Below are 67,500 nucleotides of genomic sequence, written 5' to 3'. Positions count from 1 at the left end.
AGGTTCACTGATGCGTGTAGTAGCCGTTACAGCCTTCTCCTAATGATCACTCTGTCCATGTGTAAACTAAAATCCTTTTCTCAGGGGGAGATTAATCAAGGCCTACCATCCCTCCTGTGGTCCCAGAGATAAACAGAGACACAAACCCACCAAAGTTCCCTCTGGGGAGCCAATGAGTTCATTGGCTTCCTTACAGAGCACAGATAAGGGCTTGCTTACTGGAGTATAGGTACTTCCCCTACCCAAAAGGCCACACCACAAAGTCTTTCCTGGGGGCAAAGGTGATGATGGCTTTCCCATAGGTGTAGGATAGAGGTGATGGCTTCCCACAGCTGAAGGATGAAGGTGATGGCTTTCCCACAGCTGTAGGATGGAGGCCTTTCCGCTGTTTTACCCATCCTGTATAGTCTAGCCCTCCCTAAGGCAGCATGTAACTGTACACACAGATGAGGGTCACGTGGCCCTCCCCGCCCATCTATGAAAGGATGTAAACAGTCCACAAAATCATCTAGGATGATCTTTTTCAACACAGCTGAACTCCCCAAGATGGCCACTGTTTGACTAAGTCCTGTACAGCATCTATGGCAGAAAAAAACTCTATTTACCAAATTTCCTTGTACCTAGTGTTCTTGTGTCAGCCAAATGTCAATCTTAGAAATCTGAATTGGGAAAGGCCTTAAATTGGGAGTGAGGGGAAGCCCCTTAGAGGGTATGCTAGCAATGGCCATGGTATTTTGTTATACATCTGCAATTTCTATTCTTTTGTTTTTTTTTGTTTTTCAAGACAGGGTTTCTCTGTGTAACAGCTCTGGCTGTCCTGGAACTCACTCTGTAGACCAGACTGGCCTCAAACTCATGACATTTTGTAAAGCAGAAAAAGGCAAAGGAGAAGAAGGAGGAACCCAAGTAGCTTTGTGGCTTCGTGTCCAACCCTCTTGCCCTATACCTGTGTGCCTGGAACCAGTCCCATCATGGTCAACTTTTTCCCTGTAGTGCTTGCCAGCACTGATTGTACTCCCTTTTTCCTGAGTCTGCAGTGGGTTCCTTTTGTGCTTCCCTCCCCTCAGGTAGCCTCTCTCCTCCTGGGCCACTCCTGGAGCTGAGGGGGTTACCCCCTTCCCCGTGTTTCTTATTCCTGTGGGGCATACACCAAAGTACTAAAAGTAGCTTTGTAATTAAAAATTAAATAGGGTTATAGGCAAAGCTGTTGGGCATTTGCTTAATTAATGATTAATGTGGGAGAGAGAGCTCAGCCCATTATGGGTGGGGTCATCCCTGGATTTGTGGCCCTGGGTGTTTAGGAAAGCAGGCTGATCAAGCCAAAAAGCCAGCAGCAGCAGCAGCTCTCTTCCATGTCCTCTTCAGTGCCTCTTGCCTACAGGTTCCTGGCAGGTTTTGAGTTCCTGCCCTCACTGCCTTTGACACCTCACTGAGCTGTGATGAGGGCGTGTAAGCTAGAGAAACTCTTTCCTCTTCAAGTTGCTTTTAGTCATAGTATTTCATATGTGCATATGCCTATGCACACAGGCATAGGGCAATAGTAACCCTAAGACAATCTCTTAGAAACCTTGGCACCTGGTGGAGAGTTTCCCTGCCAAATTTACTGTTGGTCCCTTAAAGACAGTAAGTGGAGACAGACCTCTCCCTATCCACAGGCACCTCATGGAGCAGGGCCACTCATTTACAGGAATCTGCCTTTTGCATGTCTCCTTGGGACCAAAAGATTCTAGTAATCCAAAATCCCACATGTTCTACTCTAACACAGGATGGCAACAGTGCCCCACAACCTTGGTCACTGCAGGGTGGTGAAACTGAAGGGTGGCTACAGGGCATCCAGGTGATGTCTTTTGGTATTTCTTCCTCTTTGTCTGTGGTGTAATATGAACTCCCCTTCCTTGTGAGAAGACAATGAAGTTACTTTCTCTATCCTGTTTCCTTTCTTTGCTATTTGGGGTCCACTTGCCTTGGGGTGCTTTCTTCTCCCCGTTGTGTACAGTCTTAGGCCACAGTGCTATTCCTATATCAGACTAAGGAGTTGATACCAGCCCTTCATGATGAGTCCTTTTGGGGTGTATTTTAGAGAATGCATGCACTGTATTCTATCTAGAGAGAACTTAGATTCCCCTGTGGCCATGAAAGATACCAGAGGGTGACCCTTCAAAGTCAGATGTTTGTCTGACAGCACTCAGATGTTTTGGAAAAGGACTGTTTTCTGTCCCATGTTGGTCCTTGTTCCTAGTGTGCAACCCAGTAGTCAATAGGATTTGTCTGAGGAAATTTACATGGCTGATAATAAAGAACAATTCTGGGTCGGGAAGTCAATGGATTCAACAAGAGTCTTCAAGAAAGTTAGTAAATATTTTTGCTACTGGGAGATGGAGAGATGGCTCAGAGGTTAAGAGCACTGTCTGCTCTTCCACAGGTCCTGAGTTCAATTCCCAGCAACCACATGGTGGCTCACAGCCATCTATAATGAGATCTGGTCCCCTCTTCTGGCCTGCAGGCAGACCACTGTATATATAACAAATACATCTTAAAAAAATATTTTTTGCTGGCCAGGCAGTGGTGGTGCATGCCTTTAGTTCCAGCACTCAGGAGGCAGAGGCAGGCGGATCCCTGTGAGTTCAAGGCCAGCCTGGTCTACAGAGCGAGTGCCAGGATAGCTCCAAAGATACACAGAGAAATCCTGTCTTGAAAAACAAAAAAAAAAAAAATTTTTTTTGCAGCCAGGGGGTGGTGGGGCACACCTTTAATCCCAGCACTTGGGAAGCAGAGGCAGGTGGATCTCTGTGAGTTTGAGGACAGTCTGGTCTACAGCGTTCCAGGACAGGCTCTAAAGCTACAGAGAAACCCTGATTCAAGACAAAAAAAATTTTTTTGCTACTGTTACTAGGTCTGATGTCATTAAAAAAGAAAAAGGGGGGCTGAGATGTGGCTCAGCAGTTAAGAGCACTCGTTCTTGCAGAGGACCCAGGTTTGGTTCCCAGAACAACCATCTGTAACTCCAATCCCAGGGGATTCAACACACTCTTTTGAACTTGTTGGCACCAGGCATGCACGTGGTACACAGTTATACACCAGGCAGAACACCCATACACATAAAATAAATAATTCTGAAGTTAAATTTTAAAAAAAGAAGGAAGGAAGGAAGGAAGGAAGGAAGGAAGGAAGTGTGCCTGGAAATTGAATCTAGGTCCTCTGCAAAAGCAGCCAGGCTGAGCCAAATAATAGTCAGGCATTTCTCCCAGACCAGCCCCATGTCTGATTCTGTAAAACTTCAACCATCTGGGCCGGGCATTGGTGGCGCATGCCTTTAATCCCAGCACTCGGGAGGCAGAGGCAGGCAGATCTCTGTGAGTTCTAGACCAGCCTGGTCTACAGAGCGAATGCCAGGACAGCCTCCAAAGCCACAGAGAATCCCTGTCTCAAAAAACAAAACAAAACAAAAACAAAAACAAAAAACTTCAACCATCTGCCCAGCCAGCCCACCTGCTGCCAGACAGTAACCCAACAGAGCATCCTCAAGGCAGCAGGTAAGTTGGCATTATCACACTCCACCAATCAGATGGGGGCAAGGCTGGGGTGATTCCGTGATAGTGCAATGGTTGGCTTCTTAATGTCAGCCAGAGGGGAAAAAAATCAGAAAAGGGAATCCCGAGAGACACAAGGGACAGGACAGCCAACTTGGCCATCTGGAAGGGCATCCCTAGGACCAGTAGGCCCTCTCTAGATATGGGCTACACTGCCCAAAGCTGAGCTGCTCCAGAATCCAACCTACACAAAGAAACCAAGTATATAAAAAGAAAAGATGCCAACTAGGAGGCAAATGGGTCATAGTTCTTGCCATTGTCAGAAGACAGATGGTGATCAAACTCCACCAGGCACCCATCTGGGGGCAACTAAAGCTGCTGAGTTGCTCAGATGCAGATATTATTCCTAGATTTGGGGACTCTCAATGGCCCTGTCTTCATGCTTAGTTTCCCTAGCTCTGACAAAAGCCCTAACGGTTGATTAAAAACTACTATGCCTACTGGCCACAAAGCTCAGGACAGGTTAAAGGATATGTAGCTGGAGTTTCTTTCCATCCTGGTCACACAACCGCTTTGCCCCAAATAAACACATAGATGCTCCATAAACTATAAACCTGCTGGCTGATGGCTAGGGTCTCTTATTGGTTATCTCTGTCTTAATTATTAACCTGTTTCTATTAATCTATGTATTGCCAGGAGGGTGTGGCTTACCTGTAATCCAGCAAGTTACTCCTTTGGCAACATGGCATCTCTTTGTGGCCTCTCTCTGCCTTTCTCTCCCTAGCCTTCTCCTGGTCTGGTAGCCCCACCTATGCTTCCTGCCTGGCTATTGGACAATCAGTGCTTTATTCATCAGCCAATAAGAGAAACATATATACAGAGGGACATGCCCTATCAAATTTTTAAAAACTTTAAAATATGTCTTTAAGTCAGGCGAAACTGGGGCCAACCTTCTTCCTTTTGGCCCTCTTAAGGGCCAGCTGCACCCCACCCATGTGGAGACATTCATAAAACAAAAATGACTAACCATTCCCTCCTTGTGTCCTTATAGGCCATACAACAGACCCAGGGACATCTATCAGATGTTTCAAGAGGCTGAGCCCTTGCCTGTGTCTGAACTTGCCCACAAATTCCAGCCTGGTGACCTTATGTGGGCAAAGAAAATCCCTACCCAAAACAACAATAACAATCACTGACGTCACCCCATGAGCTCAGCACTCCCAGCTACACAAAATAATGACAGATGGGTTGTTACCAGGGTCCCCTAGTCCTGCTAAAAATAAGACTGACACAGACCCTATAAATATGCTCTGTTTTGTCTTTGTCTCCACCTGAAAAAGGCCCCAAATCCCCATAAATCAGGACCTTAGATTGAGAACTAAGAAACACCAGAACCATGCAGCTCAAAGCCACTGAGACCCAACCCAATCTTCCCAGTAGAATTCTGAAAAATATCATTACGTCTAGAGGCACATTGGGGCTGGTTTGCATGCTGCTGGTGAAGAGCGTGCCCTTTTGGGTTATGGGTCCATCAGTGAAGAGAAGGAGCTCCAGCCTATCCAATACTATGCCTGCCTGGCTGATGGTTTCCCGAGCTGCCAGAAGCCAGTTGAAAACCATGGTGTTCGGTAGGATTATGAACAGAGTCCTCTTGGGGAGCAAGCACACTGATCCCTTCATGGTACCTACCTGTGGTCACAAGCGATGAAATCCCATGTCCACACAGGTTAGGGCTGGGTAGGAAGCAAAAAAATCATTTTTTGGAAAATTGGCAGAACCTGGGGAGTCGGATTATACTTGAATAGTCCGGACCCAGGCAGCAAATTTGCTACCCAAAAGAAATGCGCACCTAAAGTGATCTAGCCCACTGGCTCAAAGTGACCCATCTTAGTACCTCTGTAATATGAGCCCTATAAGATGGCAAACCTCAAAACTCCAATTTCCGCAGGAATTACTTCAGTCACCTCAAAGATAAAGAAAGGTCCAGGATGCAGCAGAAGGCAGCCCATCAGGGTTCGGGATTGCTTGCAGTATATCCATTCCTTAATCACTCTTAACCAGACATAGGTCAGAACTGCTGCCTACGTCTGGACCCTGAGCTCCCATATTATGCTAGAATCAAATAGTTTCAAACAATAAGCTGCTCTTCCAACCCTAACATCAGTAAATGGGCCCAACCTAAGGTCACCCTGGGGACATCCAAGGAAAGGGTGCCTGTTTAATGTCACCAAAATACCCCCTAAACTGTTCCCCCTATGCAGGTTCCTATAGCCATACACAGCAGGTTAATTCCAAGAATGATTGGTCAAATGCATTTCCGGGCCCCAGAGACCACCTGGCTTGTTTGCACTAATGGCTTTAAAAAGTGTGTATCTTCTGAATTGTTTATACTAGAGGTGAACCTGCTCCTTTTCGTCCTCGTGCATGTTGTATCACAGGTATTCATCTATAATAATAATAAAAAAGAGCCCAGGGCCCACCTAAACCTAGTTCCATGCTTCCCTGTGCACAACAAGTGGTCCACGTTCTCATTCCCCTGTTGGTGGGGGCAGGTATCATGGGCTCCACTGCAGTTGGGACTTCAGCTCTAGTCATGGGGGATAAAAACTTTAAGAAACTCAGTGCTCAAGTAGACATTGACCAGAGCTATCTAGAAAATTCTGCTTCCCATCTGGAAGCCCAGTTAGATTCTTTTGGTGTGATGGTGTTTCGTAATTGCAGAGGGCTGGACCACTTCTTTATGAGACAAGGAGGTCTTTGTATAATGCTAAGAAGCTTGTTGCTTCTATGCCAATCAGTCGGGGATAACTAGAAAAAAAATTAGCCATAGTCAAAAATAACCTACAAAAAACAATTTTAAAATGTCAAAAATCTGCCAACTGATGCCAATCTTTTTTCTTCTAGTCCTCCTTGTTTAATCATTCTTCTTATGTGCTTGGCTGCGACATTCATCCCTTTGCTCCTAGCTCTCACTATAGGACCCTGCTTTCTCAACGGCCTACTTGCCTTTGTAAGCTGCTAATGCTAAAAGGATGATATAACCCCTTGCCCCTAGATGAGTCCATGATTTGACCCATGCCCATAGAACCAGTGAGATATGTAGCAGAGCCCCAGACCTTACTACTCGCAGACCTGAGCACAACTGACTCCATGATGGAAGTACAAGTCATGCCACGAAACTCAGCATGGAGACAGTACCACCTGACAAAATGAAAACAAAGACTTAATCTATCAAAGTCAGTAGGTCTGAGAATGTCTTTAAATGCACTAACCTTGTTTTTGACTTCTTTTACACTTCTGGCTAATTGTTCTTGTTAACCGAAGTACATCAATCCAGGATGTGGTTTTTGTGCCTAAAAGCTCATTCTGAGAAAGGCCCTGGGCTACACTGGGAGCCCATGTGCCCAGTATTGTCACCAGCTAGAAGATGAAGACTTCTATTGGCTTAAACCCATATCCGAGCAGTCTTCTCTGGTGGATGTCTCACAGCAAGAACAACTTCATATCTCTCAGCAGCAACAGGAAATGCCAGAAAATGGGCAGTGAGAGATATATAATGATATATTTCAAGTCCTGAAAGTAAATAACCACCAACTAAGATCGCTACATCCAGCCAAGCTACCTTTCAAATTTGGTAGAGAAGCAAAGACATTTCAAGACAAGGGCAAACTAAGGCAACTCTTTCAGCATTGCAGAAGATACATAAAGAGGAGGAAGAAAGATCCTCCTTCTCAAAACAACAGGAAAGAGAAATCTCATGAGAGGATAGAGGAGCAAAGGAGAGCTGGTCAGGAACCAGACATGTTCAACGTAGAACATGAGCAGACTCCTGGTACTCAGAGGGAAAAGGAAATGACAACAACCCAGGCAATCAACAAAACTACAGACATTAGTAAAAGTCTGAGAAGTGATGCCCTTCATGGTAAAATGTCTTCAACTTACCAATAAAGACACATAGAATAATTGACTGGGTTTAGAAAGTAGATCCAGGGGGCTGGAGAGATGGCTCAGCAACCGCTGAGCACCGACTGCTCTTCCAGAGGTCCTGAGTTCAATTCCCAGCAACCACATGGTGGCTCACAACCATCCGTTATGAGATCTGGTGCCCTCTTCTGGTGTGCAGATATACATGGAAGCAGAATGTTGTATACATAATAAATAAATAAATAAAATCTTAAAAAAAAAAAAGTAGATCCAGTATCTGGGGGTATGGCACAGCTGGGAGAGTGCCTGTCTGGCACACATGGAGCCCAAGTTTCAATCTCGAGAACAACAGAAAAACCAGGCATGGGCCAGGCACATAACCCCTGCACTCAAGAGGCTGAGTCCTGTGAATCTCTGTGGGTTCAAAGCTAGCCTGATCTACATAGCTAATTTTAGGCTAGTTGGAGCTACGTAGTGAGACTTTGTCTCAAACAATAATGACAAAAACCAAAAGCCAACCGTGGCGGTACATGCCTATAATCCAAGTATTTATGTCAAGGAAGAGGGTTCAGAAGCTCAAGGTCATCCTCAACTATAGAGGAAATGTGAAGTCAGTCTGACACCTGATACGATGTCTCAAACAGAGTTGGTTATTTGGGAAGTTGAACAAAGTTATCAACCCCTTAGCCAAATTAGCAAACAGAAGACTCGATGAAATTAGAAATGAAAAAGAGATGTTATTACACATTCTACTAAAACAAAGAATCATCAGGGAGTACTTAAAAAACTTATATTCCAAATAACTGGAAAACTTAGATGAAGCAAATAAATTTCTAGACACATGAGACCTACCAAAATGAAATTGAAAAGAGATAGGCAGGTTTCCACCCAGCTGAGGAGTAAGGGCTGCTGTCAGGCAGTCAGGGTCTCTCTCTTTTGATAAATGGAAAACCCAAAGTAACCTCAGGCTACCCTTGTTTTTGAAAAATAGGTAGAATTGTCCATGAAGTTACTGAGGCAATGGGATGTGTATTAGCCCAACTGTGTGTAGCCACACACTCCAGTTTGTAGTGGTATGCCAACAAAGAGAACTCTAAAAGATGTGAATCACCTTGGTGGATTCTTTTTTTTTTTTTTTTCCCTTGGTGGATTCTTAACCTAATAGATAATTCTTACTTGTGGGTTTCCCTGAACAAGGTTCATCCGTTGCACCTGGGATGTACTGGCTTCTGCCATTTCCCCACAAGTAGAAAGCTGGATTGCACAATGTGTGGTAGTGGGAAACTGTGTTTGACTGCTCACCCTAGAAAAAACAAAACAGGATACACCCCCGACCCTGCTGCTCAGAACTCATCTCTACCCTGGTTCACAGGCACCACCGATAAAGCACTTCTTTTACAAGTTAGGTAACAGGTTACCTAACTTGTAGTACAGTAAACTTTAAGGTCAAGTCATGAATTCTGGCTGCTGCATGTTGGAGTAAGGCCTGTAGTTATTTCAGAAGGCTAAGGCAGGAGGATAACCTTTAGTGAAACACCCTAAGTGGGAGGAAGGGCCACTAGGGATGTTGTTATGGGAGTCCAACAGAGATGACCAATCAGACAATTTATAGACAATGGAAAGTCTTTATTCCTGACGGCTGGGACTACACTCAGGTATTCTGGACCCAAGTATAGCACCGAACATTTAAAATAAGTGGTTTTTAAAGACCAAAACCACATATTGGGGAATATTATTTTAAAGGGTGTGACTTTTGTTTATGTTTCCTTTGTTTAACTCTGTGAAGCTGTAATTCTTTGCCTGTCTAAAATACCTGGTGATCCTAATAAAGAGCTGAACGGCCAGTGGTGAGCACGGATAAATATAATGGGCTGGCAGGCAGAGAGGATAAATACAAGGAAAAAACGAGGAAGAAGAAGAGCACAAGGGGACAGGATATCAGGGGCCAGCCACCCAGGCACCCAGGCACCCAGGCACCCAGCCACCCAGCCACCCAGCCACCCAGTTACCCAGTAAGAAAGAAAGAAAGATATACAAAAGTAAGAAAGATAAAAGCCCAGATGAAAAATGTAGACAGGATAATTTAAGATAAGAAAAGCTAACTAAGGCCAGACACTCATAACTAAGAATAAGCCTCAGTGTTCGATTTATTTGGGAACAGGGTGGTAACCCCCCAACACACACACACACACACACAAAGTAAAAGCAATCACAATAACCACATCCTGGTATTTCATCCAGCAGCTGCAGGGAGAGGAGGGGAGTGTCCTGAGCAAGCCAACTGTTTAACAGAAGCTAACATATGTGAGCTAGAGCATCTTGACCTCGGGTTCCTAGAATAGAGTTGGGTGATCTTCCATGGGGCTTCCTTTCAAGGAGATCAAATTCTCTGGTCAAACCTAAAATGGCTTCATAAGAAGATGAGATGGATGTACCTCTGCACAGTCATGCCTTGTCACTGGGTACCTCAGTGGAAGGCTTGCCTGGTATATGTGATGCTGAAGAGAGAGAGAGAGAGAGAGAGAGAGAGAGAGAGAGAGAGAGAGAGAGAGAAAGAGAGAGAGAGAGAGAACCAATGGATAAGGCTTTAATTGCTTTTGCAAAATCCCCTCAAGCAAACTGCCTAAATAAGTATCTGCATAACTGAGAACCCCACTTGCCCAGATGAACATACCTATTGTGTATTTCAGAAGAGTAGAGATGGTAGAAGATTTCACATCAGATTGTCTTACTCCATGCTACAAATTAATTTATCATCATAAAATTAGTAAATTCCTATAAAAAATAGGACAGAGAATTAGAAAAGGGGGAGTTACCTGGGGGAGAGGGGAACAGGGGAGGACCGTCAGAGGGGGAGGGAATGAATAAAAACAAAGCATAACAATACACAGGTATGAAAATATCACAATTCAGGGCTGAAGAGATGGCTCAGTGGTTAATTGACCTGGGTTCAATTCCACATGGCAGCTCGAAACTGTCTGTAACTCCAAGATCTGATACCCTCACACTGATATATATGCAGGCAAAACACCAATGTACATAAAAATAAAAAAACAAGTAAAAAATACATAAAAAAAGAAAATGTCACAATGCATGTTGGTGAATGTCTTTACTCACAGCACTTGAGAGGCAGAGGCTGGTGAATCTCTGAGTTTGAGGCCAGCCTGGTACACAGCCAAGGCTATCCAGTGAAACCCTGTTTCAAAAAAACAAAAACAAAAAAAACAAAAAAAAAAAAAAAAAAAAAACAAGGTAGGGCCGGGCATTGTGCTCGCCTTTAATCCCAGCACTCGGGACGCAGAGGCAGGCGGATCTCTGTGAGTTTGAGGCCAGCCTGTTCTCCAGAGCGAGTGCTAGGATAGGCTCCAAAGCTACACAGAGAAACCCTGTCTCAAAAACCAAAAAAAAAAGTTGGGGGGGAGAAAGGAAAAGAAAGAAAAGGAAGGAAGAAAATGCCACAATGAAACTAATTTTATATGCTAATCTTAAAAATAAACTGAAAAAGAAGGAACCGCAGCAAGTTCTACATTTGTTGCCTCAGTTTTATGGTAACAAGAATTAAATATTTCTAGAGACCAGAGGCCGTCTCTAGACTGTCTATCTAATGTGTTTCTCAGCTGAGTTCTGTTGCTGTCTGGAAAACAAGGCAAGTCTTTGTGTGTTGGCCCACACCTGCTCACCCACTAGGTGGCCTTCTTTGCAGTCAATCCCTGCCTCGCCTCTGGAGTGCTGGGATTTCAGGTGTGTGCCACCACACCCAGAGAGCAGTGACTTGTAAATATTTTGCTTTGAAATTGTTTCAGACTTAGAAATCGGAAGAAGAGGGGGGCTGGAGGTTAAGAGCACTGGCTGCTCTTCCAGAGGTCCTGAGTTCAATTCCAAGCACCCACATGGTGGCTCACAACCATCTGTAATGAGAACTGGTGCCCTCTTCTGGCTTGCAGGCACACATGCAGACAGAACACTGTATACATAATAAATAAATAAATCTTAAAAAAAGAAAAAGAAATCAGAAGAAGAATACAGAGCACACTCACGTATCTAAAAGAACATGTTACATGGGGAGGACCTCTGTGTGGAAGGTGCCGGCATTGTAAGGAAAGATGTAACTTGAAAATAGAAATGCCCAACTGTATTGCTATGTAGATATTTGAATAGAAGTTATAGCAGCCCTGTTCTGTGGCTTTTGTCTCTTAACACTACAGCAAATTCAAGTCCAGCAAGTAACAGCAGCATCTTCTAGAATCACATTAGCCAGTCTTTGCTGAATTTCATTTTGATAATTCGCCTACTTCTGTCTAGTTTTGCCATTTTCCACGTTTGTTTTATCAGTTCCTCTATGATTTTGTGTGATTTATAGTACAATATTAACAATCACTCAACAAAACATAAGATGTGCCTGTTACAGCTGGCCTGCATATGCTATCTCTGTCACACACATATTACCATTTTTTGAACAATTTTTTTCTTAAAATTTTGTGTTTATGTATATGGTGTCTCACCTGTGTGTGTGTGTGCTACTTGTACACCTGGTGCTCTCAGAGCCAGAAGAAGGTACCAGGTGCCTGGAACAGGAGTTACAGGTTGTTTCCAGCCACCATGTGGTTGCTGGGAATTGAACTCAGGTCCTCTGGAAGAGCCCAGTGCTCTTAACCCCTGAGCAGGTTGCATGCATCGTGCCATCTTACTGCTTTACATTTTAGAGTACGCCTTTAAGAACAAGGAACTTTCTTAGATACCAGTTATCGACTTCAAGAAACCTAATGGTTACCTTGTAAAGTTTGTCTTTAACCAAATTAAACATTAACTTTTAGTAATCTACCATCCTTATTCCAGCTTTTGTCAACTGCCCTCTGAATTCCCATTACAACCATTTCTCCCGATTGAGGACCAGGATTCCATCTAAGATCAAATTATATTTCATTCTCACATCTTTCTTGTTACAGGATTCTTAAACCTATTATAGCACAGAAGAAGGTGCAAATAACTCTGTGGTGACCTGTAGTTTGAATAGATCATTGACCTCCAAAAGTGTCAGCATTTGCCTTGACAAACTGACCCAGGGCTGAGACATCAGGATCTCTCTCTCTTTGTCTCCCCTTCCCTTTCCCTCTTCTTCTTCTTCTTCTTCTTCTTCTTCTTCTTCTTCTTCTTCTTCTTCTTCTTCTTCTTCTTCTTCTTCTCCTCCTCCTCCTCCTCCTCCTCCTCCTCCTCCTCCTCTTCCTCCTCCTCCTCCTCCTCCTCCTCCTCCTCCTTCTTCTTCTTCTTCTTGTGATTTATTTAGTGGTGTGACTTGTTTGTTGAGACAGGGTCTCACTATATAGCCTTGGTTAGCCTGCAATTCATTAAGTAGACCAGGCTGACCTTGAAGTCACCGAGGTCTGCCTGACCCTGCCTCCCAAGTATTGGGATTCAAGGTGTGTGACACCATGCCTAGCATATTTTTGTTCTCAGTTTTTGGTTTTGTTTTGTTTTGTGTGTGTGTGTGTGTGTGTGTGTGTGTGTGTGTGTGTATCACACACGAGCAGGTGTACACAGAAGCCAGAAGAGGATGTAGGTTCCCCCGGAACTGGAGTTACAGGCAGTTGAGAGCCACTCAACATGGGTTCTGGGAACCCAATTCTGGTCCACTAGAAGAAAAGCAAGTACCCTTCACCCTTCAGTCATTTCTCCAGATGCTGTCCTGTCCCCTTCTCCTGCAGCTCAACAGACAAATAAGGCTGTGGAGCTTGGCTGGGTGTAAGTGCAGTTATTCTTACACATACTTGCTGGTGTGGACCTCCTTTTCCAGGTACAGTACTTCTCAATCATGGCCTGTGCCTTTTTCTTCACATCTTTGATGCAAACAGCCCAGGTTGGTAGGTCCCAGCAGAAGTTCCTTAGTCATCTTTAGTCTGGAAGTTTCTCAGTCTTTCTTCAAAAAATGACCGGCATTAAAAAAAAAATACAGGTTAATTTATATCTACACAGCTATGTATATACACTTATTTCCCCCTCGTTTATGTTTGTCTTAATCTTCCTACTTAGAATCAAGCTAGATATCCCCAGATAGAACTCTGTACTGTGGTGTATCTTTGTCAGGGTAGCATGTGTGGAACACAGTATCCCTTCATGCCTCGTAAGTGATATTGTCTCCTTGAGATGCTGTCTGTTATGTTCTGGAAATTTTGCAACTAATAAGTGCACCAGGCTATTCATTTTGGGCCTCCAACCAGCTCTCAAGTCATGTCATGGAGAGTAGACTTAATATTAGTTATGAATGCTCTACCTAGCTTGGGCTCATTTCTGGCTACCTCTTTTAACTCAGATTAACCTGTTTCTCTTCATCTACATTTTGCCTTGGGGCTTTTTACCCTTTCTTCCCTTCTTTCTGTACATCTTACTTTCCTGCTGTCTCTATGTTTGGCTGGCTGGCAGCTGCCTGGCTTCTGGCCCTGGGTGTCTTCCTAGTTCTCTCCTCTCTTCTTCTTCTCAATCCACCTCCTTCTCTGTAGTCTTGATTTTTCCTCCTATTTGTTCTCTCTGCATACCATCCACCCCTGTTCCTCCACTGCCTACTTATTGGCCGTTCAGCTTTTGATTAGACCAATCAGATGCCTTGGGCAGGCAAGGGGAAACAGATGCAATACATCTTTACATAATTAAACAAATGCAGCATAAACAAATGTAACACACCTTTGCCTACTTAAAATAATATTTCAAAAGGGGACTTTTTGGAGCTGTGGATATAGTGCTTGACTAACATTCTAGAGGCCCTGGGTTTGATCCTCGATGCCACAAAGATGAATACATCATAAAAAATATATATCCTGCTCTGAATCAAATTTCTTCTTTAATTAATATTCATCTATGCATCTTGCTGTAACTGGTTTTTACTGGGGCAGCTAAAGGCTAGGCTGACAACTCTACCCAGGCCACACTTAACAGCTGGCATCCACCCTTTCCCTACTCCTATGAATTACCAGGGTATGGCCATGGATTTTTAATTATTTATCTGTTAAATTTTTAAAATTTTCATCTTCTTTTTACATTTGTTTTATGGATTTTTTAAAAGATCTTATTTATTTAGTATACAGTGTTCTGCCTGCACGTATGTCTGCACGGCAGAAGAGGGCACCAGATCTCATTACAGATGGTTGTGAGCCACCATGTGGTTGCTGGGAATTGAACTCAGGACCTCAGGAAGAGCAGTCAGTGCTCTTAACATCTGAGCCATATCTCCAGCCCCTCGTTTTATGTTTATGTTTATGTTCAGGTGCATATATGTGTGGGCAAGCTTGTGGAGGTCAGAGGGCAACTTTTAGGAGTCCGTTCTCTCCTGCCCTGTGGGTGCCAGGGATCAAACTCAGGATGTCAGTGTTGGCAGCAAGTGACTTCACCCACTGAGCCATTTTGCCCGCCCCACCTTAGGCAGAGTTTTTCTCTGTAGCCCTAAGCTGGCATCCAATTCACATTGGTGTGCACTCTCACAGGTGAGCACACTCAAACACACACACACTAATTAATGTGAAAAAAGAATTAATCACCCTTTTTAAAAGCCTGTTTATGACAATTTATCACCTATAGAAGGAAGTCTAAGGGTTAAAAAGCCAGCCTTTATAATCTTGAGTCCAGCCTGCGCTTACAGTTATCTTAGTTCAAACAGTAATTCTTCTCTATAGTGACTACATATTTAACTCCAGAGATTACTGCTCAAGTCAGTTGTTTAAAAAGGAAGGCTGTGCATATCACCGGCTTCACTATTATAGGCAGCAATATTCTTAACTAATTGAGAAGCCTAGAAATACAATCATTCCAGGAATAATGAACACAACACATTTTCCACTATCTTTATTTGATAAGAATTTTATATTTTCTCTAATATAAATCCCCTCCTGTTTTTTTTAAAAAATATTATTCTTCTGGGGTTGCTGGCACATATCTTTAATCCCAGCACTCGGGAGGCAGAGGCAGAGGCAGGCGGATCTCTGTGAGCTTGAGGCCATCCTGGTCCACAGAGTGAGTTCTAGGACAGTCAGGGCTACACAGAGAAACCCTGTCTCGAGAAAAAATACTCCTTTTATTTTATGTGTGATTTGCCTAGATGTGTGGCTGTGCCCCATATGCAGCTTAGTACCTGAGGAGAACATAAGAGGGCATTGGAGATCCTGAGACTGCAGTTATAGACAGTTATGAATGCCAAGTGGGTGCTAGGAATCAAACTCTGGTCCTCTGGGAGATCAGCCAGTGATCATTACCACTGAACCATATTTCCAGCACCCTCAAGAGTATTTTAAGCATGTATTTTCCCAGACTATTTCTAAACTCTGACTCAAGTGGTCCTCCTGCCATAGCCTCTTGAGTAGCTGGAAATACAAACACCACTATACCCAGCTAAGAGCATGTTTAGAGTGAAATTAAAAATGTAAATTTTAGGGGCTGGAGAGATAGCTCAGTGGTTAAGAGCATTGGCTATTCTTCCAGAGGACCTGAGTTCAATTCCCAGTAACCACATGGTGGCTCACAACCATCTGTAATGAGATCTGATGCCATCTTCTAGCCTGCAGGTGTATATGCAGATACAGTACTCATATACATTAAATAAATAAATCTATTTTTAAAATGTAGATTTTATTGTCTTTGATATCATTGAGTATGTTTTATGGCCGAGGGGGTTCATCTCTGAGAGCTGTGTCCAACCTTTTGACATTGTTTTCTATGAAGTTCACACTTGAGATCCACGAAATAGAATCACAAGAAAAAATTTCAAAACTTGTTTTAATTAAGCTTATCATTTTGTATTAAATGGCATTCATAGCCAACAGTGGTGCATGTTGCCACCACCCCAAGTCTGCTGGTGGAACAAGACGCCACTACATTGGCAATGTAACATACTGGCCACATGGATGGACACTAAGGCAAACTGTCAATCTTAATCTTGCCCTTTCTCGGCTAAGACATTCCTGTTTCCTTACTTAGAAAGTGAGGCAGAAGCACTTTCATTGCAGGGTTATTCTTTGTCACTAAATGAATGACTGAATGCTCGTCACTTACAACTGTTGGCACAAGGAAAGTGACAACTGGCTAGTTAGGTGTTATTTGTAATCCAGAACGTCATTATGTGTATGTGTGTGGGTGTGTGTACATGTATTAGTCTCTTCGTGTGTTTGTATGTATGCTTGCAAAAGAAGAAAGAAGACACTGAGTCCCCTGGAACTGGAGTTACAGGCAGTTGTGAGAAATACCACATGGGTGATGGGAACCAAGCTCATTTTGCAAGAGCAACCAGCACTGTTTTTTATTTGTTTGGACTCACAGAGAGATCCCTCTGCCTCCTGAGTTCTTGGATTGAAGGTATGCAACACCATGCCAGGGGGCCACAGCACTCTGAGCCACTGATGTGTCTTTCCAGCCCCAGATTTTGTTTGTTTGTTTGTTTGTCCTTACTTATCAGGTGGCCCTGGAGATGACCCAGCCTTGTGTATGCTAGGCAAATGCTCCACTATTGATTTACATCCGCAGCTCTTTGTATTTTTTACTTTAAAGACAGGGTCTCACTATATTGTCCAGGCTGGTCTTAAACTCATTGGGTAGCCCAAGCTACCCCCAAACTTCTGATCCTCTTGCTTCAGCCTCCCAAGAAGCTGGTATTATAGGTCTGTGACATCAGACCCAGGGTATCTTTTATTAGCTTAATTCTGATTTTTATTACAGTAAATGCAAGATGATTATATTAGGCTATGTATCAGTGATGCTGCCAGAATGCACGGAAGGATGTAGTTTGACATTGCTAAGGTATTTTCAAACATATATTTAATTACTAAATATAAATACACAATGTAAGGATTCAGGCATTATGCTGGCCTGCCCCTGTCACCGGCAGAATGCCGTTCAGGCAATACCCTGGTCAGCCCAGGGTTCTATGGCTACTAGTCTGCATGTAGATGCAAAGGACCCCTTTAAAAGACAGACCACTGCAGCCGGGGGATAGTGGCACAGGCCTTTAATCCCAGTACTCGGGAGGCAGAGGCAGGCGGATCTCTGTGAGTTTGAGGCCAGCCTGGTCTTCAAAGAGAGTTCCAAAACAGTCTACAAAACCTACAGAGAAACCCTGTCTCGAAAAACCAAAAAAAAAAAAACAAACCCAAAAACTGGTGAGTCAAAAGACAGACCACTGCCCACTTACTCTCTCTTTCCTGCTGTTCCCCTGGGGCAGACGGGACTTTTCCTGTCTCCCTCTTCTCTTCTGTCTTCTGTCTCTCTGTCTTTGTGTCTCTTTACCTCTTTTCTCTTTCCTTATATCCCTTTCCCTCTCTAATAAAACTCACTTAAGCTCTGTCTGCCTGGCATGTTTGTTCCCTGCCTTGGTGACCCTCACCTGCCATGGGATCCGCCAACGTTCCCGTCTTGCTTTATCATAACACATAATACTTACTAAAAAAAAAAGGACAAGCTGAGTTTTAAAGAAAAGATTTTGGTCATTAGTGGTCATGGAGGATTAAGAATTGTCACAGACTCTTTGCAACTACACTGACGAAGGAGTTTATTTTTATTATTTGCGTGTGTGTGTGTGTGTGTGTGTGTGTGTGTGTGTGTGTGTGTGTACACACGCACACGGACCTCTAACTCCTAACTCATATGATCAGACTTGGGTAGCAAATGCTTTTACTGGCTGAACTATCTTGTCAGCCCCAAAGGTGGCATTAATGACTCCTTGAATATGGGTTATTCTGTGTATTTGCTACTTTTCTGTTGTTATGGTAAAATACCATGACTAAAGGCGACTTAAGGAAGAAAGGGCTTATTTGAGCTTGTGGTTTCTGTGAAATATGAGTCCATTGTGATGTGGAGTTATGGCAACAGGAGCAGGGAAATGAGAGATCATACCTCAGCTGACAGAAATGAAGCAGAGAGAGTGAACTGCAAGTGAACGAGACTATGAACTCTAAAAAAAAGCCCACCCCCAATGAGAAGCTTCCTCTGGGGAAGCTGTACCACCCCCCCCCCCCAGACAGGGTCATCGCCTGGAGACCACGTGTTCAAATACCAGAGCTGATGGGGGTATTTCTTCCTCCAAACCACCACAGCCCAGCAAATTAACACATAAACATAGACACATGTATGCATATGTATAGAGAACCATATGTGTGTGTGCTTTATATGAGATTTCACATGTAGGGAAAACAATATATGAAAAATCTCCAAAGAACAAACATGCTATCACCAAGCTCCATCCTCAGTCCTATGTATGTATGTGTGTGTGTGTGTGGTGTGTGTGAGTGTGTGTATATGTGTGTATCTACATGAGTGTATGTGTGTCTGTGTGTGTATATGTGTGTGTCTACATGAGTGTGTGTGTGCATTTGTGTGTGTGTATCTACATGAGTGTATGCCACATGTGTCTCAGAATACCTGAAGAGACCAAAAGAGGGTGTCAAATCCCCTGGTGTTGGAGTTAACAGGCAGTTGTGAGCCACCCAACATGAGTGCTGGGAATCACACTTGGGTCCTCTGGACAAAGAGGAAAGGCTCTTAACCACTGAGCCATTTCTCCAGCCCAGCTGTTGGGTTTTTTTGTTTGTTTGTTTGTTTGTTTGTTTTCCGACAGGGTCTCACTATTGTAGCCCAGACCAAAAAAAAAAAAAAAAAAATCCTGTTACTCCTCTATCTTCAGTGTTAGGACTATAGGCATGCACACCACTGAACCTGGGGTAATCCCACTGGTTGACAAGAAGACTACTAGCATAATTTTTGAGACAGATTTGAAGCAAGCTTTAACTAAATACTGGCCAGGATGATGGCCCCTAGCTGGGTCCATTCCAAGGTTCCCAGAAAATGGCCATGAGCCACATTGGCCAGGTTCTTATTATAAAGGCAAACAGACAAGGTTACATCCTTCCCGCCTTTGTCCAATCAGGGGCAAGCATACATCCTAATACCCTTCCTGAGGTACATCCTATGTACCTCCCACCTCCATGTGATAAAACATTTCCGGTGCAGTTGGGTGATAAACCAAATTTGTTTAGGGAAGTGAAAACAAGTGGCTTGTTATCTTATATGAACAGCCTTTGGCATGGTCCTTGGGCAAAGGGCTTACAGATTAGAAGCATTTTTGTTTTATGGATCTCTTAGGCACAGTAATTAAAACTCAAAACATACCTTTGGCTCTCACACCCAACCTCAATCAAGGTTTTTTGTTTTTTTTGTTTTTTTTGTTTTTTTCGGTTTTCGAGACAGGGTTTCTCTGTGGCTTTTGGAGGCTGTCCTGAAACTAGCTCTTGTCGACCAGGCTGGTCTCGAACTCACAGAGATCCGCCTGCCTCTGCCTCCCGAGTGCTGGGGTTAAAGGCGTGCGCCATCACCGCCCGGCAGATCAAGTGTTTTTATATAGGCAGGTTTATTAGTATTTTCCTTTGTCTTGCTTAGGGAGGTCTTCCAACCGGAAACAAAAAAGTCCTCGATTTATTTTAAAGTTTTTGTAATTTTAATATTTGATCTGGAAATTTTGGTTTAAAGAGGGTGGAATTTGCCGGGCAGTGGAGGCGCGGGCCTTTAAATCATCCCAGCACTCGGGAGGCAGAGGAAGACAGATCTCTGTGAGTTCGAGACCACCCTGGTCTACAAGAGCTAGTTCCAGGACAGCCTCCAAAGCCACAGAGAAACCCTGTCTCAAAAAAAAAAAAAAAAAAAACAGGGCGGAATTTCCCTTTCTTCCCCAGCGGACACACACACAGTTCGTTCATAATTCCCACCTTCCCCTCCATACACATTTTTCATCACGTTCTACCTGTTTCTCTGTTGAATTTTGACCTTTCTGTGAACCATAGGACTTAGTCTGGTCAGTAATCAAGCCACTTATGGCTTGTTTGAAAGAACCACTTTCCACCTGACCATTTTCTGTGGTTCCTTTTCAAGTCTGTGCCGAGAAACTGTTAGAGGAAGTAGGCCACTCAGTAAGGGTTTACCTCATTTGACTTCTGGCAATTCGGAGGCGAGGGGCACAGGGAAGCGACCGTCTTTGTTAATTTAGGCAATGTTTACCTCCAGGGCTGGCTGGTTTCCTTAATCCCATCCTACCCACTCAAGTTTTCCCTAAATTGAGGTGACACCACACACCGCCCTGCCTCCGCCTGCGGCACCCACTTGCACCTCCTAGGCTACAAGCTGAGCGCACAGGGAAATGGCGGGGACCGTGAACCGCTACCGAGACACCGCGGCCGAGGTTTGGGGGCCAAGGCATGCACTACAGAGAAAGCGACCATCCTGCGAGGGCTGCTCGCCTGAGCAATCTCATCTGCGCCCGCCAGAAGGCGCCGGCGCTCGCCTTCCGCGCGCAGAGCCAGAGCCGGAGCCTTTGCCGCATCCACCCCGGGAGCGGCGCTGCTGCGGTGTGTGTGCGAGCTGGGCGGGGACCTGAGTCCTCCGCTGCCTGCGAGGGCGTCTCAGTGCCAGGGCTCCCCGTCTTTGTTACTGGGGCGCGGCGGATCTTCGATTCGGTTCCCCCGGCAGGGAACGTCCAGAGCCACCCCCACGCCGCGCTCTACAGAGCCCCGGAGTCCGCTGGCAGGCGGGAGGAGTGGGATCCCCCGCACTGTCAGGCTCCCGCCCAGCTCCCGCATCAGGCCGTCCCCGGCCTCATGAGGACCCCCCGGCCGGAACCGAGAGCCGGGCGTTGCCCGGACCGCGATCTTGCCTTAGAGAGTTAGACAGGTCAGTGCGCTGGCACGCCCGGCCCCGCGCGTCGTCCCCGGGGCACACCGAGGCCACCGGAGGGTCACCGAGGCCGGGCACCCGCAGGCACCGGCGCGATAGCGTGCTTTCCCTGACAGGCCAGGTGTAGAGCCGCCCGTTCGCGGCACGCTGGCCCGGGTGACGCTCATGGGGATGGAAGTGGGGTCCTCCAGGGCTAGGCGCCCAAGCTGTGGCGTGTCACGATGCCGGGGCCTCGGGTGTGTGCGGAAACTCAGATGTGTCAGAGAGGCGGAAGAAAGGAGGCCTCGAGACCCCAGCGCGGGGCATGAGGGAAGGGATGTGCGCGCCTTGTGGAACGGAGATGGGTGGCCTCGGAAACCTGCGCGACCCTCCAAGGCAGCGGAATCGTGAGCCCCGGCCGACACCTCTCCTCAGCCCCTGGTCACCTCTCATCTTCCCCCATCTCAGGATGCGGCTGGGCCGCCGGGCCCTCTATGCGCTAGTCCTGCTGCTCGCCTGCGCCTCGCTGGGGCTTCTCTATGCCAGCACCCGAGACGCACCCAGTCTCCCGAACCCTCTGGCACTGTGGTCACCCCCACGAGGTCCCCCGAGGCTCGATCTGCCAGACCTTGCCCCTGAGCCCCGCTACGCGCACATCCCGGTCAAGATCAAGGAGCAAGTGGTAGGGTGAGTGCCGGCGGTGACGAGGCGGCAGGCGACAGAGCTGAGCATGCTGGAGGGGGTGGCCTGGGAGCTTTTGTTTCTTCCAGGGCTGGGCTTGGATGCTGCTCTCCCGCTGACTGGTGGGGGACAGTGAAGCGGGAGGCGGAGAGGGTTACCGGGACTAAAACCGGGGGTGAGGGGGATGGCGGGTGGGAGACAGACAGCGGCGGCAGCAAATCTACCCTACTGAACCTTGTCACCGCCTCTGGGGTGTGGGAGGATGTGCAGGCAGGCGAGCACCCGGAGACTGCCTGCAGACTTGAGATTACAGAAGGGCTCCTGAATGGCGCTACGCAGACATCCCAGTAACTGGCCCCACTCCACACCTCTGTAAAGCCCAGATACAAGGGATAAGCTGTTTTGTCTCTGGTCCCCTCTTGGGGGCTATTTGAAGAGCAGTGTTTTAAGAGGAAAGACGCCAGATGGGAAGAGTCGAGGGATCCAAGCTGGGTAGCTGAACTCTGAAGACCCTGTCCCCTCACTTCAGGCTACTGACTCAGAACAATTGCAGTTGTGAGTCCAGGGGAGGCAGCTTTGCCTTCCCGTTCCAGAGACAGGTTCGAGCTGTGGACCTCACTAAAGCCTTTGACACTGAGGAGCTGAAGGCTGTTTTGGTCACCAGGGAGCAGGAATACCAGGCCTTCCTTGCAAGGTACCAGTCAGAAAGTCTTGTGGAGGGGGACAGTGGTGGTCAGAAAGTCGGGGGGGGGGGCAGTTAGTGACCCTGTGGGAAAAGAGAGCTTCCTCCTGACCCCTGTGTCCTTCCCTTTCCTGCAGGAGTCAGTCCCTGGCTGACCAGCTGCTCATAGCCCCTGCCAACTCCCCCTTACAGTACCCCCTGCAGGGTGTGGAAGTTCAGCCCCTCAGGAGCATCTTGGTGCCAGGTAGGGAAGGAAGGTCTTAGCTGGTGAGCCAAGCTAGAGGCTGGATGGCGAAATATGAGGGGAGCATGGAATGGAAGGTGAACATCTCTGATAGGGGAACTTAGGAGGTGGGCGGGGAGGACAGAAGGGACTCTAGGGCTCAATGGCAGAAAACCTGAGAAGTTTGTGAAGAAGAATCCCTTCTTTGACAGCTGAACAAGGGCTGCCAGGATAGGCAGGACAAGCCATGGAAGAAATGTCTCTTTGATGGAAGGAGTTAAAAGCAAAAGGCGTGCCATGGGGGCGCACACCTTTAATCCCAGCACTCCAGGGGCAGCAGCAGTCAGGTCTGTGTGAGTTAGAAGCCAGCCTGATCTATAGAGCGAGGTCCTGAACCAGATGTAGACGGAAGTTTCTGTCCCACCCCATCTCAGATAAAAAAAAGAAGAAGAAGAAGCATTTCCTCTAGGGTGTGTTGTACTAGGCACCAAGGGAGAGATGGGCATGAAACTCTGGGCAGTACATGGTGGGAAGGAGGGAGAAAATGAGGAAGATGCAGGGCTGTCTGTAATCCTGGCTACCCATTCTTCCTCCCAGGCCTGAGTCTGCAGGAAGCTTCTGCTCAGGAAGTGTATCAGGTGAGAGAAACAGCAGAGGCCCGGTGGGTGACAGATCCACCCAGAGGGATTTGAGGATTAAAAGGGCAAGGGGTGGGCTAGGGAGTCTAACCCTGCTCTCCCTTGCCCTCTGCCAGGTGAACCTGAGTGCTTCCCTGGGCACCTGGGATGTGGCAGGAGAGGTAACAGGAGTGACTCTCACCGGAGAGGGACAGCCAGATCTCACCCTTGCCAGCCCGGGTCTGGATAGACTCAACCGGCAGCTGCAACTGATCACTTACAGCAGCCGAAGCTACCAGGGCAACACGGCAGACACAGGTGCGAGGCCTGGACAGTGGGTAGCAGCAGAGCAAAAGGACAAAAGGAACCCCGAAAATCTGAAGAAAGCAAATGACAGAGGGTGTGGAGGCAGTCTGGCAGTGGCTAGAATTGCTGGGACAAGCAATGAATGTAGCAAGTGGGCCGCCCAGTGGTGCCAGGGGTGAGAGAAGAAGCCTTTGTTTATACGGGGCCAAAACAGGCCAGAGGGAAACCAGAGCCTTGGGTGTGTTCCCACTTCTCTCCATCATTCCACCATCGTGGCTCCAGGAAATGACCTGTTCCTAGAGCCAGAGGACTTAGGCACCCCCACTTTCCATGCCTTTTAGCAAGGTCTGGTCCTCTGCCCACAAAGGTTTCTAGCCCAACACTTACCTTGCCAGGCTCCCTTCCTCTTCCTGTTCTTGTCCAAAGCTTTTTTTTTTTTTTTTTTTCCCTGTATTTGCTCCTACCTTAGGGCCTTTGCATCTGTCACTCTCTCAGTCTGGAATGTTCTTCCTCAGTATTTGTTCATGGCTGGCTCCTTCTTGATGTTTGCATCTGTGCTCAAATGTCTCTCTCCTCTTCGCTTAAGGCAATTTTCTTACCTCAGTTTTTAATTTACTGCCAATATTGTGACACTAGACTTTTCTTATTTACTTAGCCTAAAACCAGAATAACTATATATCCTCCTAGCAATGGCGTTGTAGAGTATGGGCCATTTACTTTTCTGTGCCTACGTTTCATTTCCTGTACTAGGAATTTATTTAATGTAATTAACACGAGGATTAAATGGCTTCATTGATTTAGGACACATTTCCAATTTTTGTTTTGTTTTGCTTTTGAAGCCATCTCATTTCATGTAGCTCTGGCTGGCCTCAAACTCACTATTCAGGTGACCTCGATTCCTGGTCCTCGAGCTTCTACCTCCCAAGTACCAGGATTATAGGCGTGTCCACCACACCCAATATACAGAAAAGGTTAAAGCTGTGTAGCACAGAGCAAAGTATAATGGCCCATGCCTGTCTTAATGCTTGGGAAGCTACAATAGGAGGGTAGAAAGGTAGCCTAGGCTACACACACACACACACACACACACACACACACACACACACACACAGTAAACACTTAGTAAATATTAACTTTTTAAAAAAATTAGCTTTTATCTAGACACAGTAATGTTCACCTATAAACCTGGGACTCAGGGATCTGAGGCAGGCAGGAGAGTTGCTTCAGAATTGAAGCCAGCCTAGACTACAGGGCAACTACCAAACCAACCAGGGCTACATAAGCAGGACCCAGTATCAGGAAGCCAAAAAGGAAATTAAAAATAGTTTCATTGTCTTTGTTCCACCTCCTAAAGTTTGAGTTTCTGGGCAGGAAATGTAGCCCAGTGAGTAGCATGCTTGTCTGGTGCAAACAGACCATGGGTTCAGTCCCCAGTATTTCGAAGAATTCTACATGATGTCTCACTAGGGGATATCTGTAAGTAATGACACGTGTAAACTCAGTCAGTGGGCAGAGACAGGAAGATCAGATCTTCCTCTGCAAAGAAAAGAGGGCTGGGAATATAAGCTCGGTAGCTCGGTGGTAAAGACTCTAAATTCAGTTCCCACCACCACAAAGCAACAAGCATGAGTCCTATAGATGTCAGAACTATATGTTCTTGCCCACCAAGGTCTGGAAAGGCAGAATAGGTATTTAAATTTCGGTCCTCTGAAAAGAGAATGGGCCCAATTCCACATCCTTTCTTCCTAGTCCGGTTCTCCACCAAGGGACACGAGGCTACCTTCATCATCCGCATAAGGCATCCTCCCCACCCCCGGCTGTACCCACCTTCATCTCTAACCCAGGGAGGTGAGGCTCGCGGGACTAGGGAAGTAAAGAAGGGGTTGGCCCTGGGAAGTGTGCTCCCCCCCCCTTTTTTTTTCCTTTCTGCATCCAATTCTGCGTCTTGCTTTCAGCCCAGTACAACATCAGTGCCCTGGTTACCATTGCCACCAAGACCTTTCTTCGTTATGATCGGCTACGGTCACTCATTGCCAGCATCCGACGCTTTTATCCTACGATCACCATAGTCATCGCTGACGACAGCGACAAACCGGAACGCATCAGCGACCCCCTTGTGGAGCATTATCTCATGCCCTTCGGCAAGGTGCGCTGCCTGCAGAGCTGAACCGGGCAGGCACCAGAGAACTCTGGGAAGAGGGCGTGCCCTGAGGCTGCGGCTTTTGCTGAGTAGTGATAAAGGACCACTTAGCTGAGGGCTGCAACATGGCTCAGAGGTTAAGAGCACTGACTGCTCTTGCAGAGGTCATGAGTTCAAGTTACAGTCACCTACAGTGAGATCTGGTGCCCTCTTCTGGTGTGTAGGCATGCACAGACGCAGAATGCTATATACATAATTAAGAAATAAATCCTTTGACAAGAGGACCACTTGTGCCTATTGTAAGGGATCTGGAACCTGCATCCTTGAAATGGGGCTTAATGCCTATAATAATAGATAGAATGAATTGCACACAGGAATTAAATACATTTCAAGACCCTTCCCCAAAAGATCCAAAACCTTTAGAAAGAGGGTAAGAACCTGCGGGGTTTTTTGTTTGTTTGTTTTAACCTACTTTCCAGTCATCCAAAAGCACTCAAAAGTCTAGAAGAGAGGCACGGGCTGTTTCAAGGGTCGGGGGAGTGGAAGAAATACAGTTGTCCTGCTCCTACATACTCCCCAACCATAATACAACTCTCCCAGGGTTGGTTCGCAGGTCGCAACCTGGCGGTGTCCCAGGTAACCACCAAATACGTGCTGTGGGTGGACGACGACTTCGTCTTCACGGCGCGCACGCGGCTGGAGAAACTCGTGGACGTGCTGGAGAGGACAGCCCTGGACCTGGTAGGGAGGGGGCGCGGGATGTGGGGTGGGAGAGCCGCGCGCCCTTGGGTGGAGCTTGTCTGGGGGCGGGAGGTTCTGTGGGGCTGAAGCCTGCAGGGAGAGGGTAGGGCCGGGGGCGCAGATAGGAAGCTCCCCACTCCTCGGCGACCTCAGCGTCTTAACGGGCGGGCGCATGCTCTTACTCCCGGCAGGTTGGGGGCTCCGTGCGGGAGATCTCGGGCTTCTCGACCACCTACCGGCAGCTACTGAGTGTGGAGCCGGGTGCCCCAGGTCTTGGGGACTGCCTCCGGCAAAAGCGCGGTTTCCACCACGAGTTGGTTGGGTTCCCAAACTGCGTGGTCACCGATGGCGTAGTCAACTTCTTCCTGGCGCGCACAGACAAAGTGCGCGAGGTGGGCTTTGATCCGCGCCTCAACCGGGTAGCACATCTGGGTGAGTGGCGCCCCCTCCCGGCAAGGCCTGGGAAGTGCCCGGTGCAGCCCTGGGCGGAGCAGCACGCAGCACCTACCCACCGCCCCCACTCCCGGTGGATGCTAGAGCAGTTGGGGGGGGAGGGGGGCTGGAGTGGGGGGGGTGCCGAGATCTGCACCTGAGCTAAAAAGGGAAAAAGAAAAAACCGAAACCTCCACTTTCTTCTGCCCGACATCCGGTTTGCACCTCAGACAGTTCAAGGTCGGCCTTGAACTTCCCCACTCCACTGCCAAGGTCACCCTTACTGCCAACTTCTTCCCCAGGTTCAGACCTACTCAGAGGAGTGAATCCGGTGTTTATTGAAATGAACTCCACTTTACACAAGAGCTAAATAGACGGAAAGACGCTAAAGTGTCCTTAGCAGCCAAGCTTTTGCACAGCTGCCCATCTGAGCCCTAGATCTCAGTTCTCCCTAGGAATCTGCCTTTTCCACCCCGGGGAGCCTTAACCTAACCGTGTGTCCTCTCCACCCTCATCCCAGAATTCTTTCTGGATGGCCTTGGTTCCCTTCGCGTTGGCTCCTGCTCGGATGTGGTTGTGGATCATGCATCGAAGGTGAAGCTGCCGTGGACATCAAAGGATGCTGGGGCTGAAACTTATGCCCGCTACCGCTACCCAGGATCTCTGGACCAAAGTCAGGTGGCCAAACATCGCCTGCTCTTTTTCAAACACCGGCTACAGTGCATGACCGCTGAGTGATGGTGGATTTGGGCCTTCCCACTGTCAGGCTGGGCCTGCCTCTTTGTCCCTGCCAGGAAATTCCCAGCAACCTCTCCAACCCTGACCCCTGACCTTCTCTTTCCACCGACCTGATCCCTAATGGGCTTGTCCTGGTGACAACCCTTCCTTTCTGTGAGTGACCAGAGGCTTGATAGAGCCATAACACCCCCCCCCCACAGCCAGTGCCAAGTCCTCCCCCCCCACCCCATTCCTATGGGTCAGGAAATGGGGGGATTCACTTTCCAAGTGCCAAAGAGCCCAGAAGGACTCTTAAGACCCTCAAGTGGAAACACTCTCACCTCCCAAGGGGGCAGGGAAACTCCCAATATGCAACCCCAGGGACATGCAACCCCAACCCAGCTCTGGATCCAGCACTGTGTGTACCGGCTTCAACATACCCCACAGAAAGCACTGTGACTGGAGTTGTGTGCAGCTGGTGAACACACGGTGAAAGCCATTTTTACTTGTGTCTCTGCAGTACTTTGGGCATGGTGGGGCTTGTGTGGGGAGGACTACAGAGGTCCACATGAAGACTCCTAGACACACTTCATGGACCGCAGATATTCTTGGCTTCATTTTATTGGTTGCTTTGGGGGGAAAGGCTCAAGGGCCGTAGCCTTCCTCACACACATAGGGTTGGGGTCTCTCACACTCCAAGTGACCTTGGTCAGACCCACACTGTACAAATCTTTGGCCCAGTGGGCTTCTGGGGAAGAAAATGGACAGTTCAGGATTATTAGGTTACCACCATCTATCTCTGGGACTCAGTATTCTGGGAGCATATCAGCTCTTTGGAGACCTTACGCAGTTCTTCAACATTAGTGAAGGGTGTCCCACACTCCCTAACTTGTTTTATTTATTTATTTTTTTTCTTGAGACAAGGTCTATCTATGTATCCCTGGCTGTTCTGAAACTCCCTATGTAGACCAGGCTGGCCTCAGACTCATAGAAATCCTCCTGCCTGTGCCTGTCACGTGCTGGGAGATTAAGGGTGTGCCCACCCCCCACACACACTTCAATTGACATCTCCCTGCTTTCCTCTTGAGCTTCCTCAGTCCTTTCTCCAAATTCTTCTTCCCAGATTCTTATCTGTTCAGCCAGTCCTCCCTACCCTAGCCCAGCACCTCCTGGCTCCTGCCCTTACCAGTCTCTCCAGAGCGTGTGCAGCTGCATCCTGGACACTCACAAAGAGTTGTTCTGGAGTCATTCTATCCAGGAGTCCTGCCCGGGTCAGGGTCTCCAGCACCAAGGCTGTATGGGAAAGGTGTCAGGTGTTGGGGCCCCAAATCCACCCAGTATCTTCCTCCCAACAAGTGTCCAGTGCCCACCACCACCCCCTCTCTATTCTTCACACCACACACCATTACACTGAGCTAGGAGGAGACAGATCCCAGCGTCCTGGCATCGCCTGGTGAGCTGCAAGAACCAGACAGAGGGGTTAAAGCCCAAGTCAGGAGTGTGAGCGGGATGACAAGGAGTTCTTCCTAGCTTCCCTGCTCCCTCGCCTCACCTGCACCACTTCCCTGGCCCCTGCGGCATCTGCAAAGGGGATGCCGCTGAAGTCTAGGACCGCCACTCGGATGGGCTCCACACCTAAGAGGGAAGGAGGCAGGAGCACCCAGACGCCTCTGTGGTTCACAACCAAATCTCCCTCGTCGTCATCCCGTCTCACCTTTGTCAGGTAGACTACCCAGCTTTGGGGACTGCCATAAATAGAGAAAAACAATGTTGCCACCTCCAAATCACAGGCACAACTTGCCCTTTCTGAACACACGGCCTCCCAATCCCAAGAAGGAGGGTCCACACTCCTTCTTAATCAAAATCCTCACCCCGCTTCTTTCTCCAAGCCCCAGATGCCACTCCAAGATTTGGCGGAACTGCCCACGGGTTGCAAAGTAAAGTGGTGATGGATAGCTCAAAATACAGAGACCTGGAACCTGGAGGAGCTGAAGGGTGAAAGAGTCAGAATCACCCTACAGAATCATTTCTTCCTCCTTTGGTTGCTATCCACCCACCTTATGGCTCTCTCTGAGTGGCCTGTAGAGCTCAGTCCCCTCAGCCAATCCAAGTGCCAGGCACTGCACCCTAGGGAAGAAGCTGGGGTCAGATTCCCAACCTAACCTTGCCTGGCTGTAGTCACTCCCAGAATTCTCTCTCCCTCCCTTCGTTTCAACTCTACCCATCGCTACCGCTCACCTCTGAGTTCGGCAGACCACCGTCATCATAGAGACAACTACACCCACAGCCAGGCCCAGGTCCACATTCAGCGTCACTACTGCCACCCATGTGACCATCCACACAGTCTGAAGGACACAGATATGGGTGGGTTTCCCAGAAGAAACACAGATTCAGGACAAAGATGAGTAAAGATGATCCAGGAGGAAGGAAGCATGGCAGAGGGAAGGGCGTGTTACTTAAGAGTATGCACATCAAATACAATAACGTCAGACCCTGTGTGAATTCAGGGGTCTGGAGTTGGGGTATTGAGTTGAGTGATAAGGAACTCTGCTAATATTCATGGGTTCAGTCTTCACAACCACCATAAATGCCCTCAAACAAACACTCGGGTCCAATGAGCTCAAATCCCAATCTCTTCCTTTGCTCAGAAATTTGCATGAGGTCTGTGTGTTGGAGGGTGTCTGGGTTAAAGAACTTAAGACCAGAGTGATCAGCTTTGGGCCAGGGCAGAAGCAGGGGATGCTGGGAGTGACACCCTGGGGTAATGCCATTTCTCACAAAGTCCACACGGCTGATGTGCCATAGCTGCGGCAGTTCCTGGATCTGGAAGAACATCTGGCGCATGCTGGAGATATTTATGCAAGCCAGGACAGCCTTGAAACACAGAATAGGCCTTTGTCCAAAGGCTCTGGAATCGAGCCAGTTCCACTTAGTCACACAGTGCCTCTTCTCCTCCCTACCTTGGGCAGATAGTAGAAGAAAGGCCCCAGCCACAGCAGCACCGACAGGACAATGATGCAGGAGAAGAGGCCAGCCAGCTGCAGGGAAAGACACAGGCGAGGGAAGGAAGGGAGAACCTCCTCCACCCCCACCTGTGTGGGAGCTAGTCACCCACCCAGGCTGTCTCAGCTTCAGAAGTCTCCCACCTCCTTCTACACATATATGCCCTGCTCACGCCCTTCCTGAGGTTCTGCCAGTCATACTTAGGCCCCTCCCCAGCTAAATGCCTATCATTTGCCCACCTCTCCCAGATGTATACAGTTCAACCTTGCTATTGTAGCCCTCCTCTCCATCTTAAAAGGTCCAGTTGGTGCTGGACTTCACAAGCAGGCTAGCCACCGACTTAGGGCACCAACAAAATAAGGAAAACAAACAAAAAAGCTAGGGGAAGAGTGACGTGTAATATTTCTTTTTTTTTTTTAGAGGTCCTTATGGAAAAATGCCAGAAGTTTATCTCCTACATTTATCGGGGTGTGTGTGTGTGCAAGGACTACACACCTGTGCCCTGGTTCTTGTAGAATCTGACACTAGGAATCTTTGTTACACTTCCTCTGGCACATTGAAAAGTAGGGTCTCAGGCTGGAGAGATGGCTCAGAGGTTAAGAGCACTGACTGCTCTTCCAGAGGTCCTGAGTTCAATTCCCAGCAACCACATGGTGGCTCACAACCATCTGTTATGAAATCTGGTGCCCTCTTCTGGTGTGCAGATATACATGAAAGCAGAATGTTGTATACATAATAAAGAAAATCTTGAAAAAAAACTTATTTAGAAAAGCAGGGTCTCTCAATTGAACCCAGAGGTCACTGATATGGGGTTGCTCCAGGGCACCCCATCCCCATCTTCAAGACAGGTCACCACGTCCGTGGAGCTGGGAGTGTGAACTTTATGTCCTCACACTTGTTCAGCAAGCACTTTATCCACTGAGCTGTCTCACCAGCACAGTGGGTTTTGCTTTGAAACAGTCTCCTTGTAACCCAGACAGCCTGGAGCCCTAGGTCTCCCTGCTTTCGTCAGTCTTCAGGATTCTGGGTATGTAATACAACATACAGCTACTTCAGATACTTTTTTTTTTTTAAAGATTTATTTATTTAATATGTAAAGAGTTCTGCCTGCATGTCTGCCTGCAAGCCAGAAGAGGGCACTAGATCTCATTTCAGATGGTTGTGAGCCACTATATGGTTGCTGAGAATTGAACTCCGGACCTCTGGAAGGGCAGACAGTGCTCTTAACCACTGAGCCGTCTATCTCTCCAATCCATATATTGGGCTTTCTAAGACAGGGTTTCCTCTGTGTAACAACTCTGGACCAGGCTGGCCTAGAACTCACAGAGAGATCCGCCCGTCTTCTGCCTCCCAACTGCTGGGATTAAAGGTGTGAGCCACCACCGCCACCATTGTAGGGCATGTTGTTTATATTTTTAATTAGTCTGAGGCACCATAGCTTTCATCAGTGCTTACAGCCTACAGAGGTCCTCGTGAGCTACATTCATTTTCTAATCCTCCTCCTTATAATCCCTTCTCTCACTCCCATCTTCTAATATATAGATGCTATTGGGGTATCCACCTGTTCCCCCACTCTGTGCTGCCACCCCTGCCCAAATTTTGCATCCTTTCTCCTCACCCAAGGACTCCCTCTTACCTGTGTGTTCCCACCAGCATCCACTAGTAAGCTGGTTGTAGCCAGTGTGGCCGAGTTGGGAAAGCAAGAGAAGAGAGAAGAAACGAGGTTGGAGACACCATGAGCCAAGAGTTCCTAGGAGGATGCAGTGGGGTGAGGAGGGGAAAGACAAAGGCACAGGAGAGCAAGGCTAAGGGGCCGTTTCTGGGAAAGGTTGGCACCACAATCAGAGTCACACCTGGTTGGGGTCAATAGTGTAGCTATACTTGTCTGCATAGATGGAGGCCAGGGAGGTAGACACGGCAAAGGTAACCAGTGCGATGGGCAGGGAGTCGGCCAGTATCCTGGGCAGCTCATCCAGGGTGGGGAAGAGGGGTTGGGGAAATCTAGAGAGGGAAAGATCCATGGTAAGGATGGATTGGGGAAGAGCTACCGGGGAAGCAGCAAACTGGATGGGGCAGGACAAGGGAGGGTATCTGTGGGGGAGGAGGGAGGAAGAAGAAGCGTCTTTTCTCTCTCTCTCTTACCCTCCAGGCAATAGTCCCACTACCTGGACGTTGTATCTTGTGTCCAGGGAAGAGGTGAAGCACAGCACAGAGGCCAGAAGCACCTAAGGAAAATAACACACTAGGGCCTAGAAAGAGATGGGGCCGTTGGCCGAGTCTAGAAGAGACAGAAAGAGAATCCCAGTGTGGGTCTGGGTGGTTTCAGCTGATGGGGCCACAGAACGTTTGGAATGGATGTCTAACAGCGACATCTTACCTACGATGAGGGAAGGAGCATAGTACTTGCCTGAAAAGATCGAGAGACAAAGGACCTAAGACGAAGTCCTTTGGGAGTGATGGACACAGAAGATCCACGTGAGCCACCTGGGCCATTCTAAGCATATCTGAGTTACCCGTGGAAAGCGCTGACATGTATTTACACAGGAAGAGAGTTATCTAGGTGTGTAATGAAAGGAAGATACAGCGAGTTACAGTGAGAGGCCCGTGGAGAGAAGAAAGGATGCAATCGGAAGGAAGGAGACGTGCAAAGGGGGCCTGCTCGACCCGGCAACTGGGACAGTACAGGTGGGCAGTTCTGGTGGGCCAATTGCTCTGAAAGATGCTTGGAAAAGTACAAGTGTCAACGGGGCGTCTCGCTTGTGACTTCTGTGCATTCCACAAGGGGGCGACAGCCTCTAGATCCTACTGGATGGGTAAGATGGGGACACAGCAGGGGCAGAGACCTAGGGTGGCCCTCACCATGACAACTTCTCCTGGGATCGGAGTGGGTAGCCTGTCCCGGAATCGCACGTTCAGTTCCTTGACCGGCACTAGCAACGCCAGGCTGAGCGCTGAGATGGTCAGCTCTGCAGGACTGCTCCGGGCCAGTGCCATGAACACCGCGGCCAGCGTCTGCAGGCAGGGACCGTGAGCAAAGGCTGGTTGCCCGTGGTAACTTACCACGCCGGACTCAGCACCAACCCACTAGACCCGAGCAAGGCTCTCGCCTCCCCAGCGCCCTCACGCAGCACCATGATTCCACATTTCCCTTCCCTGCTGCGTGCTATCTCTCCACCCTCCGCCCCTCCCTCTCCGAGTTGTCCTTTCCCCTGTGACTTCTAGAGACCTCTTTTCCCACTCCCACCTTGAAGAGAGAAAAGCAGCCGATCTGGCGTGGGAGAGACAATCCAAAGAGGCTTGGCAGCTGCGACACCAGCACGTGCACCGCGGCCCCGCTGGTCAGCGCCTTGACCACAGGCTCGGATAAAAAGGTGGACAGGACACCAAGCTGCAGCGCGAACATCACCAGCTGTAGAGAAAGAATGTGTGTGTGTGTGGGGGGGGGGTGCGGTCGCCAACAAACCAGCCAGCCTCCTCACCTCACATCCGCCACTCCGGACCTGAACCCGAGCCCTGCTCCTGCCCTTCCTCCAACCTCAGGCCCAATCGTTCTGGTCCCCTCCCTAGGGTCCCCACTGGTTCCTCCCTTACCATCAGCGCCCCACTCCCGAAGGCCACAGCCGCAGCCGCCCCTACTCTCCGAGCTTCCAATTGCTCCCTTTCAATTCCACTGAGGTTCCCCGCGAGGGGGTCGGGCACCAGGCGCTCGACAACAGAGCCAGTCATGAGGCTGAGTACCGCGAAAGTTCCTGCAGCCATGGGCCAAACGCAGAGGTTAGCATTGGTGCAGCCTGGAGCAGAGCAGCCCAGACTCAGTTCTAGAGCCTTGGGTGCTGCTGTCTGATCCTTCTCTTAGAAGGTAGCTGCCTACGTGAAGACCTCGGGGTCATGGGCTGGTGTTGTAGCCTGGAACCGGTGGCCAGGGAGGAAAAGATTGTCCACACTGGCAGACTCTTCACCTCTTTCCCTTCAAGGCTGCGAGTTGCTCGTTTTAACCAAATTTCACAGGGGACAAGGAGCTCCATGTAAGCTCACTCCAGCAAGCCTCAGAGTGGGTCAGAGAATTCTGTGCAAAAGGGTAGCAATAGGTTGGGGATGTCCTAAGAAAGGGGGCAAGCAGGTGAGGGAAGGTGGCAGAGAGGAATAGAGCCCCAAAGCTTTCTAATAGCAGCCTTTGCCAGGGTGTGTTTGGGCCCACACCTTTAATACCAGCAAGAAGCAGACAGATCTCTGAGTTCGAGACCACTTGGTCTCTGGGGGAGCCTCAGACCAGCTAAGACTATACAGTGAGACTCTGTCCTCCCCTCCCCCCCAAAAGAAAGCCTCAAACCCCTGACTATTTTCATCCTAAAGAGAAGTTATGGGCAGAATGGCCACTTACCAGTGGACAGGTGTCTCCCAGTGCCCAGCAAACTGTAGATGAGGACGGGAAAGAAAGAAGTGTAGAGTCCGAACACCGGGGGCACCGAGGTCAGGAGGGCAAACGCCATGCCTAGGGGGAAGCAAAGAGAAGGTTTGTGTGTGGGGCGCGGGTCTACAACCTCCAGGTACTGCCTTTCCCAAACTCTTGGGCTGGCATCAGAGACTTTAAATCATGACACCCGAGGGAACTGAGAGGTTAATGGGCCTCAGTGGGAGGTCGTGAGGCTGACAAGGTCACAGATCCCTGCCCACGTCTTGGGTGGCAGGTTTTGTGCCTCTCTCCAGTTCTCTGAGGCGGAACAGAGTCCAAGATGTCTCACAGGGTTGCACAGTCGAGGAGGGATGGGGGTGGGGAAGATGGTGGGGTCCCACAGTCCTCCCAGACAGAACTTCAAATCCCCCCTCTCTGACCACGCAGGGACACTAACCCACCACCTTCCTGCTCAATTCTCAGCTCCTCTGGAAGCCTCCCCATCCCACCCCATAGCTTAGAACCCCCAACAGGGTGTTGCTGGGGCCTCACCCTGGGGCACGTGCACAATGCCCACGGTCACTCCTGCCACAGCATCTCCGAGCAGCCAGGCTCGCCAGCGGTAATGGGGCAGCCAGCGCAGCGGGGGCAGCCGTGCCTGCAGCACGTGCCACGCCCCCAGCCCAGAACAGGAGCAGGCTCGCCTCCTCCACAGTCGGCACAGCCAGGGTGAGCAGGGCTCGGCTGGTAGCTCCGGCTCCTCTGCGCCCCCAAAAAGCTCCTGGAACCGAGCGTGGGTGAGAGGTTCCCTGAACCTAGAGCTCAGTGGAGACTTAAGGTCTGAAACCTCTTCCTGACCTGAGCAGGTCCCAGAGACCAGTGGGCCGCTCATTTTGTTCTTGGCCCCCTGCAGCATCTCCGGGTCTTAAATACCCCCTTGCCCCCCTCTCTGCTAGTCCTGAGCCCGCCTCCATAAAGTAGGGTCCAATCCGGACCTGTAAGGAGTACTCTCTAGAGTGCGTCTCTGGGTCAGGCTTGGGTAGAAAAAGTCCCTGTGTTAGGCGCCTCCTCAGACATCCTTAGCCGGATCTGACCTGACTGCTGGAAGCCTGGGGGCCTGCTATGAGGAATGGTAGAGAGATAAGAGACCCACAGCCCCTTCCAACAATCCTCACCTCTTCATCAGGGGCCCTTTCCTCATTTGCAAAGACAGCTGGTTTCTTTGGGTCAATGGTCCTTCCCTGAGCCCTGGCATGGCCCCACCATTGGACTATGGTGTCCCTTGCCAGCTGGGATTCCCTACCCATTCCTCATATGGCAAGCTTACCCCAAGAAAAGTGTTTTATAACAAGAAGGCAGTCTCATAAGCTAATACACAGTGAGCAAGGGCAAGGACAGAGAACTACACCCACCTTTTGCTAGGGGTGAGCGGGTCTGTTTTAGGGGAAATGGTGAAGTAATGTGAAATTTTTATTTTATTTCTTAGGAGCCACAAAGCCCTGAAATACTGTTCCATACGTCCAGTTTTATTCTCAAAGTAGACATTCAACAGTGTTTAAACTAAGGGCATGGCACTTGCTGCTGACACAGTCACCCCATCTGCTTTGGCTGCCCTGTTATAGCTGGCACTGGTGGGCAGTCCCAGAGGCACGAAAGGGTCACCCACCCACCTCATGCACCCCAGTGGTCTCTGAAGAGACACAAAGGTTTTAAGTCCCAGATTGCTGCCGTTTGCTGTCATCCCCTCCTCCATTCAGACACGTTAGCAACCCCCCACCACTCTCTGGTTCCCCCAGTCCCTGACCCCAAAGCCCAGGGTGGGGTACAGAGAGGGTGGGCCTCTCCTCTTCAATTCCTCCTATTGTTCCCCAGAAATCTTATCTGGGCCTCACGTCCTGTCCCCCCTCCCATAGCTACCTCCCCTCATTGTCAGCCGAAGGGACCTGGGACCCATGGGGAGGCTCCAGCTTCTCCACACCCTCCCACCCCAGCAGTCTATTGTCTGCTGAGGAAGCCCCTCACACGTGACTGAGCCCAGGGGACTGATGGACACACACATACATAGGGACCCAGATGGCCTCTGGCTCCCTGTACGCTTTGCTGTCCCTGTCCCAGGGGCTGTGCCAGGAGTTGGGAGGGGAGAAGACCTCTTCAGCGCTCCATGCTTATAAAGAAACCATTCCTATTCAATGTGGACATACCCTCCCCCCCATGAAGAGGGCAAAAGAGACTCCGGATCCACTCCACCTTCCCACTCTTCAGCAGAATGTGGAAGCCTCAGAGCAAAGGTATCCTGCATATTTTATTCATTAGTATCTAGATGTTGGGGGGGGGATAGTAGGAAGTCACAGCGCAGTGAGCATTCTGGTGGAGTTTAAACCAAAAAACAAATCTAGAACCCAGAGGACTGAATAAAGGGCAGAATATATTAAGATAGCTCTAGAGTTTCCCATAAGCTGGACTGAGAGATGGTGTGATTGCTGTGGGTGACAAAGACAGAGGCACCTTTCATCTCTACCCTTCTCTTGTTTTGTTGTTTGTTTGAGACCGGTTCCCACTATGTAGACCAGGCTGGAGGACAGGGTCTCACTATGTAGACCAGGCTGGCCTTGAACTCAAAGACATCTGCCTGCCTCTGCCTCCTGAGGGCTGGGATTAAAGGCGTGTGCTGCCACTGACAGCTTCTATCCTCCTGTCATCAGTCCCGGCTCACAGGGCCAGAAGATCTCTTCTATGCTTCCACTATTTCCCCAATCCATTCCCACGGCAGCCTCTCCATCTCCCTACCACCAAGACAGCAGCCTAGTGATATAACAAAACTTTTATTCACAGGAAACCGGAAAACAAAATCACAACCAATCATTTCTATCTAGTCCCTGCCCTAGCCCTCCCTCCAAGCCCCTACATATCCTCCATCTGAGGGGGATGCATGCGTGGAGTGGAGCTGCCGGATCCTTATCCTGGTTCCTGGAGTAGAGAAGAGTGTCCTTTCAGGCCTAGGCACTCCCCTCCATGTTGACCTCTCTCCCAGTCTTGCCCATCCTTACAGGCACACACACCAGGCACGCACACGCCAGGAAGAAAGGACTCTGGCATGTTGCCAGGACTGTCCTCAGATTCCTTGAGGACTCAGTGGCTGAATCGGCACCACTCCCGAGGCCTTCACCAGTCACAGTTCATCTTCATCCAGCTTGGCCAGCCTGGCCTGACAGGGAGGGGTGCTCAGAGCAGGAAGGGCTGGAGGGTTGTGAGGAGTCTGGGGGATATCACTGAGAGCCTGCAGGAAGATTTACTCCAGAGGATGAGCAGAGGCCACCAGCCTACCCCCACTTTCCAGTTAAAGTCCCCAGCCAGGCCACCCTTCTTTTGCCCTGGAATTAAACTGCAGACAGTAAGGGTGGAAAGTCACACAAAAAGAAGGTGGAAGAAGAAGAAAGGAGATGGGGGGGGTGATGACAAATGCCCTCCCCTTTCTGCCCTAGTAGGAAACTATTCCTCATACCTGTATATCTAGAGGCAAGGGTGCTCTGGGCACCTCCCCTTTGGGCAAAAGCAGCAGGGAAGGGAGGGAGCCATTGGTGGGTGTGTGCATGCTGACCTGGGTCAGGTCTCCAGGCCGCATCCTCCCAGGGCTCCCTACCCCAGGCCCTCCTGCCCGACCCAGGCTGTTGGTCTGGCTCTCCCGTCTCTGGTACTCAATGGGTGACTGCAATGCTTGGAAGAAGACAAGGAATGTATTACAGGAGAGACAGATTAAGCCCTCTGCTTCTCCCTTCCTCTCATTTGCTCGCCCTTCCTAAGTTAGCCAATTTAAAGTGCTTGGAATATTTAGAGGATTCTGGGAGGGTGGAGAATGGAGAAAAGCCAGGCACAAAGGTCCAAGGGTTGGGGATTAGTTGGGGAAAGGGTTCAGGAGGTCAGATGGTTTTGGGAGCCTACTGCATGCAGAGGGATGATGGGAGCTTCACCATTGAGAAAGTCACGCTGGCTTTCCAGGATCTGGGCCACTTGCTTGATCCAGGCCTGACTGATTGCAGGGTCTGAAGCCTGCAGAATATAGCGCTGGATCCCACCTTCCGGCCCCCTAGAGGTCAGTGCGAAACGGCAAGGGTTGCCTTGGAGGTTTCCCTCCAGTCCTAGGCAGCTCACCTGGATTTGCAAACAGAAGCAGCCCTTAGGTTCTGCAGGTCCTTTCACCAACCCCAAGAGTCAGACATCACCAGGCCGCTTCCCATCCCAGTCTGCTCCTTCCCAACCTTGATGCTGTTCTTGTACACATAGGCAGGCTGTGTGCCACCTCGGCCTCCTCCTCCCAGTGCCTCACTGAAGATGACGATTTGCTCAAACAGAAAGACGCGCCTCTCTCGACCCCGGGAAGAGAGCAAACCCCCAGCCTCGGGCTCTGTCACCAAGAATGTGTCCTGGCCCAAAAGCTTCCCCTGAGCAGTCAGTTTTCCCTGAAAACCAAAGGGCATGGCTCTGAGAAAGCCCGAGAAGGGTTTGAAGAGCATCAACTTCTCCTCTCCTCCCTCTACCTCCCCCACCCCCAACTAATCCTGGTGGAGTTGCTCAGAAGAAGGTAATTCCTAATAAGGACCCAGAGTGCTAAGACCTGAGCTCCAGAACACTTCACTGCTGCGGTTTCCGGCCCCAGTCCCATACCTCAAATCCCCGAAGTCTCCCCAGGGACATCATATCATCGCAACGCTTTGGTACGAAGCACATCACCTCCACAGCTTGCTGGGATAGGGGTGAAGAAGGGGAATTGTTGGACAAACTGATTGGCACAGAGGCCTCCTTCGAGAGAGCCAGACAGCTGCCTCTCCACACACCACCACCCCAGGGTCCTCTTCCTAAAAATCGGACATCCCTGAACCACCCAGAGACTGAGGTACCCAGAGGATAAGGCGGATACACTGTCCTGGAACCTTACCTCCAGCTCTTCAGTATCCATCCCAGCTCTGCTGTAATACTTGAGGAAATCCTGGGAGATACAGAGGAGATGTTTGGGGAGGCTGTGAGCAGAACCTCAGTAGTGCTCATATCCAACCCCGAGGACAGAGGGAGGACCTCTGTAGAGCCTTCAGAATCCTGAAGATGACTGAGGAAATGCCCTTCCCAGGCAGCTGTGTCCCCAGGGAGAAGAGTGGTCCTGCCCAGTCAGCTGTATCCCCAGGGACTAGGTTGGTCCTGACCTTGAGCAATAGCTGGTATTTCATAATTCGCTGCACAGGTTTAATGAGGAGGTCATTGAGCTGCAGACGGTGTCCCAGCTGCTGCCTGAGCTCCTGGAGACAGGGACAGGGGCAGTTATGGAGCCTGAAAAGCCTGTTCATGCTGATTCTATCCCCTCCCCCAAGGCACCTCAGCCACTGACCTCAAAGTAGCTGTCCCCAAATTCTGACACCACATGCTCTGACTTGGGCTTATTCTGACAGTAGACCACATACATGTGCAGCCGGCGTTCCTAACAGGGATAATGTTGAAGACAGTAGAGGAGAGGATGATGACAAGAGCACTGAGCCCAGACCCATCCCAAGCCCTTCCCCTGCCAGGGCCCAGCCTCACATGTTTGATGAACAGCTGAGCCAACCAATCAGGATCTTTCAAACACAGCTGCAGCTCCTGCAGGAAATAGCTGGAAGAGTTGGGGGACAGGCAACACGTCAAACATGTCTCAGACTGCTCAGCCTCCACAAGCTGAGGCTGCACATGCCAGATTTCCAGTTACACGCGCTAGTCACTCTCCCTACAAAACTCCAAAGCCTCCTTGAGTCCCAGTGAACCCATGGTTCAGACACAGAATCTAGGATGGAGAGATCACTAGAGGAACGCCATTTCCCAGCAACTGGCTCAGAGTTCCATCACTCACTCTCGGTGCCACTCATAAATTTGCTGTATGTTCCCGAACACAATCCTGTCACGGCCTCGAAGACTCTCTGGAACCCCCTGAGTAGCCATAGTAGCCATGTAACCCTGTGGGAAGGATGAGATGCGACTATGAGGGTGTAATCTAGGCCCCGGGTAGCCCCAACACAAAGTCCAGAAGCAGAGGCACTAGGAAGGCGGTACAAAGGAATACCATCTCTTGAAATATCCTCAGGCAGAGGGAAAGGGTAGGTGGGGTGTGGCTGGGAAGGAGAAGAGATAACTACCTCTACAATCTGTCCCAAGTCATCCACATACATTTTTTCTGTTTCTACCAGCTCGTTCAAGACAAACCTAGGAAGTACAAGGCAGTTTGAGAATGCCGTCACTTCCGAGTTAAACATCCTTAGTTTAGCCAGTTCTTACTGGACTAAATGACCCTCCATCACCACAGCCTCCCTCAGAGGGACATAACATGGAGGGATCTTATGGAAATTCAGCAAGTGGAGTGCGCTGTGAACTTACAGACTCCTTTCCAGGGCTACCTTCTTCTGCTCTTCCTCGTTCTGGGGACCCTGGGACAGAGTCTCCTCTTCAGGTGGCTGGAAGGCATGCCAGGGAAAACAAAAAAAAAAAAATACCTTCTCAGTGAGGACAGCCTTCTCAGATCTATATTCATTCTTGTTTCGTTTTGTTTTAAAGATCTGTTTTTTTTTCCTTCTTTACCTTTTTTTTTTTTACAAGTTCAAATTAGGAACAAGCTTGTTTCACATGTCAATCCCTTCTCCCTCTCCCTCCCTACACCCACACCCCTCCTATCCCCACCCCCAAGATTTGTTTGGATGCCTCTATGTAATTCTGGCTGTCCTGGAACTTGCTATATAAACCAGGCTGGCCTTGAACCTACAGAGATCCACCTGCCTCTGCCTCCTGAGTGTTGATATTGAAGGTGGGTTCACCATACCTGGCTTAAGTTTTATTATTATTGCCGGGCAGTAGTGGCGCATGCCTTTGATACCAGCACTTGGGAGGCAGAGGCAGGCAGATCTCTGTGAGTTTGAGGCCAGCCTGGTCTACAAAGGGAGTTCCAGGACAGTCAGGACTGTTACACAGAGAAACCCTGTCTCAAAAATAAAAACCAGGGGCTGGAGAGATGGCTCACTGGTTAAGAGTACCGACTGCTCTTCCAGAGGTCCTGAGTTCAGTTCCCAGTAACCACATGGTGGCTCACAACCATCTGTTATGAGATCTGGTGCCCTCTTCTGGTGTGTAGATAAACATGGAAGCAGAATGTTGTATACATAATAAATAAATAAAATCTTTTAAATAAATAAAAACCAATATTATTATTATTATTATTATTATTATTATTATTATTATTTAGGTGTTGGGGTGCCACTGTGCTGATACCCACAGAGACCAGAAGAGGGTGCTGTTCGCTTTGGAGTTGGAGAGGTATGTAACTGTTGTGATGTTGGTGCTAGGAACTTATGGGTCTTTTGGAAGAGTAGCAAGTATGCTTAGCCAATTGTCTCCAGCTGCTGTTTGGTTGATTTTGAAACATGATCTCCTATAGCCCAAGAGGGCCTGGAACTTGATAGGTACCCGAAGTTGGCTCTGAACAGGTGCACGCCACCTGCCCAGCTCTATTTCTTCATACCTGTGTCTTGTCTCCAGGACCCTCCAACAATGTAGTCAATAAGGTTAGTTCTGGCAACCCATCTCCTGTGGCTAGCGTTGGTTCCAGCATCCAGTTCTAAGGCCAGACAGAGTGACTGAGGTCATGAAGAATCGAGGGGCTCCCCAGTGACCAGTGACCCCAACCTGCTGCCCTTTCCCCTAGTGTCCTTCCTGAATGAATGCCCTACTTCTGTGGCACTGCTCCCTGCTCACCTCATATTGTCCTGTTTGACCACTGTCTGCCTCAGTTTCCACACTGAGACAATGTTGAGAATGATCCAACCATCTCCTCAGGCCAGTTACTGGCCCAGGGGGTGCCGGAGAACAGGAGTGAGAGCTGAGGCCAGACGGGGCACCTAGACCTGAGGCAGCAGATGCTGACACGCTCCCCTCACTACCAGCAATGGAATAGGATTCTAATGAGAAGAAAAAGAGCAGTTGATGGACGCTGTCCCAGCTCCAGACTCCGAGTCCTAGGGGAACTCCCAGCCTGCCCCCTCCACGGTGTGCAGACCCTGTCTTCCAGGGTTCCCTCCTTTGCCAACCCTCACTCGAAGTAGCCAGGATAGACATCTTGGCAAAGGGCACCCTGGAGTGGAAGGACGGTAAACACCTGGCTCCAAGGCCTGTACTCATTCAGTTCCATGTGGAGGTTCCCCATACCCTGAGCATAGCACAGATATGGGGGTGGGGGCGGCCATCTGGGCAGATACTGGAAACTGGGGGGGGGGGTGTTAGCCATCTGCTTTCCTACAACACTCCTCTTTCCAATAGGTACAGACCATTCTCCCAGAGAGGGGTGAGAACAAAAGAACTCAGCTGTCTGCCACCCCCAGACTCCTCCTCCTCCAACTCCAGTAATTACTATATAATTTTATTTTTGACAGTCCACCTCTCCCGCAGATGCACATGCCCAACAGAGGGGGCAGTGAGGAGAGGGCAGCAAGGTTATCTTTGGCCAGAGAAGGGCTGCCACCTGAGCAGTTCTTATAAAGCCCCTATGGACGGTGACCCACCGCCCCCACTTCGTCATTCCTCTGCTCTTTGCTGGAGAGTTTTCAGCCAAGTGATCTGAAGGAAGACACATAGTTCTGGGCCTCAGAAGACCGTGAGAGAATTTTTCCTCCTAGCCAGCTGATTATAGGAACGAGATGAGTCCTCTGACCCCTTCCTCAATCCCCTCAACTTGAATGAGTGGAAATCTAGTAGAAAGGACCTCGGATATTCTCTGTTAAATCACTTTCCTGGAAAACACACGTATAGGCTCCAGCCCTAAATCCCTCGGACCGGAGTAAGAAGCAGATGCCCTAAACCCCAGTTCAAGCCAACCCCCAACTCAAGGTTGCCCACCCCCAGACCTCACACTCACCACGTCCCCCCCGGGCGAAGCAGCAGCCGCATTTTGCCAGCACTTTTCGAATCACACGGGGACAGGCACAGCGACCCCCTTTGTGACCCCCCCGCATGGCGCCCGGGGCCCCCCGCACCCCCCACCCGGGCCGGCCATGCAGGGGGAATCACGGGGGGCGGGGCGGGGACGGCGCAGGGCGCACACCCCCCTCCCTCCCTCCGGGGTCCAGGCTTGGGGGAGGCGGGGAGGAAAGGGATGGGAAGCGGGGGTCCAGGAGTTGACGGAAGTCGTGGCAGGGGAGTCTGGAGGGAGGGAGGGCCGTGCGGGGCTGGGCCGCGGAGTTGGGCGGGGAGGGTTTCCGGAACCCCGGCGGTGCGGGGGGCCCAGGGTCCAGATGTCCAGCCAGAGGGAGGGACAGTGGGGGAGGCCCGGCCGGGATGCGACAGCAGCTCCAGCTCCGTCTCCGGCCTCGGCTTAGAGGTGGCTCTAGGCCCGGGCGGGGCGGTGCGGGGGCCGGCTCCCGGAGCCACTGGAGGTGCGCGGGTGCGGGCAGAGCGAGGCGAGCGAGCGAGCGAGCGGACGGAATAACAGGCCGGGCCGCGGTGCTGTCGCGGGGAGGGGCCTCTGGGCCGGGCTCCGCCTCTCCGGCTCTGCCCCCACCCTCCAGCCCCCTCCCCCAGCACCACCGAGCTCCCACTCCACGTCCCAAGACCTCCAGCCCCTCCTCCCCCGGGCCTGGGCTCCCCCGCCCGCCCCGCCGAGATCCGGATCCCTCTAGCATCCCAGCTGCGACTGCGGGGCGCGAGCTGGGTCAGGCGAGGAGCCTGGAGCGGGGAGAATGGGGGGGGGGGTCTGCCTCGGACGCCCCTTGGCCTCTGAGAGGAAGGATTCGCTCGCTGGATGGGGCCTTGGCTTGTGCGAAACGTCCTGGGGTTCTGGCTGCACCCCGCCCCCTCCCCCACGCAGGGCATGCGTGTCTGGGGAACACTTTGTGAGGAGCACAACCCAGGTGCCGCCCTCTCCCCCCGACCCTTCTTTCCTCCAGGCCCCAGAACTCCAAGCTAAAACTAATCACCAATTAAGGCGAAGTCCAGGCGCCTGAACTGGCCGAGGGCCAGGGGTGGGGCGCGGGGACACTCCACTCCGCCTTCGGGGGCTTGGGACCCGCCGAAGTGAGGACACACATCGGGCTAGAAGGCGAAGAGAAGCGTGGAGTCTGCGATTAAACGGTCCCATGCAAATTAGGTGCAAATCTCTATGTCAAAGCGAACAGGATCCATCTGAAGCCTCCACTTGGCGCAGGATGGCAAGTTGAGCCCCACCCAAGCCCAGCTTCTTACCCGGCTGCAGAGCCCAGGCGCGGACCCCAGGTTCGCGCTCCTCCCTTTGGTCCTCCTCGGGACAATCACTCTCTGTCTTGGTACTCCCAGGCCCTAGGGGAACTCTCTCCGGGGGCTGCCGGGACAGAGTCACTGTAAGGAACCCCCTCCTAGGCTGCCTTGACCTCCCCCTTCCCCTCTCCCTGCTGTCAAACTGCACACAATTCTGAAGGGTTCAACAAGAACTTGCTTGGCCTGTGGCCCTTATAGCCGAACTTAGGGATCCCTGCGACCGACTGACTGCTCCATATAACTTTTGTTTGCAGGTAAACTGAATCGCGGAGTGCACTTCTCCTGAAGTCCCCTAAAGACCCCCGACCCCAACGGCGGTCCCTCCTCCTTACCCCCTCCTGCCCGGGTACGGCGCATGCGCGCAGCATGCCCCCCATGACCCCCAGTATCCGGTCAGTGCGGCCAGGGGTGGGGCGGTCCGGGGGCTTCATGCTGGACCCCTACCCTGCTTCAGGTTTCAGGGCCGAGGGGCTACGGAAACTGGGGGGCTCTGAGGCCTGCGTGCGTCCGGGGAGTTGCTACCGCCGAATCCGCCCCCCTGCCCGGCTCCGCCCCGACTCCCACCGCAGCCAAACTTCGCAAAAAGGGTAGGGTTGGTCCTTTCTCCACAAACGGAGTTGAACAACAAACAAACCCCTCTTAATCCGGATTCCATCCATCGGAGTGTGGCCTAGGGCTCTGCAGGGTTATTGCAGCGCCCCGCACTTGTTCCATCCTGTTCCCCAGGGTCCCAGGAGGTAAAGGGGCTGTGCAGGCATGCGAGGATTCCCATTCCCTCATCTCCTTCTCAGCGGGTCCTGCTCCCCACCTCCACCCTGTCCAAGGAACAGAGGACGGGTGTGGCATAGAGTTGCATATTTTACTTTATTTTTATTAAATTAAAAGCTACAGTCTGGCAGCAATTCCAGAACAGGGTGAGGAGGCTCCTTATAGGGGCAGAGAAGAGCGAGAGAAAGACTGACAGACAGACACAGGAGAGAAAGGATCCGTTAAGGTAGGACTACTGTTATCTTAACACACAGCTGGCTGGGGGGGAGCGGGAGGCAGCTCATATCAGTCCAAGGTGAACCAGTACCGTATTCAGGGGCTGGAGTTGAAGAGACCTCCATCGTCCCTACCCAGATCCTTTCCCAGCTCAGTGACTGGAGCACAGTACATACCAGGAAAAGCCACAGACACTGGAGGGGCAGGGGGCAGAGAGAATATGTACACGGGGAATGCAGGGAGGGGAGCCTGGGAAGCCAGCCTCTGCCGGAGGGGAGTGGCTCAAAGGGCACTGGAGCACTTGGCCAAAGGGGGGCAGGGGAAGGGACTGTCCCCTTCCCCACTGAACTCCCACCCCAGTCAGACAAATCCCCTCGTGGGTGGTGTGGGGGCAGAGAAAGAGAGAACAGAGGCTTCTGTTGGATCCCAGTAGAAGAGGACAGCAGGGGCCTTGGCAAAGGGGATGGTGTCCTTCAGTCATCTGTGATACCCTTGGCTCTCAGTTCCTCTTGCACCCTAGTCAGGTAGGTGGGGTCCGGATACCCAAACCTGGGGCAAAGAGAAATGGGGGTCGGGGTTAGCTGGGTGGACTTGTTCATTAATACCCACCCTCATTTTGAGTGACTCAGTAGAGGCCAAATTCAGACCCCTCCCCAGTTCCCATGAGGAGGGAACCTCCAAAACCAAGATAGGCCAGAATCTGCAGGCTTTTTGTTTTGTTGCAGCTGAGTACATGGGGACTAGGATGAAAACAGAGTGAGGGAGGTGGGTGATCTCCAGTTAGGAGACTCCCAGCGGAGGGGGTAGATGACTCTCCCAGAGTGGAAATGGAGAGAGGGGAGGGAGCAGGGGAGGCAGATGAGGAGGAGGCGCACAGCTGGGGTCCCCCTGTGCAGCTGGTCTTGTGGTGAATGTCGTTCCACGTGATGACATTGGGTCTCCCTGTAGTCATGGACGTGCCGATGGTGAAGGTGAGACGTTGGTCAAAAGCCTTCCGGAACAGGGTCAGCACCTTGTTGCCCTCGGGGCAGTCCGGGAGGTAGGCCACCCGTGTGGTACCAGGATACCGAACTCCTGGGTTCGGGTGTTCAGCCTGAGTGGAAGAAGAGACAGAGTAGGCGGAGGGCAGCTGGCCACCTCAAAGGTCTGGGCACCAGCAGAGGGTCATTCTGGCCAGTCTTTTTGTGCATTCCCAACAGACCCACAGCCTTCCAGGAAAAGATGGCTTTGGGGTCTGGGCAGTAAGCCTGTTTCTGGACATAATTCTTAATTGTTAATCCCTCAAGTCTCAATTCGGGAACAAATGGACTCTCAGAAGCAATGGAGGTTACTTTCCAGACAACTCAGCAAAAATTCGACAACAAGAAAAACTTATCTTTCGGCATTCCCTCTACCTATAATACTAATGCTTCTGCCACTGCCTCGTGTTTCCATGCTTCCGTTTCTTCCCTTCAGTTCCAGCTGTACACAACTCTGTCCAACAGAAAGACGTTTACCTGCAACTCTAGTCGAGCGTTTATTGTCTCATACTCTGGAACAGAGTGGCACCCCAGCGCTCGGCATGGCCAGGTCCCTTCCTTCCTGGTGTGCCTGCCTGTATCTGGGTCACCAACTCCAGACTTTCCCTCCACGGAGAATGCCTGTCATAGCCACATGAGTCCAGCTACTAGTGTTCAAGCCTTTCTGTCAGACATGACTTCGAGGTTTTTTTTTTCCTTGTTTGATTTGGTTTTCTTGGGGGCAGGGATTGAACTCAGGGGTCCCCATCTTATAGAGAGGCGCTCTACCACTGAACTACACTCTAACCCCCATTCTTGAGTTTTACATTTGCCTTTGGGTCATGGTGATAAAAAAGCTGGGCCTCAAGAAGACAGCCCCCGCCCCCAGCTCCAGAGCACCAATTCCTAAAGCATGCTGGGAAACAGCAAGACTGTGTCAAGTCTAATGACATACTCCCCGAATAACCTATTTTTCTTAGGTCAGAAAGTGAACTAATAGGCAGGGAGAACTGTGCTCTTCTTACCCCCTGGACACCGGGCGGGAAGACATACTGGATGACAATGGTGCCGTACTTCTCATAGCTGGGTAGCAGGAGGGTGGCATCCTTGGAGACCAGCATCCGTCCGTTCTGGGGCTGGTTGCCCACAAGCTGCCCATAGAATCGGCCACACATGGGGCAGGCTTTTTTCACCTGCAGGGCCCGTGTGATGCAGCCCTCGCAGAATGAGTGCCGGCACTTCTCCAATGTCTTGGCATTCTGGATCTCCCCCAGGCAGATGGGGCAGGTGCTTTCCTGTTCTTCAGCCTCCTCCCTCAGACGAGGAGGAAGTGGAGGGGGCAGGGGGGGAGGAGGAGGGGGGAGCCCTCTTGCCCCTGGAGGCAGGAGTGGGGCTGCTCGAAGAGGAGGCGGACCTGGGCGGTGCAGCTCAGGGTGCTCCCCACCACCCCCCAGAGCCAGGCAGCCCATGAGCTCCCCCTGCCTCTGAGCTTTCTTCAGCTCCTTCTCAGCCTCTTTCAGTAACCCCTTGAGAGCCTTGCGGGCCAGGTAGAGCCCATTGGGAGGGGCTGGGGGAGGACCCTGTGGGGAGAGCTGGAGCACGTAGATGTCAGAAGTCTCCCCATCTATGAGGATGGACACTCGGTGCTCCTCCCGAAGCCGGGCCAGCCGGGCTGGGGTCTCCTTGCTCAGGAAGTCCCACACAGGCTTGGAGACAGTCACTTTGTTCTTGCAGGTGCCTCCACAGGCTGCCATTCTGGACAGGACGAACGACACTGCCCCCAGGGTGAAAGGGACTCAGCGTGGGGAGTGTCCCCATTTGACACATATAAGTGCTTCCTACTCCAGGTTCCCTCCAAACCTCACATCACCTCCTGTGTTCCTCAAAGCCAACCCCCAATACCTCCTGCAAACTGTTTTTCTATCACCCCTTCTCTCCCATAGTCCCAGCACTTGCTGGGGAACAAGAGTTTCTATATTTTATCATTATCTAAACCAAGCACCAACCTTACTTGTTTCTTTCATTTCTCCCCTGACCACCAGCAACCTGCCCCTTCCCCTCATAGAAAAGAAAAATAGGCTTTTCAAATGAGAAGGGAGACTTCCCTCCCCTACTTTTTGCTCACTTTGATCCGGAAGAGCTTAGGATTGGCATGCAGGCTCACTCCTTTTCCCTGCTACTTGGAGACCGTTGGCCTAGTGGGATGAGAAAGAAAAGGAAGTAAGAATAGGTTCTCCAATCCCCACAGGCCCCAACTCAGTAGCCTTTGAAACAGACAGGAACCTGGAGTAGTGTCCTGGGCATGGGAAGAACATGAACTGAGCGTCCCCTGGGGGTGCAGGTACCTGAAAAGACCATGGGAGATGGTGCAAGTCTCTCTACTTCCACATTGAGCTGACCAGAGCTGGGGATGAAGAAGGTAGAGAGTTATGATAGCACTTCCTCAGTCAGCCCAGAAACAAAACACTTATATCGCCTCTCCTCCCCTGCAGAATTCCAGGCACAGCCTCTCAAATTGCTCAGGAACTTCACCAGACCAGCTCCCCACCACCACCAACCCCAGTGCAGAGGAAGAGAGATCCTAGGTTCAGACAAAGGCCCTGGGGATGAAGCCTGCACTTGCCATCTCCCTCAGATTGACTACACTGACAGAAATATTTCCTATGTTCCTCAACTCATTTCTTTACTCCACATTCTCAAATAAGTCAAGTCCCTGTTGTTGACGGGGGACCTTTCCCTGAGAGCGAAGTCTGTTAGGGATGCCAGCAAAGTGATAGCAGTCCCTGCAATAACAAAGTTCTCATTGTCACCTTTAAACCCATTGCCTGCAGAGCTGTTGTCAGCTCTTGGATCTGCATTTAGGAGGGGCAGGGCTCAAGCAGGAGCTCAGCTAGAGGGCCCCCACGTTTTCCCCCCTGAGTCCTGTCACATTCAGCTCCGGGGCTGTTCCCGGAGTGCGGCTCAATTAGGAAGAGGGGGCCATTAACAGTGACCTCAATTCCTTGACTCATCCAAAGAAGAAGCCGCTGTCCCTCAGTGCCTTCATCCTAGGGCCCTTAAGATGAAACTCTAGAGTCCCAGCCCACATGGCCCGTGCACCGTAGCATGCCCCCACCCCGGCACAGAGGACCCAGGATCTCGGTGTCCTAGCTCCAAGCCCTGCTGGCACAGCACAAGGAGGCGGGGCCACAGTTTAGTCTGGTCTAGCATTCCTCTGAGGCAAACCAGGCCGGACAGGAGCCCAGTGACTCCCTCCGGGCAGCGGCCCCAGGCAGGGACACCGAGAAAGGGCGAGGGTCCCCTGGGGGGTGTCCACCGAGGCACCCCCACCCTTCTCCTCCCCCAGACCTGGCCCCCAGATCCATCCAACCCGAAGCCAACTCCCGCATCCCTACTCGAGGAAGCCCCGGAGTCCCGCCGCTGGGTGAGGGCGTGTGTCCGCCCGACTGCGGCCCTCAGAACCCCCAAATGGAGGCCGAGGGCTGGAGGTGCCGGCAGGATGATGCTGGGCCCGGCCCCGATGGTGCCGGCTCGCAGCGCCGCCGGGAGAGCGAGCGCCGGAGGTCAAAGGCGGAGGAGGGGACGGAGGGGCTCGGGGGGCTCGCGAGGGTGCCGATCGGGCCTGGGGGGCACGCGGTGGGTGTGGGGGCGCCGGGCTCACCTACCTCTCGTCAGCGCCGCCATTGCCGGTCACATGACTGAGGCTGTTGCTGGGATGACGGTCCGGGCCTTAGCAACAAGGGGCGGGGGAAGACCCCGGGAAGGTGGCAGGGGAAGCCGGGGCGCCGATGAAGAGGAAGGAGGGAGGACAGCACCCCTCTCCCCTGGGCGGGTGATGATCACCGTTTCCCTTGGTCCCCTCCTCCTGCTACCCGGGAGCCCCTGCCTCTCTGCCCCAAAACAAAAATGGAGGCGCAGATCCAGGCTTTGGAGGGAGGGGTGGCGTCATGTAACCGAGGGTAGGAGGTGAAATCCCTTAGAAACGCCGCTCTTTTGGCTTCCCTCCTCCCGGAGGAGCCCTCTCCCCTTCTTCTTCCCCAGCCAGCTGCGTGGCACCTTTGGGAGCCGGTAGTGGATGGGTGCGTGAGCAGTGCGGTGGGTGTATGGATTTGGAGGGGAAGGCAGTCTTTTTTTAAAATCTTAGGCTGTAAGAGCTTTAAAAGAAAAAAAAAATGTTGTATGGGAAGAGTTCTGGAAAAAAAAAAAAAGGAAAACACTGGTACTACACAATAAACCCTGTGACTAAACTACTTCCATCCCCTCCCTCCTGCTAGTGTTACCTCCGGTGACCCCCCACAGCCTGTTGCCAGATGGGGACGGGTGACTAGCTTTCCACAAACAGGGACACAGGTTGGTGCAGAATGCGAAGTGAACAGAAAAAAAAAAAAAAAAAAAAAGGCTTGGGGTGGTGTTGCTGTCAAGTACGTGGCTCAAAAGAGTTAAAAATTCCCAAAGAAAAAAAAGCTCTGCCCTGCTTCTCACCAGAACAGTCTCCGCCTCCTGCAACTCTCTTCCCCGAGGCCACATCAAGCCAGGTTTTTCCACCAGCCAAGACCTCAGCCAAGACCTCCTGAGTCTCCCAGAGCAGCCACAACCGCGTCATCCATCCCTTCCCATCCCCTCCCCCACGAACCGGAGGACTGGTCACTCCTTCGCTTTCCCAGGACCTTGTTGTACTCCTCCTGCCCTCTAAGTAGATAGCTTTCCCAGGAAGCCTGGGTGAACAGAGAATTCCTCCCCAAATAGCTGTTAGGCTGAGAGGCCCACTCAAGTTAGGAGATGTAGCCAGAGCACTGGGGAAAGAGGGGCAGCACCATCCTACCCTTCCCTGGCCACCATCACTGCTGAATTCCCACAAAGTTGAGGAATGTTTTCCACTCCCATGACCCCACCCCACAACTATAAGTCCACAGCCATCTTGGAAACTTCCCACATATTCAGGAGCCCAACAACACCTTGAAGACCAATATTCTTCATTTGGTCTCTGCATCCTGTAAACACAGGGATCCCTCAACATTTTCAGAGGGAAAAAAGTTTCTGTGAATGATTTGGACCGAATAATTTATTTTATTGTGATATTGGGAGTAAATACAGGTAAATAGAGATTTTTATTAATAAAAAATGATGGAAAACAGAAGCAATAAATGAAGATGACCGTTCTGCCCATAATACACAACCTCTTGGTTGGAGAATCCAGTTCTAAGGAACTGCTGCTGGTGCCATGGGGCTTTATTGCATCAACAGGGAAAAGGGTGACTATGGGATGGATGGAAGAGGCCCAGCAGGCAGGCCCCTCCCACCCCAGCTGGGCCTGCCTTTTGCTGCTTCCTTTGGTGTAAAGGTGAGAAGGGGGCTTCTCCCTGAGGACCTCATAGCTTTGTGCCCTTACTGCCCACCCCCCACTCCCAGGGTGTGGAGGTCTAAAGGGGAACAGAACAGCAACAATGCCCGTCTTGGTTCCAAAGGCTCTGGGCAGAGACAAGACTGTCTATCTCATGGCAGAATCTTGTTTTCCCAGATAGTCTCACGTATCCTTGGCTGGCCTCAAACTCGCTATGGAACTGAGGGTGACCTTGAATACCTGATGCCCCTTGCCTTCTTTTCCCAAGTGCTGAGATTATAGGTGTGCACCACCACATCTGGTTTGCATGGTGCTGAGATGGAACCCAGAGCTTTGTACACGCTAGGCAAGCACTCTATCCACTGAGTTATCTCCAATGCTCAAACCCATACCTTCTTTGAGTTTTCCTGAGACCATGTCTTACTCTGTAGCCCAGGCTGTTCAAGCTGGCCTTGAACTCTCACTGACTCTGCTGCAGCCTCCTTGAGGGCTGGGTTTTAGAGGCATTAGCTGCCCTGAAAGTTCCTCTACATTCTGAGAGTATCTATCACGCATTAACTCAGCTATCTTTGGAAGGGATCCGGTGAGTGAGTTATGGCTCTGACTCCTCTCTGGGGGTGGGAAGTGAAGATGACAGAGAAGGCCATCTGTCCCTGGGAGACACATTAGCAGTGAAAGATGGGACAGAAGGAACAGAATAACAAACCCAACTAGAAAAAGTGTTTGAGAAGAGGGGAGGCCCTGTGCTGCGTACCTACGTCCAGGGAATGGGGATGTTCCCACACTCAAGGTCTCTATCCTCTTGAAATTATGGAAACTGAGCCACATGGAGCTCTTCCCTTGGCTAGAAAGGGACCATGGGCTTTACTGGATAGGAAGAAAGGAAACTTCACACAGGGTATGAACCTTGCACTCCGACCTGTCCTCCCAGGCTCCACTGCTCTCCCTTCCCCCCACCCCCTCGCTAAAGGGTTCCATCCCCAGCAAAGGCGCAAGGTTCTGGGGAGGTGCAGCAGCAGAGGCCTCACACCTGCCCCTAGGCTTGGACAGCTCTGGCCATATCGGGGTTCCTGATCCATAAGTACTCACTGCTACAGATCACAGTGGGGTGGGGTGTGGTGGAGGCAGAGAATGGACAGTAGTCACTGCTTGACAGGGACCTTCTCCATTGTCTGCACAGTCACAAAAGTCCACTGGGGTCCCGCCTCTGTGAGGTGCCAGCTGCTGACTGTCCATGCGTGAATGCCTGCACCCACACCTGGAGTCTCCTGAGAGCCCTCCATTCCAGGGCCTGCAGGAAGAAAGGATTGCCACAAAGAGCCCTACAAAGGTATCAGCGAAATCCAGACACTGTTTCTTCCACACTGCAGAGTGCATCCAGGGTAGCTGCTGGAGCCACGTCCACTGTCCATCTTGTCAGGTCCCGAAGATGGCAAACAACCCCTACCCCCAGCTCCTCTGATTTCATAGAAACAAGGTAATTTTCAAAGATCAAGGCACTTGGGAGTCAACAACAGCACTCTAATGAAGCAAGAGGGCTTACTGGGAGCCGGGAGAGCGGGCAGAAAAACGGACGCGGGAAGAAAGGACAGTGTGTTTCTCTGGTAGGAAAAGCCTATCCACCAAGATGGAATGATTTGGATGGAAGGAGCCTGCAGCCTGAATTTAGCAAGGAAGAGAAGTAGTGGCCACATCCAGTTCCCCTAAGACTCTCAGAACCCACCACCTTCAACATAAAGCAGCAATCACCACGGAGTCAGGCAGGCTCTTAGGCAAAGATGTTGGCAATGAAATCCAAGAATCGCTTAGCGTACTGCTCAGGATGGACAGTAGAGATCTCTGCTCCCGCCTGTGAGAAGGGACACGGGACAATGTGTGAGGAGCCTTAGCCCCTTCCTTCCCTTAGGCACCCAGTGCTCTCTTTCCAGAGGGTCAGGCTAAGAAGGGAAAGGCTTTGGGAACTCACCCCATGCTTGACGGTTTTCGCTGCATGAGCTGCTTTCTTCTTGGCATCATACTGTGTCAGAATGTCAATGAGGCCCATAAAATATACCTCCTTCTGGGGGGCCCCTGGGGAGAGAGACTGACAATGAGGACAGGGTACACACAGTCCCAATTCTTTCCCCCTGGAGTCAGTTTTGTTGTGACAAGCTAATCAGCTTCTCCATCCACCACCCTGGTCTCTGTCCCCCAAGGATGCCCACCCCCCCTTAACATTTCCAGGTTCTCTCTCACCCTCAGCACTCCGGATGGCATAGACATCGATGAAGGACTCAAACTCTCCTGGGCCCAGGGGCCGGTGGGAATGAATGTAGCCTCCAATGCCCTCAGGGGAGGTGCCATAGGAGCCCACCAGAGCAGGAGGTCCAGCCAGGTTACAGTCCCCATCCCACTCTGACTCGTCCTCCCGCACGGGCCCCTCTTCCTCCGGCTCAGAGCCCCGGATGATGTCGTGGATGCCCAGCAGAAGACTGTAGTCCATGATCTTCAGCTGCACTAGGAACTGAGACCCACTGACAAATCAGAGACCCCAGGTCTCCCACCCAGCTCCAGCTTCCACCCATATGCCTCCTTCCTTGAGTTTTTGGGCCCTCCTGGGGGAAAGGAACATATAAACCGAGGTCAAAGTATTCCCAGGAATTAGTGCCCGAGTCCTGGAATCTGACAGCACGCTCTCACTCCTCCTAGCCAGTGCCCATCCCACTCCCTACCTCACCCCACCAATGGGGGTTTCTCCTGTTTCACCCCCAACCTTCCACTCAGCAAACCCCAAAAATAAAGGCAAGAAAATTTTTGTACCACAAATGGAAGGCAAAAAGCAAAAAAATTTTAAAAACAAAATAGACACTTCTTTTATTATACAAGGCACTCTGGGCACCCAATCATTACCTCCACATCTCGCTTCAGCTTCTCCAGAAATATTTTCTTTTCTTCTTCACCAATATATACTTTCTGGTTCTTGTTGAGGAAGTCCATATCCTTAAGCGTAGGCAGCTCTTTAACCTACAGTTGGAATCACCCTTACCCAAAGCCTCAGAGAACCCTGCCTCCGTCCAGGCCTCTCTCTACCTCAGAGGCGTTGAAGAGAGCAGCAGTCTTACAGTTGCTTTGGGCCTGGACTCGTCAGTTGCATTTCATATGACACCCACACTACCTGCTTATGGACTGCAGTCAATACCCTCCATACTGACTTCTTCCTCCTTCTTCAGTGAAAACAGCTACTTGAACGCAAGAGCTCAGAATGCGATATGAAAAACGAGCATTCTGCTCTTCATACCTGGCATTCCCACCTTTCCCAAACCTTCAACACAGAATAACCAGTGCTAACAACAATGCTAACAGTCACCCCTGCTGCTCACACAGACCAGTAGGTTTTTTTTCATTTTTTTTAATCTCTTTTCTTTCTAGTGGTTTAAGGTAAGAATAAACAGCTGCAATCTGTATCCATTATGCAGAACTGCTTCTTTATTCCTAGAAATCCCTTTGCCAACACTCCTGCACCTGCACACACACCCCGCCCCGCCATCCCTCACAGCATCACCTACAAGGAATATTACCTTTTCCTTATCGCTGGCTTCCCGGGACACTAGAGAACCCTGTGGAGAGACCAAAGACTAAGTCAGAAGAAATAACAGGGCCAGCCAGAAGCCCAGTTCCAAAGATGAACAATCAAATCTACACCTCTCCTTTAACAGCAGTCACCAGTGCCCTCCCAAGCCTTCCTCAACACGCAGGCCAGAAGTAGCCCTCCCTTTAGCCCAGGTCACCCTGCTCTTACCTTGAGGTCATACTTCCTATGCACAGGAAGACGATGACTAAACATATTTCTCATGACGAGCATGTAACTGTCTTCATTTTCTACACTGACTCGGTACATGCCCAGGAATTGGGGCAGAAGCGTGTTACCATGACACTTCACTATGTACTAGGGAAGAAAATGAGAGGAAGGAATAAGGAAAGGGTGGCAGGGTAAGCAAACAGCCCAGGAACAGCAATCCAAGCACTGCTGCTCCAGAGTCCGGAAAGAACCCACAAGCAGAGGATGCAAAGCCAAGAGGTGGCCGGTCCCTAAAAATGCTCCTGGTCACCCAGCTTCTCCATCTCCTAATTTTAAAGTACCTTTTCTCACCTCTGTCATTCATTTGTTTGACACTAAGTCTCATATGGCTGGGGTGGGTCTTCAACTCTGATCTCTGTCTCTAGCTTCTAAGTGTTAAGATTATAGGAATGAGCTACCTTTATCACTTTTCAAGATAAGGAAGGCAGCTATTATTATTCTTACCTTAGGCACTGTGTAAATAAAGTCACAGAACCAGGGTTAAACTTAGATTTACTTATCAATGAAATGATTGTTTCTTTTTTTATTTTTTATTTTTTGTTTTTTTGAGACAGGGTTTCTCTGTGACTTTGGAGGCTGTCCTAGAACTAGCTCTTGTAGACCAGGCTGGTCTCAAACTCATCGAGATCTGCCTGCCTCTGCCTCCCGAGTGCTGGGATTAAAGGCGTGTGCCACCAACACCTGGCAAAATGATTATTTCTTGGTGGGGTAGGTTCTGTAGTATAAATGTCTACAAGGAGACCTATAATTAATTTGGATTGTTTTGTGTTTTTTTTAAAATAAAGATTTGAATTATTATTATTATTATTATTATTATTATTATTATTATTATTATTTTGAAATAGGGTTTCTCCTGGCTGTCCTGGAACTCTTTCTGTAGACCAAGGTGGCCTCAAACTCAGAGATCTGCCTTGAACACAAAGATGCTGAGATTAAAGGAAGGCACTACTATATGCCTTATTTTTTTATTTATGTGTCTGTGGGAACACCCCAGGAGGCCAGAGCATCCCTTGGAACTAGAGTTACAGACAGCTGTGAATCACTTGACATTACCCTAACTCAGGTCTTCTGAGTGAACAGGAAGTGCTCTTCCCCACTGAGCCATCTCTCTAGCCCAGTATCATTTTGTTTTCTAAGTCAAGTCAGATGTCACTAGCCTGGCCCCAAGTAAAGCTGACCTTAAACACTTGGAGTGGCGAGATGGCTCTTCAAGAAGACCTGGGTGCAATTCCCAGCACCCACACTGTGGATCACAGTTCCTGTAACTCCAGTTTCAGGTGGTCTGATGATATACTATTCTGGCCTCCAAGGGCACCAAGCACACATATGCAAGCAAAACACTTGTACACATATTTTTACCAAAAAAATAAATAAGTAAAAGTAATAAATAAGCCCTTATTCGTGGAAATTCCCTAAATCACTGAAATCTGAAGCCCATAACTCCTCAGTTGTCAAATCCAGTAGGGACTATAGTCACTGAATTATTTCAACTGTGCACTTGACCCTTCCGACAATCTCTCCTTTCACCCACTATGCTCACCTCTGGTGTCCTCCTATCCCTTATCCTTTATAGACGTACTCGGGGCATTAATAATTCAAACTACCAGTCACACTGAGTCTCCTTCATGGGCACTTTCCTTGCCCCTTAAAGTTTGTATCTTATTTTACTATTCTATCTATCTATCTATCTATCTATCTATCTATCTATCATGTATCTAGCTATCATCTATTTTTTGGTTGTCAAGACAGGTTTTTCTCTGTGAAGCCCTGGCTGTCCTGGAACTTGCTCTGTAGACCAGGCTGCCCTTGAACTCACAGAGATCTGCTCATCTCTGCCTCCGGAGTGCTGGGATTAAAATCATACACCACCAATGGCCGGCCAAAATAAAAATTTTAATTAAAAGAATATCAAGGACTAGGGCAATGCTTCAGCAGTTAAGTACACTGGGTGCTCTTGCAGAGGACCTGAGTTAATTCCCAGAACTTCTTATGGCAGCTCACAACTGTCTATAGCTACAGTTCCAGGGTATCTGACACCCTCTTCAGTTCACCCAGGGCATCAGATACACACACTGTGCATCAACATACATGAAGGCAAAATGCCCATAAACATAAAATAATAATAAATTGAAAAAAACATCAATCCCTGGGGCCAGTGAGTACAAGCACTTGCCACCAAGAATGATAACATGAGTTTGATCCCTGGAACCCACATGGTGGAAGGAAGGATGGCCAACTCGATAATATCACCCTCTGACCTCCAAGCTCATGCACACAAACAAACAGTGGTTTTTAGGTGATGGGTACCAAATGGGAAGGGATACATGACATTTTCCTATTAAATCAAACACTAACATGCATGCAAAGGCCCTTTTTAGTGCTTCTGGGGGAGAGACACGGCTCACGGGGAGAGAAAGAACAGGAGACCTCTGTGTGTGTGCTCACATGGGTAGGATAGAGGACAGACAGGGCTGGAGAGGTGAGCCCTGACCTGGTGGTAGTTGGAGAGGTTGCTATGCATGTCGGCAATGTCCTCGCTGGACACCTCTTTGATAACAAGAGTTCGATCATAGGAGATGAGAAACCGGCCATCACTGCCTTCAGTTTCGCTTGGGGGGCTTCGAGTAAGGGATACCTGGAGACAAAGAACAGGCCGTGAGCATATGGACTTTCTGTGTGACATGAAGACAGGAGGATAATGGCCAAACAACTGCTTCTCAAAGTGTATGAAACTCTTAGATGAGGCTGTTGAGATGGTTCGGTGGGAAATGTGTGTGCTCCCAAGCCTCATGATCTGCAACAGGATGGTCCGAGTTAAATCCCTGAGACCCACATGGTGGAAGAAAACAACCAGATCCAGAAAGGTTTCCTCCGATTCCCACCTACACACATTCACTAATACCACCCACAACTACATTAAATAATTAAGATGCAATAATCCCAGGGTTAGAGATTCAACAGGGGTTCCCAATTTGGCGACCACACATGACTGAATGAAACTGAATGTGAAACTCTAATTAATATATATATAATATATATGTATATGTATATGTGTACATGTATATGTATGTATATACACACACACATATATATCCTACCACCCCCAGAACAGCTCAATTAGACTCATTACATTTTCAAAGATGCCCATGACCACGAGCACTCACACAAAGATGGCATTAACCAAGGCTCTCCGTTTTCTTTTCTTTCTTTCTTTCTTTCTTTCTTTCTTTCTTTCTTTTTTTTAAGATTTATTTATTAATATGTGTACAGTGTTCGGCACCAGATCTCATTACAGATGGTTGTGAGCCACCATGTGGTTGCTGGGAATTGAACTCAGGACCTTTGGAAGAGCAGCCAGTGGTCTTAACTGTTGAGCCATCTCTCCAGCCCCAGCTCTCTGTTTTCTAAATGTAATTGTCCAACAGACCTCCTAGCTGTCAGGGACTACCCTCACCCCACAACAGCCTCTCACCAAGTAATCCTGATCATCAATGCCGAATCGATCACGAAGGTTCCTGAAGACCTGGGGACAATATTCCTTGAACTTGAAATGACTGGGAAGATTTTCTCTGAAACACAGGTTTTCAGTCATCACACTATTGCCTATATAATTCTCACAGAACCCTGTGAAGCATTTAGTTAGTTTGCTGTTGCCTTTATTTGGGTGGAATGTGTGCTCAAGTGTGTACATGTGCAGTACACACACACACACACACACACACACACACACACACACACACACCACACACACACACACTCAAATATGGAGGCCAGAGGACAGTGTCCAGTGTCTTCCTCTATTGCCCCCCTCCCCAACCTTATTGTTTTGAGACTGAACCCAAAGCCCAGCATTTTTTTTTTTTTTTTTTTTTTTTTGGCAGGGAGGGGGTTTGAGACAGGGTTTCTCTGTAGCTTTGGAACCTGTCCTGGGACTCACTCTGTAGACCAGGCTGGCCTCGAACTCACAGAGATCCGCCTGCCTCTGCCTCCCGAGTGCTGGGATTAAAGGTGTGCACCACCACAGCCCAGCTCGTCACCATTTCTTGTAGGCAGTCTGACCAGCAAGCTCCCAGGGCCCACTTCCCCCTGCCTTTTCCAGTGCTGGACAAACAGGAACCCTCAGCCTCACCCAGCTTTTCCATGTGGGAAATGTGGATCCTAGCCCTAATGCTTGCTGTACAAGTGCTGTTTGTTGTGAACCATCTCCCCAGCCCCAACTTTATTTGTTATTGTTACTTGGTTTTTAGCTTGGGATTAGCCTGGAAAATCTATGCAGCAGAGGCTGGCCTTGAATCCTGATGCTCCAGCCTCATGCACTTACTATGACAGGCTCCTTGAAGTACTTTAAAAGACAGACTGAGTGACCTGCCTAAGTCAGGTCACATGGCTGGTAAATAGTTTAAGTAAAGCAGGGCTTAGTGTACACACACACACAGTAGCATTTCTTAAATCTGAAGCTCAGTAGAAATATCCTAAAATTAGCAGTATTTACTGACAGTTTGAATGGCATCATCTTGTACTAAAGGGGATCAGAGGTCTCAGTTATTTTTCAGGAATCCTCACCAGAAGGTATTGATAGAGGCACCTGATCTGAGTGGATTTATTTGATGGAACAGACCAGAAAATAACAGACTATATATATAATGTTTACATGTTAACATTTTTAAATTAATTATCTATTGGTTATTTTTGATAATTATTCTTTATGCAGTCCTGGCCACATTCAGCTATTTGTTTATTTTGAGTGTGTGTGTGTGTGTGTGTGTGTGTGTGAGGAGACAACTTCCAGGAACAGGTCCTCCCACCATGTGTATTCTAGAGACTGAATTCAAGTTGTCTGGCTTGATAACAAGAGCCTTTACCTGCTGAGGCATCTGTTAGCCTTTAGATATCCTTGTTTGTTTTTTGTTTTTTAAAAAATCTGAATTTTTGCTTTAGAATGGATGAGAGACCATAAAATTTGTAAATTGACTTCTAAACCTAAAACCTTCAACTCATTTAACATTTTAAAACTATTTGCTGCCCTCTCTCTCTCTCTCTCTCTCTCTCTCTCTCTCTCTCTCTCTCTCTTGAGAAAGGGACTCACTGTATTGCCCTGGCTGGACTCATAGAGATCCACCTGCCTAGATTAAAGGTGTGGTCAAACCAGGCCTGGGCCCTTTTCTTTTTCTTTCTTTAAACGTCTAGTTTGTGTGAGTGTGGATATGTGTGTGTACTACAAAAAGCTCATATGGAGGTGAGATCCCATTTACCCCTTCCCCTCCGTGCCGCTCCTTTTCTAGATTTTCCTGAGGAGGGTGAAGACCACTTACCTATGGAAGAGGTGATTGTTGACCTTGATCTTGGAGCTAGCCTTAAAGTCATCTGGCAACAGCATCACCGGAGGGGGCACCTGGCTGAGCTCATTGATCTGGGGAACCAGAGAGAGGTGGTAAGATACGGCTGGCCGAGTCCAGGCCGGAGTCAAGAAAGAGCAAGTCAAACCTCATCTCTTAACATCGGCTGCAGCACATTTGCAAGAAGTGAGACAAGTACCCTATCCCATCTGCTGCCCCAGAACTGATGTCAGCCACCCTCACAGGGCTCCTCACACTCCCACCCCCATGGAACTTCATGCTCACAACAGCCACTTTATATCTGGCAAGCCCTGCAAGCAATCAGGCCTATTTTTAAAGCTGTGAGAAATCCAGAAAAAATAATTAGGGAAAAAAAAAAAAACAAACCAAAAAACCCAAGACAGTTACATGCTTTGTTAGGGGAAAGAAAAGGCATTTTTTTTTTTTTTTTATGCAGAGGGTTAATGGGACTCTGGGAGGCTCAAAAGCAATAGGGAATGAAATGTCTGTATACCCCGAGTAACTCCTTACAAAGAGGACAATTCCAGATCACTCTGACCCAGATCTCGGCAGTAGGCACCCACCGGCCTAGGCAGAACATCAAGGAAGAACAGCTGATCCCTGAGGAAACTAACACCTCTTCACACACTCATTAGGCGTCTGTTCCTCAGTGCAAGTCAACCAACAACAGGAGGTACACGGACAGTATACACTCTCCTTGGTCCCCAAGATTTGCAGCCCACTAATTCAGGATACAATTCTATCCATTCCTTCTCCTTGGTCTTACTATGCCTCCCCCTTACCTGCCATGGGACTCTAATCCCCAGCTTATATTAAATCCCTCCCTCTAGCTTTGAGCTCTTCAAGGGCAAGGGTCCACTCTAACATTGCAGTCTTTCAGACGCTTAGCACAGTGTCTGTCACACAGTGCTCCCCAGCTGTTTTTATTAGATGGATAGATGGATGCCTCATCTGTCCTTGGGTGATCATTATTAAAGACAGGCCACTCTCTAACCTAAATCCCACATGCCGCAGTGCACAGAACTGCTCTTGTCCTCAAGAGAAAAGAGGACGGAACATATTCCTCCAGAAAAGGGAAAAAAAAAAAAAGCCACTTGAGATTTCCAGCCTAAAGTCAGCTACAGCTCTTCCTGCCCCCTCCTCGCCACCTGCTAAGCAGGCTGAATCATTGCTAAGGCATATGTTCAAGGAATTTCTCCGTTTTACACATTTGAGGTCCGTGTGTGCTGGCTGGGAAGTGGGGCGTTGAAGCTAAAGTGTTTTACCTAAAGAGCTTGCGGTGGGTCTTACAGGTAACTCCTCCAATTCTTACCCAAGAAAAACCCTCCCCTGTATGTGTGCCACAGGGATGGGTTAGTCGTCTGGAAGGTACCTCTAGAGGAGCAGTCTTACTCGCATGACAGGTGCCTCAAATGGAATACTCAGATCACCGCTGAGAGAGCAGCAAAGGCAAATGGGAGCTAGCCAACTGACCACCAATGATGTTCCAATTACAAATTTAAAAGTGCAAAATTCTTCCTCGCCCCCTTACATCTCCACAACCATAGCAGGACCACCACGCAAAGAACTTGATAACCAAAATAGTCCCGGTCAAGCTGACGATCACCGCATCCCTCCTACTCCCAACCTGAAGGAGAAACCAGCTATGTGTCCCTCGCTTTGGCTGCTCCAAGATACCCTCAGTAAAAGGAGGTACACTGGGCTCATCAGCCTCCTCCTTCCTCCCAAGCTGCACCCTTTGGAGCCCTTTTCCGGCTTCTAAACCTCACAAATAATGTCCCTAGGACCACAGCTCCTCAGCCTTTTCCTTGGTTACAATTTGCTCCATTTACACCAAACACCATCACTCCAGCCAACAATGGGGATACAGCTATAGACCAAATGCATTAGGTCCCCTAGGGTCAGAGTTGGGTAGCTTCCCTGAAATGCTGTATATCTCGGGAAAAGGCAAGCAAGATTAGAAGATCAAAAAATCAAAAAAAAAAAAAAAAAAAAAAAAAAAAAAAAAAAAAAAAAAGCGTAGAGCTGTCCCCAGACAAAGCCGAGGCTCGAAAGTCAAGGACTGGGGCTGGAAAGCAAGGTGGAGAGGAAACCGAACTGCCTCCTTGGCCAGGCACTAGCACCCAACACCCTTTTAGAGCCACTCCCCTTAGTGTCCCTCTGGCTGGAGCCGGATTCTGGCCAGTCCCTGTAGCCGGAGGGTGGACCCGGCAGGAAGGAGTGCAAGGAACAGAGCTGGATTTCAGGTGGAGAAGATGGAACTCTAGGGGAGGAGTAAAGGACGGAGGGAGCGACAAGAGTCCACCGGGGGGGACGGTGCGCCGGGAGCCAGGCCGGGGCGGGGGCGGGGGCGGGGGCGGCAGCGCGCGGAGCTCCGGACGCTGGAGCCGGGGGACCCCGCAGGTCGAGGGGTGCGAGGCCCGCTCTTACCGAGTGGGCGACACCCCACAGGAACACGCCCACCAGCGGGTCGGCGGCCCGGAACACCTTCACTTTCTGCTGCACGAAATGCTTCTTCTTGGTTTTGGAGGCAAAGCCGAACCCCGGGCCGGGGCCTCCAGCTGCCGAGGGTGCGGTGGCGGGAGGGACGGAGGAGGACGCCATAGTCTCCCGCGCACCCGAGCGAGTGGGAGCGGGAGCCGGCCGCGACTCCCAAGCCCGACCCGGAAGCGCTGCTCACCTGCGCCGCCGTCACGTGACCGGAGGCTCGGAGGCTCGCCCGCAGGCGCGCGCGCGGGCGGGGCGGGCAGGGCCGGCGCCGCTGCGGCTCCGCCCGCCCTGGGCGGCGCTGGGTTGTCACCTGGCGAGGGTGCTCTGCGGGTGCGGGGTGCCTTGGCCCTCCCTGGCGCTGTGGGGGGCGCCGCTCCTTCCCTTTCCGACTCTGTCCCTGCGCCCTGAGACGGCGCTTTCTTTGTGAGACGGGGTCTCCTTTGCCCTGTGCAGGCTGGCTTCAAATTTGCTATCCCCCTGTCTCATCCTCATACCAAGGGTGCGTGGCACGGAGGTGTGGGTTGATCCTCCATGAAGCTGGGGTTGCGAAAGAAATGGACATGGCAAATCTAAATGTCTATTTTAAAGTTGTTTTATGTATATAGGTGTTTGGCTGGCACATAAGTGCAGTGCTCGTGAAGGCCAGGGGAGGGAGTCCGGATCCCCTAGAACTGGAATTGTGGATGGCTGTGAGCCATCACTGAGAATCGAACCTGGTCCTCTGGAAGAGTAGCCAGTGCTCTTAACCGCTGAGTCAATTCTTCATCTCATGGAAATCTGAAATTTGTACTCATGACCCCAAGTGTCTTGAATTTGTTCATTAATTCGTCTGTTGAACAGGTATTTACTGAGGATTTAACTTGAGAACCCACTACTGTTCTTCAGGCTGGAGCTCTGATTGAAGAAGAGGAATGTTCAACCCCAGAGGAATTAGAAGTTTAAAGACACTGACTAGCCAGGAAAAGGTTGCAGCGTTAACAGCTAGGGACGGTGCTAAAACTGGGGGCGGGGGGCAGTGCTAATCACAAAGAAGGGGCATGTCAGGAACCTTCCAAGAGGATCTAGGCATAGAAAGCTAAGCTCCAGCTGAGTGGTGGTGGTGCACACCTTTAATCTCAGCACTCAGGAGATGGAAACAGGAGGATCTCGGTTAAGTTTGAGGCCAGCCTGGTCTACAGAGTGAGTTCCAGGGCTGCTGGGGCTGTTACGCAGAGAAACCCTGTCTACAAAAACAAAAACAAAACAAAACAAAAAACAGGTTTCCCAGGCAGAGAACAGAACACAAAGATGAAGACCAAAAGCAAGTAGTCTGTGGGGTTGTCAGTAGTAAAGTGACTCTGTGACAGATTAGAGACAGGAGGTGGACACTGGAGCCCTTTGTGTTTTGCCCTGCTAGTGTGTATATTAGGATGACTTAGACATTCCCGTGGTGACCTAGAGCCTCGAGGAGGGAATGGCATCTACAGATACTCAGGTGGAGGCTGGAAGTGTCGCTCAGTGATACAGTGTTTACCTAGCATGTGCAAGACCTGGGTTCAGTCCTGGGCTCCACAATAAATAAAGAGGCACAGGAATAAATAAGCATAGCTCAAGGTCAATTTGGAAAACTCACCGAGAAAGTGAGGTTTGAGGGAAGGAGAATGTTGAGCGCGTCCCAGGTTGTGGCTACACTGAGAGGTTGTGGAAAAGAAAGATGGTGACTGGACATAGAGGCCCAAATTGCTGCAGAGTAATCTTCAGTGGGATACAGACTTGAGGATTCTTATAGATTCTGTGGTCATGATTGACGTTTCTCAGAACAAGCAAAGGACCGAGAGCAGAACACAGGGACAGATAAAGAAGCTGATAGAGTGGCAGGATGCTTCTGTGGGTAGAGGCACACGCTTGACGACCCACACTTCACCACCAGAACCTCCATGATGGAAGAAAAGAACCAACCTCCACAGGTTGTCCTCTGACCTCCACACGCATGTACACATACACAATAAACAAATGCAACTTTTAAGTTAAAATGGGGCTGTAGAGATGGCTTAGCAATTAAGAGCACTGGCTGCTTTTCCAGAGAACCTGGGTTCAGTTCCTAACATCCACACAGTTGGCTCACAACCATCTGAAACCCCAGTTGACAGGGATTACTGCCGCATCCTGAACAGCTTGGTCCTGGAAACCTGACTGGGGTGGTGTGGGCATGAAGAAGTGACAGACACTATAGAATAGGTGTTGTAGTTTTCAAAAAGTGGCACAAGAGAGAAAGACAGAGTTCAAGCAGAGGGCTTTGTTTGTTTTTTGTTTTGTTTTGTTTCTTGAGACAGGGTTTCTCTGTATTGCTTTGAAGGTTGTTCTGAAACTTGCTCTGTAGACCAGGCTGGTCTCGAACTCACAGAGATCCTCCTGTCTCTGCCTCCTGAGTGGTGGGATTAAAGGTATGTGCCACCACTGCCCATCGACGAGGGAGACTAGCTTCTGGGGACAGGAGCAGTGGGAGAGATGCAAGAGGGAGAGAGGAACAGATAAAGGAGAGAGCGAGCAAGAGACTTATGGGAGGTGGGCAGGGCCCTTCTAAAAGGGAACTTAGTGAATGTGCACAGTTGGTGCTCTTAGTGGCTGCAGCTGAGGGTGTATCCTGTCAGAACCCCAAGGGCAGGCCAGTACAGATGCCTGAATACTAACAATAGGCACACAAAGAAAAGCTAGATCAGATGCGCTGTGCATACTCTCATGGAGGCAACTCAGAACATGTGTTGCAGAAAGGGCAGGGGTTAGCCAGTCCCAGGAGGAGGAAGCTGCAGCTGCTAATTTTTGCACACATTGGTCTGTAAGTTGTAAACACTTGTACTTAGACCAAAGAAAGGCTTTGTCATGCTTTTGAGCCTCACCCAGGCAAGGTTTCACCATTTCCAGGAGCCCGAGGCGCTGGAGTCCGTGGTATGGTTGTGCCCATGTCAACAACATGTATTTATTTACTCATGACTTCATCTGCTCCCCACAGGGTCTGATGCCCTCTTCTGACTTCCTCAGGCACCAGGCACACATGTGATACACATACATACATGCAGGTTAAACATGCATACATATAAAATTAAAAAAAAAAGAGGAGGAGAAGAAGGAGGAAGAGGAGGGAGAGGAGGAGGGGAAGCTGGTG

At 49.9% G+C, this 67,500-nt stretch overlaps 5 protein-coding genes, 1 long non-coding RNA gene and 1 pseudogene across 14 annotated transcripts; 3 read left to right on the top strand and 4 right to left on the bottom strand.

Annotated features, from left to right (window-relative positions):
• Positions 1-8,622: 8,622 nt before the first annotated feature.
• Positions 8,623-8,758, top strand: LOC113833024 (annotated as a pseudogene).
• Positions 8,759-21,486: 12,728 nt separating this feature from the next.
• On the top strand, positions 21,487-27,783 carry B4galnt1 (beta-1,4-N-acetyl-galactosaminyltransferase 1). 3 transcript variants are annotated; one of them, XM_027392250.2, is made up of 10 exons: positions 21,487-21,812; positions 22,336-22,500; positions 22,626-22,732; positions 23,309-23,349; positions 23,466-23,646; positions 25,384-25,482; positions 25,590-25,780; positions 26,375-26,515; positions 26,707-26,947; positions 27,468-27,783. In XM_027392250.2, the coding sequence occupies exons 1-10, from the start codon at positions 21,487-21,489 to the stop codon at positions 27,683-27,685; spliced, it is 1,710 nt and encodes a 569-aa protein (XP_027248051.2). In that variant the 3' UTR covers positions 27,686-27,783. The 3 variants fall into 3 exon arrangements, with proteins under 3 accessions (XP_027248051.2, XP_035307814.1, XP_035307815.1); XM_035451923.1 differs by lacking the exon at positions 25,384-25,482; XM_035451924.1 differs by lacking the exon at positions 22,336-22,500 and having other exon boundaries at positions 21,595-21,812.
• Positions 27,784-28,273: 490 nt separating this feature from the next.
• Positions 28,274-35,976, bottom strand: LOC100758673 (solute carrier family 26 member 10). Its single transcript, XM_035450637.1, has 17 exons — positions 35,613-35,976; positions 35,049-35,159; positions 34,259-34,416; positions 33,912-34,076; positions 33,527-33,679; positions 32,810-32,892; positions 32,521-32,668; positions 32,304-32,417; positions 30,625-30,702; positions 30,443-30,538; positions 29,903-30,009; positions 29,722-29,791; positions 29,541-29,652; positions 29,217-29,308; positions 29,068-29,122; positions 28,851-28,957; positions 28,274-28,412 (listed from the first exon to the last, which is right to left on the bottom strand). The coding sequence occupies exons 1-17, from the start codon at positions 35,974-35,976 to the stop codon at positions 28,374-28,376; spliced, it is 2,052 nt and encodes a 683-aa protein (XP_035306528.1). The 3' UTR covers positions 28,274-28,373.
• A 1,927-nt stretch (positions 35,977-37,903) lies between these two features.
• Positions 37,904-46,064, bottom strand: Arhgef25 (Rho guanine nucleotide exchange factor 25). Of its 3 annotated transcripts, XM_027392240.2 has the most exons (16): positions 45,683-46,064; positions 45,300-45,414; positions 42,822-43,024; positions 42,589-42,684; positions 41,454-41,530; positions 41,216-41,282; positions 40,933-41,036; positions 40,629-40,698; positions 40,438-40,527; positions 40,256-40,348; positions 39,994-40,044; positions 39,723-39,800; positions 39,317-39,517; positions 39,029-39,209; positions 38,563-38,774; positions 37,904-38,337 (listed from the first exon to the last, which is right to left on the bottom strand). In XM_027392240.2, exons 1-16 carry the CDS (start codon positions 45,779-45,781, stop codon positions 38,230-38,232), a joined length of 1,845 nt encoding a protein of 614 aa, XP_027248041.1. In that variant the 5' UTR covers positions 45,782-46,064; the 3' UTR covers positions 37,904-38,229. The 3 variants fall into 3 exon arrangements, with proteins under 3 accessions (XP_027248041.1, XP_027248044.1, XP_027248040.1); XM_027392243.2 differs by lacking the exons at positions 45,300-45,414; positions 45,683-46,064 and adding an exon at positions 43,978-44,494; XM_027392239.2 differs by lacking the exons at positions 45,300-45,414; positions 45,683-46,064 and having other exon boundaries at positions 42,822-43,343.
• A 131-nt stretch (positions 46,065-46,195) lies between these two features.
• On the bottom strand, positions 46,196-51,712 carry Dtx3 (deltex E3 ubiquitin ligase 3). Of its 5 annotated transcripts, none has more exons than XM_035450362.1 (6): positions 51,613-51,712; positions 50,998-51,486; positions 49,678-49,736; positions 49,458-49,527; positions 48,358-49,106; positions 46,196-47,427 (listed from the first exon to the last, which is right to left on the bottom strand). In XM_035450362.1, coding segments are annotated over exons 4-6 (1,218 nt in total). In that variant the 5' UTR covers positions 49,459-49,527; positions 49,678-49,736; positions 50,998-51,486; positions 51,613-51,712; the 3' UTR covers positions 46,196-46,959. The 5 variants fall into 5 exon arrangements, with proteins under 5 accessions (XP_035306253.1, XP_027248049.1, XP_035306254.1 ...); XM_027392248.2 differs by lacking the exon at positions 51,613-51,712 and having other exon boundaries at positions 46,196-46,883; positions 47,210-47,427; positions 50,998-51,197; XM_035450363.1 differs by lacking the exon at positions 51,613-51,712 and having other exon boundaries at positions 49,447-49,527; positions 49,616-49,736; positions 50,998-51,480.
• Positions 51,592-52,469, top strand: LOC113832962. Its single transcript, XR_003480474.1, has 2 exons — positions 51,592-51,682; positions 51,818-52,469. It is a non-coding gene; the product is annotated as an uncharacterized LOC113832962 (long non-coding RNA).
• On the bottom strand, positions 52,380-64,560 carry Pip4k2c (phosphatidylinositol-5-phosphate 4-kinase type 2 gamma). Its single transcript, XM_027392244.2, has 10 exons — positions 64,299-64,560; positions 61,824-61,921; positions 59,984-60,080; positions 59,003-59,146; positions 56,452-56,598; positions 56,231-56,269; positions 55,563-55,676; positions 54,909-55,176; positions 54,640-54,743; positions 52,380-54,522 (listed from the first exon to the last, which is right to left on the bottom strand). Exons 1-10 carry the CDS (start codon positions 64,470-64,472, stop codon positions 54,442-54,444), a joined length of 1,266 nt encoding a protein of 421 aa, XP_027248045.1. The 5' UTR covers positions 64,473-64,560; the 3' UTR covers positions 52,380-54,441.
• Between the last annotated feature and the right edge of the window lie 2,940 nt (positions 64,561-67,500).

The sequence above is a fragment of the Cricetulus griseus genome (genome assembly GCF_003668045.3).
Source record: "Cricetulus griseus strain 17A/GY chromosome 1 unlocalized genomic scaffold, alternate assembly CriGri-PICRH-1.0 chr1_0, whole genome shotgun sequence".
Taxonomy (NCBI): domain Eukaryota; kingdom Metazoa; phylum Chordata; class Mammalia; order Rodentia; family Cricetidae; genus Cricetulus; species Cricetulus griseus.
The sequence above is the reverse complement of the archived record's forward strand: the minus strand, read 5'-3'. Positions and strand labels throughout refer to the sequence as shown.

Bases quoted from the DNA above. Each gene is read 5' to 3' on its own strand.
- Dtx3 (XM_035450362.1), bottom strand. The intron at 47,428-48,357 runs GTAAGAAGAGCA...TCTTCCACTCAG, and splicing joins TCCCGCCCGGTGTCCAGGGG to GCTGAACACCCGAACCCAGG.
- LOC100758673 (XM_035450637.1), bottom strand. From the start codon at position 35,976: ATGCTGCAGGGGGCCAAGAACAAAATGAGCGGCCCACTGGTCTCTGGG. The intron at 33,680-33,911 runs GTGGGAGTGGGA...CCCTGCCTGCAG, and splicing joins GCTGCTTTTCTCTCTTCAAG to ACGCTGGCCGCGGTGTTCAT. The intron at 32,418-32,520 runs GTGTGACTCTGA...GCATCCTCCTAG, and splicing joins ACACTATTGACCCCAACCAG to GAACTCTTGGCTCATGGTGT.
- B4galnt1 (XM_027392250.2), top strand. From the start codon at position 21,487: ATGGGTGGCCTCGGAAACCTGCGCGACCCTCCAAGGCAGCGGAATCGT. The intron at 23,647-25,383 runs GTGCGAGGCCTG...CTTTCTTCCTAG, and splicing joins GGGCAACACGGCAGACACAG to TCCGGTTCTCCACCAAGGGA. The intron at 25,483-25,589 runs GTGAGGCTCGCG...TCTTGCTTTCAG, and splicing joins TTCATCTCTAACCCAGGGAG to CCCAGTACAACATCAGTGCC.
- Arhgef25 (XM_027392239.2), bottom strand. From the start codon at position 43,244: ATGAGTACAGGCCTTGGAGCCAGGTGTTTACCGTCCTTCCACTCCAGG. The intron at 41,531-42,588 runs GTATGAAGAAAT...CATGCCTTCCAG, and splicing joins GTCCTGGAGACAAGACACAG to CCACCTGAAGAGGAGACTCT. The intron at 40,699-40,932 runs GTGAGTGATGGA...CAACTCTTCCAG, and splicing joins ATTTATGAGTGGCACCGAGA to CTATTTCCTGCAGGAGCTGC.
- Pip4k2c (XM_027392244.2), bottom strand. From the start codon at position 64,472: ATGGCGTCCTCCTCCGTCCCTCCCGCCACCGCACCCTCGGCAGCTGGA. The intron at 55,677-56,230 runs GTAATATTCCTT...TTCCAACTGTAG, and splicing joins AAGCCAGCGATAAGGAAAAG to GTTAAAGAGCTGCCTACGCT. The intron at 54,523-54,639 runs GTGAGTTCCCAA...CCCTTCTCACAG, and splicing joins CGAAAACCGTCAAGCATGGG to GCGGGAGCAGAGATCTCTAC.